Raw genomic sequence first — 66,779 nt, 5'->3', positions numbered from 1 at the left:
AGCATGGAGAAAGCGTCTTGTAAAGATTTCACATCCTCCAAGATTTATGGACGGGAATGACGTCATTGCTTGGCGCACCAATAAATAGCCCGCGGGAGGGGACGGGGCCATGACATCATAACAGTATGTTATGAACAGTGTGCACTGAAAATTGAAATGGGTGATAAACACTGCAAACAAAATGAGTGAAGGAAGCCATTTGGAACAGCACTCCAGTCCGAGAACTGCATTTCATCACCCACACCATCGAAAACTACCTAAATGTAATATCACTATCATGACATTACAGACTTATACGAGTCTGCACAAGAGACTACCCCTCTTTGGGTATCAAGCCTTGTATTCAAGTGTGTTCACAGTTAGGTGGTTTTGCAAGCTAGGTGCCCTATAGGCTATAATCAGATTACAGAAAATATCAACAAAGGGGTGAACTTGAGGGTGAAGACACTGACGGGGCTGATCACATGGAGGTAGCATGTTGACACCATGAGGACAATTTGGAGGGAAAGTCAGGAGAGCTGTTAGGTCTTTTTTTTTGCCTAAAGTTGTAATTCTATCCTAAATACGACCTATCCTTGTCTATAAACGATAGACATTCTAGACCCTAATGACGTTAGTAATGTTGGTTGTCCATAAGATTGATGAACAAAAATGTTTGTAATTGTAATAATACTGGTACACTTGGTATGATGGGAGGTTGGGTTTCCGGACACTTAAGTTCGCGCATGAAAACTTACCTATTTTACATAGAATATCAAATATGCACCCCACCCTTTTACCTCAAAGACTTGATATAGACTCCTCATATACCTGGGTACTAGACAACATACTCTGAAAACTGTGTGAGAATTAACCTGCTAAATCGTTGGATTTCCCCTTCGAAGTGACTCCATGTACGCGTCGGGCCAGTCCCACAACGCTTGGTCATACTTGTTGTATAATATTACGTAAAAATAATCAATGAATGTAGGTACATCAGTACAGTAGCACTAGCAGTACAGTGCATTGTGGTGTCACAGAAAATGCAGACTTAAAAGGGGAAAATATCTTTTAACATGTTTGTCAGCACACATGGTGAGCCCAGGGTAGGTGCTGGGGTACTCAGAGCTCCCCCCCCCCCCCCCCTGCCCTGAATGAAGAATGTTCTGCAGTCATTAACACGTAACATTAATAAATTACACATGCCTGCAATAGACTACTGACCTCCTGTCTCTGTTAAACGTGAGTATTGGTAATAAAACGTCGGTATTAATGTAGAATTTATCATATTTACCAAAGGTCTCTGTTCCCACACTTCGGTAGGAGGTCGACTGCAAAGTAGCCAAGAGGGACCCGAGCCATCATTCCACCAGATTGTCATTCGTCGATTGGCCGAAAATGCAAATGTTAGGTTTCGTTATGGATGCGTTAAAACTGATAAGATGGCAGTGTGACTGCCTGTCAGTCTCTATCTCGCCCCTGTCTCACCGACGAGACAGCGGGTGGCCGGCGCGCCTCTTGCTTGGATGGGAAAGTAACTGCAGCTGTCTGTCGCACGAAGGCTACCCTGACGACGTTAGTCGTTAGCCCTGAATTGAACTGGAACGTTGAAGTCAATCCCACGACGTTAGCACCGTATGCATCATTAATCTTACCGTCCGGTACCAAAATATATAAACGAAGACATTATTGCCTGCGATGTGTACTACGAATTGATGTCTGTAGCACAGCCTGTAACAAGTCAAAGCTGGCCGTAGTAGGTGCTATGCAATGCAAATGTGCATGGCCGGTGGATGTTTATGCGATGTACAATAGCGGTTTTTGGTTGCGGTGACAAACCGGTGTGGTGCAGCGCAGCGGCGCGGCGGTCGCTCGCTAGGCCCAATCCATCCACCTACTAGTACGTGTCAGTCGCGTCCACTTTGTCGTTGTTGATCAGTGCAGTAGATCTATCGCAGATGTCAGACTCAATCTCAAATTTCCGCCGATGCACCTAGTCTTGTGACTAGCGGATCCTTCTTTTAAGACACCCTCAAACGGAATTGACGAACCAAAAAGGATCGCTATTCTTTTTCATAACCTTTTGCGTTCATTCAAGCACTGAAATCATTGGTGCAGCGCCGTCGCACAGTCTCAAGCATGACCTGTACACAGATCGCACGCAGATCGTTCTCTCGATACCTTTGTACGCGTACGCGAGTCGCACGCTATGTCATAGGAGTTGAAGTCGGATCGGATGGGGATCGCTTGTTCTCCCCCCCCCCCCTATACATATTTGTATAGCATATTGCATTTATACATTTTACAGAACAAATTGCATTGTTGTTTACATATTGACACATATTATAATACAGTAATATATCAGCATGAATTGACAGAACAAAGAGTACTTATACAAAAGGAAATGGGGTGACCCAACTAAAAGTATATTACTAGTATAGTTTGTAAAATTTGTGGGTCAACATGACGAGTATAGGCCTAATATATTCATAATTCTGTATAGTGTTTAAAATATAACATAAAGAGATATTATATACAGACTCCTGAAACATATTTACATAACTTGTACATGTATTTACAACTTGAATGAGAAAGAGAGAGAGAGAACGAGAGAAATAGAGGAAATAAAGTGAGAACCGAACGGGGAAAAGAGGGGGAAGAACTTCGACGTGAAAGAAAGAAAGACAGAAAGAAAGAAAGGAAAAAAAGAAAAGAAAGAAAAGAAAGAAAAGAAAGAAGAAAGAAAGAAAGAAAGAAAGAAAGAAAGAAAAAATAAACAGTGGAATTAAATGAATAGAAATTCCACATAAATAATATACCACGTAAAAATTGATATGAGATTACGTTATACTGTATATTATAAGATAAAAGTGTCCAGATATCTGGTATATAGGATTATAAAGAAAACTAATGGTAACATCGTAACATATTTGCTCAGAAGACTTAGTTTTAATTTGTATTTGAATGTTTTGAGGCTTGTGGTTTGTTGAACAGAATAGGCTAAAGAATTCCACTATTTTGGTCCAGTAAAGTTGGTTCTATATGGATGGCAGGTGGTAAGAAGAAGACTACCGAGTGCATAGTAATTGTGCACTTGTTCATTCATAACAAAAAGTGACGAAATAACCTGTGGAAATTCAGTCGAGCTGTACATAATGGATCCTAGATTCATAAGACATATTGTATCCTGTATTTTTAGAAATTCATTTTCACAGAAGATATTTTTACTGTATACGAGTGGGTATACCTCTACCTGGATCTACGGTGTGTTCCCTTCACAGTCCCCTCCCCCTCCCCCAAAATCCAATAATAATAATGAAATAAAAAAAGATGCGTAGACCCTCCTAATTACTGCACACTTAAATAATCAAGTACGTGTACAATCATGGAACATACAACCATACAAACGACAATAATGATCAGGGGCGGATCCAGGAATTCCATAAAGGGGGGGGGGTTGCAAAAAAAAAAAAATCCGGTGCCACTTCCGGGTTGAATTATCACTGTAGACATTATCACTGTCCTATCTGTGAGCATATCTCGAAATTCAGACCACACTTTTGTTTTGGGGTTTGGTTGTTGTTGTTTTTTTGCATGTTCTGGCCAGTACTCCTGCAAAGTGAACATAGGCCAACATAATTTTCTGTTACAATACATTGAAGAGGAAAACAACTTCTAGTAACACATGTACTACAAACATTCAAGTGACTTCCAATGGTCATATAGATCGCCATATCAATATGTCAACTCGAGCAGTCAGAGCAGGTCTAGGAGATAACTTCACTTAACGCATGAACATAATTATAATTGTATTATTAACAATACATTTTTGCTGCTTCAGACAACCTGATCACACTACACTCAAAGCAAGGGCGGATCCAGAAATTCTGTAAAGAGGGGTGTGCTCAAAACATTAAAGAAGGCGCACGCACCCTCCCACATTTTGTCTTTTTATTTCTTTTGTTTCAATAAAAAAAGGGGGAGGCGCCAGGTGCGGTCCTCACTGATCCGCCACTGCATAGGGATACGTTTCTGAATAGGGAGATTTATCTATCATGGGGTCGATGGGCGCCAGCTGACAAACTAAGGGGAATCCCGGAAAAGAAAGGATAAAAGCAAAAGCAAGAGAGAGAGAAAAAAAAACAAAAAAAACAAAAACAAAAACAAAACGGTCCAGACGAAATTGGAAAAGAATAAGGAAGATATATATTACTTTTTTTTATTTACATATTTTCGGAAAACATTTCTTGACCAGTCCTACAATGAATATTCAAATGAGCGAGTTGGTAATGTCATGGCCATACATTTTTCATGTATGCTATACGGTATATGAACTTTTAGGGGAAATGCTTTTACCTATCAAATACATGTAAAAACCATGTATTCCCATATCAGGGAGATTTTGTTATTACTATTTTGGGTGGTTTTAAGGCAATTTTCTAATAGTTGAAATATGAGATTTTTTGCAATTTCTGTATAAGAAAGGAACGGAAAGCTGTGAGAGCCCGACATCATCAACTTTGCTGATTTGAATATTCAGAATGACTGGTTAAAAGTGTTTTCAAGAAGAAAAAAAAAAGAGAAATTTCAGAATTTTATAACTTCCTTATTTCTCATCCGATTTTGATCATTATTCTTTGCACTGTTCGGCAGGTTGTTTTTTTTTTTCTCTCTCTATCTATCTCATGCGAATTGATGAAATTTCGGCGTGGATTTGTATTCTTTAATTGAAAATTGTGAGGCGATGGCATCGTTATTTGTTCTCTCATCCTTTCAATATTTACATCAACTTTTCAAGAACTTTTGTGAATATCAGCAAAATTTCCAATAATACAAAACGTCCCTATACGGAGTTTGATTTGATCAAATTACACTGCTGGGCTTTTAGAATCTTATACTCTGTGTTATAATGAATCATTCAGTGTATTTTGCAAATTCGCATATTATTGGTTCTCATACAAAATTAATGGATAAGTCTCTAGAAAGAGAAGTCGCACACACATCTATCGAAAAATAATAGCTCTTGTCTATTTTATCCTATAGATCCTTATCGTTTGGTGGTACAGTTTGATTTGAAGAGTTTGTTCGCAAAAACCGATAAGTCCATATTTGCCAAATGGAGATATTTGCGATTAAAGGTCAAGAAAAATAAAAAGAATAATAAGAAAATTTTTGCTTCTTTTGACCATAGCTTCAAAAATGTACCTTTTTATGTAGTGACCAATATATCATTTAAAAGGTATTATTTTGTACTTTATTACAGAGACCGTACTTCAAAATCTTCAAAAATGGACTTATCGGTTTTTGCAAACAAACTCTTCATTTATTATTTATATTGGCCTACCGTTAAGAGTCACTGGAAGATGTTTAATGATGTGTGTGCTGCTAATTTTTACAGTCTAAAATGAAATGGCAAATCTAATATCAATGTTGTCACTCCTACAACCTTTCGTAAACGACCAAATGATCCCTGAAAATTGGAAATTCAAGACAAAAAAGAATGAATCCATTATTATACCACCATTTTTTTAAAGCCTAACTGTATAAATCCGACAGTCTGAGTGATTGACAGCTGTGGGCCGAACAAAAGGGTTCGAGGAGTGACGACATTTAATGTTGATTCTCCATTGTTTAGAGTGTAGGTATACTGTTTGACATAACACGTTTCCTCTATTTTGCAACATTTCACATTTGGCCTTTCCTCATATAAATATACTCAGTCATACTGTGCATTCCAGGAATACCCAATCCTATAGCAAGTGAGGTGTCATTTTAAAGAAAATTAATCAGGCTTTCATAATATGATGCCATATTTTGTGAAGATAATGTGGGTATAAGAGACATCTTATTATGACATATCAATTTTTAATTGCAGAACTTATTTTGAGGGGTTTCATAACATTGAACCTCTTAGGTAGAACTATGGAGGTTCAAGAAAATGAAGTCACAACCGTCTTATTTCCTTTGAGATGTTTGATGCCGCCGCTCAAAAATATTTGAAGCATGTGGACATCACAACACCGCTGTCTGCTTGAAAAAAAAAAAAAAAAACATTTCAGTACTCTCTAAAAAAAATCGAGTGAAAATTTTCACTCTAAAAAGAGTGAATACAAAAAAGAGTGAATTTCGAGTGAAATTGGAGTGAATTTTGAGTGAAAATGTTTATTTTCACTCATTTTGGAGTGACGTCAGGGATCACTCCTAAATCTTCGAGTGATCCCTGACGTCACTCCAAAATGAGTGAAAATGAGCATTTTCACTCAAAATTCACTCCAATTTCACTCTAAATTCACTCTTTTTTGTATTCACTCTTATTTTTAGAGTGAAAATTTTCACTCGATTTTTTTTTAGAGAGTATACAGTACACGCAAAACAAAACAAACATGTAAGGCGTTCGCACAGACACAAACAGTTTGCATGCACAATGCAGCACAATGTGTACTTGTGTTGTGTGTGTGTCGCGCTGACAAAACCAAGAAATCTGCCTAATGATTTTAATGCATAAGTAATAGAGGATATCTGCAGTGTGACTGAAGGTAAAAATCGTACATTGTACATGTATATGCATTTTTGGCAAACTGACGAATACGCAAACTTGTGTACACGCTCTTACACAATATAAAAAAATTCTTTAATATTGCATCAATATAATGTTTTTGGTGTACTTCATCGTTCTTTATGAAATAAAAAGTATACCTTCGCCGTCCATTTTTATTTATTCACTTATTTATTTATTCATTTATTTATTTATTCATTCATTCAAAAAGAATGTAGAGGGATTTATTCTTTGAAGCCGTCCAGCCCTTGCCTCATCCAGAACATGTATACACTCACCTAGATTTTTTTTTTCTATATAGGTGATACTCAAGTCAGCCTACTATAGAAAACCGTCCATTTGTGAAGTGATATATCTAACAAAATTGTTAATGTAGCAGCACACACCTGATTCTTTATGTGATCTGGAGGGAGCGTAGTCATCGGCGAAGGTGTGGATTTAGTATGAATTTACCACACACAAAAAAATCAACCATTGACTGTATTAGTTTTGATTAAGGAAAAAGAAGACGCATCCAAAAAAACAGCTGTTTATTCCAAGAAAACAGCTTTTCACTTCTTTAAAATTTTGACGTTTTGAAGTTTTGCGAGAAATTATGTTATGATCACAAGCCACCAGTCGAGGATGCATCGCTGCGATATCAAAAGTTTCATCCACTGAATTTTATGCATTATGTACGCCTATAGTTACAGAGACAGTCAATTGGTTCTCTAACACTTCTTTAGCAGTCGGGTATATAGGATCATTTGAATTTAAATTGAATCGAATGTCTTATTGTCCACATTTGAGTACACACAGATAACAATAATTAAATTCAAAGAACAACATGATAATATGCGTGACACGTTACCCCCCCCCCCCCCCCAAAAAAAAAAAAAAAAAATCAGACAAAAATATTAGGAATTCGATCTTAATACTTAACTAGGGGAGCGATGAAAAAAGGGGAAATCTTACATCCTGTATATCTATCTTCTAGCTAGAAATAGGAAAAGCCTTGTAATTATTACGACGTAATCATGAGAGACCTAAACTTAATCCATTCATCGTTCTTATTATTTTCTCCTTGTAGTCCCCCCCCCCCCCCTATATCTATAATGATTGTATTATCAATGCAACACCCTGTATGTAATGTGGACATAGATGGCGCTGTTCATCCTGTCAGTCTCGTGGGCGGCCTGATCTTTGCCGAGTGTTGGTCTCGTGAGGACCCTTTTTGTATGGTGTTTGTTTGTTTGTTTGTTTGTTTGTTTGTTTGTTTGTTTGTTTGTTTGTTTGTTTGTTTGTTTTATTTCCGTCATAACATACATACAGATATAAAAGACAACATATAAGGTACAAGGAAAATTATACATCATGCCTCAAATGAAACATACATAGTTTTAGCAAATGAATAGTGTAACACATCGATATACAACAAGAATAAGAATGTAGGATTATAGAAAGAAAACGGCTGGATAGCCCATAATCAGCTGCACTTTTCTGGTACCGCTGGTCTTCCATGGGGACCAGTCATAAAGAGGTACTCTCTAAAAAAAATCGAGTGAAAATATTCACTCTTGATAGAGTGAATACAAAAAAGAGTGAATTTAGAGTGAAATTGGAGTGAATTTGAGTGAAAATGTTCATTTTCACTCATTTTGGAGTGACCTCAGGGATCACTCGAAGATTTTGGAGTGATCCCTGAGGTCACTCCAAAACGAGTGAAAATGAACATTTTCACTCGAAATTCACTCCAATTTTACTCTAAATTCACTCTTTTTTGTATTCACTCTTTTAAGAGTGAATATTTTCACTCGATTGTTTTTAGAGAGATATGGAAAAGAAAGAAAAAAAGAGAAGATTACATAAATACAAAAGTACAATCTCATGAAATATTAATTTATAATGCAATATCATACAAAATCTCAAGGCAAAATACGCTTTCTTGAAAAGTGTAGATATACATTTCTTGCATGTGTGTCAGAAAAAATGTATAATTTGATATATCTAAATAAAGTTGGTCTTGTGAGCCGTTTTTGCCTAGAGTCGGGGAGACGCTTTTGCGTAGTGTCGGTCACTTGAGCTTTTTCTTTTTTGTTTGCTTTGTTTTGACTTGTTTTTAGTAGTCTGTGTCCCGTTGGTCGTTGAACGTGGTCTTTGTTTATGCGTTAATAGCAGTGCCGGTCTCATGAACCTTTTTTATTCATTTTTTATTTTTTGCCTAGTGTCGAACTCATGCATGGGCTGTTGTTACAGTATGACTCGTGAGCGGTATAACTCGTGGGCTGTATGACCCATGGACCTATTCATATCGGTCTCGTGGGCCGTACGACTCGTGGGTATCGGTCTCGTAGGATGACCCCGTATAATTTTGGTTCACTGCTTGGGAAAGAATCGCCATTGTACTGAGTTTCCCCGAAACATTCCTCTGTTTTGTACATAATATGATTTACGCCTATACCACGCATCATAAGCTATTAACTCAATGAATAGGCCTTTGTATTTCGGAAAATGTTGAGTCGTATCCTAAAAGGAAGTATGATTTGGGTCAGTCGTCTGGGTCTTATACTCCACCACCCCACCCAATGTGAAGTATTATCGTTTGTTTGTTTGTTGTGCTTGTAACAGACAGAGAGATGGTGCAAATTGCACTTGCGCTACCCGCCTCTCTTTTACAATTTCGGGCTCGTAGACACTCTATCTCTCTTATTACTATTTATCGTCTTTCTCCTCGCATGTGGTAGTCTCTTACATACGGTCACACGGGTAAAAGAGAGGAGAAGTTGCATCTATAAACAAATATTTACTCTCATTCTCCCCATATCTTTTGCTGGGTGCTGTTCGTTATTCCGAAGGTTCATTATGCAGGTTTATCCGAAACACACAAATTCCCTATACCTATAGAGGTTCATTAATCCGAAAATAAAAATCGTTAATCCGAACATTAAAGTGGCGTTATTCCGAAGGTTCGCTATTCCGAAGATTAAATCCGAAAGTAGTCTAATCCGAAAATGAAATTCGGAATAACGAACCTTCGGAATAAGGAATCTTCAGACTGAAGAGCCTTCAGAATAACGAACCTTCGGAATAACGAGCTGTAACCGTACTGTTATAGGCGTGGTCAGCCGGCTCAAGATCACACGTTTCGCTGGCGGCAAGCTATAAGCGGGCTTGTTGCGTGTATGGATTTTCAAACATCGCGCAATAATTTTCTGCAGGTGGACAAGGATTTAGGCTAGTTTCGCGTGCGTCCAGCGGCCTGCTGGACGCGAAGGTAAGGCCGTGTCACACCTTTCCGGGCAAGCCTTGCGTGCGACTTGCGAAGAATAATTTTGACTACCCGGAGGTCCCCGTATGATCCGCACATAATATGCCAGTACGTACCTAGCACGTATCTCAACCGTAGTCACCAGGAGCAGCTGACCAGGAGGTGCGCACGAATTTTTTTTTTTCAACCCACAACCATGTTTAGGCACTGTCACACCTTTCCGGGCAGCGGCTACTCGGGCTTGTTGCGTCTACGTAGGGATTTTTCAGCATACGGGACCATTTCTGAGGGCGGACAAGGATTTTGGCGAGTCAGTGCATGTGTCTTACTTGCTGGACGCGTTCTACTTAAATTTTACTCGCGAATATACTGTGTGACCTTTGTACCAGTCGCGTGGCGGCTGACAACTCAGTGAAGGAATTCCTCTGAAGGAATGACAGAAATCCCACAGAATGTCATCTTGGCTGCATACGGGACATCTCCGTGCACCCCCGCGACTCACCCAGAAAAATTTTAGTCATTCTCAAAACTTGGCCGCAGTTAAATCGGACTTGCGTGCGCACCTCCCGGCAACTAAACGCGAGAAACGTGCTGGGTACTGTCAGGTGCGGACCAACTGCGGAGAGATCCGGTAGCAAATTCGTTTCCCCGAAAGTCAACCCGCAAAAACTTCCCCTGATACAGTATAACAAGGCCTTGAGCACGCTCAAAACTTGTTCCGAGTGAGTTATGGGCGTTCACTCGCAGAGGTACACGCAGAACACCAGTTATATGAGACCCTTACCAGCAGCACCTCGCAGGCAGCTTCAACGCAGGTACATCTCAGTGTCATTTTCTGTGTCTAGTAGGTAAGAAACAGGTGCGAAACTCGCAAACATTCGCCAGCGGAAAATTCTCCAGCGTGCGGAAAATCCCTCCTCGCAACAAGCCCGGTTAGCTTGCAGGGATGGTGTGACACGGCCTTCATGGACGTTACATACGGGCGCTGCCGCAGCGAAGTACCTTGTTACAACTGCGGGTTACCTGCGCATGAGTTGCCTGCGAGGTGCGGCCGTCTACGAGCCTCTCTATAATAGACTGGTGTTCTGCGTGCACCTCTGCGGGGAAACTCCGCGTTAGGTTTCGACCATGCGCTCAAGGGCATGCCACACCTTTTATTAAGATCACTTTGTTTTACTTTATTTTTGGAATAAAAGTATATCGGCCATTTCAAAATCGATTTTCCTCAAATAAGCTTTTAATTCCTTTTTATTGTATGTTCTATATTTTTCCGTTTTTTCCATAATTATATTGGATATATAATTATGATTATATTGGATGGATTTAATGCAATTTATTGGTAGTCAATTTCGGTAGATTCGTATAATTGAACGAATGATTAGAGTTATTTTCTGTGTTTCTTAGGTTAAAATGTAACTATGCTGATATAAGTTCATTTTTTTTTTGTTTTTTTTTTCTTTTCGTCCTGAAACAGCTGTTAATGCATTATGTTTGTGTGTAAATGTACTTGTATACATGTATATATTTTGCATGTAACTGGCAATTGTGGTGTGATGGACCGGGTCCACTGTATTTCTTTCCTTGTAGGGTCCTACTTACCTGCCTGTGGGCAGGTAGTATCCTATACGATTGTTTATCACATGCTTTCATTAAAGGAAATAAAGTATGATATTGTACAATGTATTTTATAAAGCGATTTCTAAGTACATGTATCTTGCAAAAAAAAAAAAAATAATAAAATTAGCTGACTCCCCACCTGAACCAAAAGGCCTACAACCGTCCCTTTTTATTATCATCCCTTTAATTTGCCTGCGGGTAAATAGGACTTGCGTGCGCAACTCCTGTATACGGGCGAGATGCGTGCCTTAGGTAGGCCTATATGCTGTCAGGTACGGGCCATCTGCGGAGACCTCTGGTAGCAAAATTGTTCTTCGCAAGTCACATGCAAGGCTTGCATGGAAAGTTGTGACAGGGTCTTTAGATCGCGAAATTCACTCCCAAAATAAACTTTAAGAGAAATTTTCTCTACTACTTATAGAACGATATAAAAATGACATCAATCCGATAAGAACCAGCAGGGCATAACATTTTTCTCGAAATTTCATATTTGTTCGGAAAACATTTCCTGACCAGTTCTTATGAATATTCAAACGAGAGAGGTGATGATGTCAAACCCTCACAATTTTTCATGTAGGCCTATATACCAATATGTTATTTTTATATTAAATTCAGAAAATTATAATTACGCCGTATACGTAACTTATAATTGAGTATATGAATATAAGAACGACCCAAGTCCAATTTTTGGCCAAATTTAGTTTGACTTGGGAAATTGTATAGCTTATGCATGGACTCATCTTGTGTGTAAATGATAAATCCTAATTACCCCCAGAAGTGCCTGAAATGAATGAGTTAAATCTTATATTAATGTAAGAATGAAGGACTTGGGTCATTCTTACATTCATATAATAGCGCCCTCTCTCATCCTTCTCCCATCTCTATAGCAGAATATCATGTATATGAATCAAAGAACGACCCAAGTCCATATGAATCAAAGAACGACCCAAGTCCACCACACAAAATGGCCGCTCCACAATTAATGTAAATGTTAATTGTCATAATAATATATGTTCTAATTTGTATATACAATGTTGCCTTCCCATCACAGTTGAATAGAACATTATTGGACAAATAAAAAAGATATGAAGTTTTTTTTTAGTTTATTCCAAATGATCTTCAATGGACTTGGGTCGTTCTTATATTCATATACTCAATTACTATATTACGCATTTCATGATTGTTTATTACGCCTTGTTTTGTTTTGTTTTGCCCCTCCATTATACCTACATAAGTAAAATACCCATGTTCTACTCTGTTTGTTTGAAATTTGGATTTTGCCAATGAAACAAAGTATACAGTAGACAAGACTTTTATACAGTGTATACATGTATCCGTTTTCAGGGGGGTGTTTCATCAACGTTTGTCGGCGCTGACAACTTAAATCACCATAGTAACAGTCAGTGACCAGAGCATCTCAGCCAATCAAAACCAAGGATTTTGCTGAAATTGGTCCACTGACAAACGTTGATGAAACACCCCCCCAGGTCTACCCAACTGAACCATTTAAGATCCTGCATTTAAAAAAAAAACACTCAGTACATGGATGTACGAGAGATGTTTTTTCACCCATTGATCTTTTATTACCAGTCCTGTCCAAAGATCCTATTATACTTCTTTTGTCGTTAGAGGGCGTTTGCTGCATTGTGACAGAGCGGGTTGAGAAGGCGCGGGTAAGCACTATCTGGGCACCCGTCCCGCTTCATCATGAATATTCATCATCTACATGTATCCGTAATACCGTGAAAATACATACTTTTTCCATTTCCCGGCAGCGTTTTTACATTTCTCGACAAAACTGAACATTTTTCCATCTCCCGGCGAGACGTTTTAACATTCCCCGTTGATGCAATTTCACGAGATTTTTACATTTCCCGGCGATACATTTTGCACGTATCCAGCGTTCTGCCATTTACTAGTACAGTATCTTACTGCCTGATGAATATTCATGATGAAGCGGGACGGGTGCCCAAATAGTGCTTACCCACTGGGTTGCCCCCACAGAACTCTTGAGTTCTGTGGTTGCCCCCACCGCGTTGGTTCAATCCGCTCTGCATTGTGATTGTGCGTAGTGCATGCTTGAAGCCATCCGTGCCTGATGAAGCCGGTGCCTCTATGCGGGGAATTACCGTCGGAATAGTGCTGGAGGCGCGCCGCGGCATATCGTGGATATAAAATACGGATCGTGCATGCGATGCATGGGCATGATTTGCGCACAGCATGATTCGAAGGCTAGGCCTATGCAAATACTGTACTTGGTAATCTTCGACTGTGCCTGGAACCTCGCCAGATACGATTTTGCATTCGTGTCATATCGCTTGAATTTACTGAAGGGCCATCGAATGAAGGTCAGTGCAAATAACATTGGCAAGCTGTATGCCTAGATTGAGCGGGCTGTTTGCACGATTGTCGCCGGATATAGAATCTGTGGATAATAGTACTGTAACGTTAGTATTTTTGGGGGGTGTCACCGAAACTGAATGGGATCGACTTTGGTATGAGCATAGGCCTACATATCAAAATCGCGTGCCGTTAACAAGCCACAACGTTTAGTGTGCCAGTGCAGTGGTGACAGTGGGACCTGGGCGAAGCAGCAATTTTTGAGGTGCCTACTGTCAACTACGTTGTGCGTTTAACAGCCAGCCGGTGCAGCCCAGTCAGCTAGCCGTGACTCCCAACCCTGAGCTCCAGTGCCTCTACAACAAAGTCCCTTCCCACTGCTCAAAGCTAAAAAAGGCTCACTTTTCATTCTCGTTTGCTGAAGACACCAGCCACGAAGCGCTCATCAAATGATGGTGAAAGACAAAATCATTCTTTATTTTCTAGACTAATTTACTTTGTTGATAATTAGATTGTCTAAGTTTGTTAGACAGATAGTCTGAGATTCCTACTCAGTTCTCAATCTCATTATCATTTTGACCTTGAATCTCAGACTTGGGTCATGAGGTCAGTGACAGTTGATGAGTTAGGTCCTACAAATGTAGCTATTTATCTCTGACTGAGTTACTGACAATGGATGGCTAACTGTTTGACACCATCACTATCACTCCCACTTAGGGCCTGGCCTACTCGTCCCAGTGCAGTGAGTGGCCGATGATAGGAGAAATTGTTCTTTTTTTTTTCTTCCTACCAAGGGTACAACTTACCGGCCTTGCCCTTGGTAATCCCGTTACATCAAATGGTAGGGCCTACAACAGACAGCCAACAGGCATGTTCTACGCTACACAGCAGAGTGAATCCATGGCCGATTCCACCAACTGCTCTGTCCATTATTAGGCATTAATTATGATAAATATTATTACAACATAACTTGTAAAAAAAGAACACTTACTATCTAGATCGGTGGTTGTAAATATTTTGGCGTTAGGCCTGATGTTTGAATGATGAGAAGCATTAATTACCATCAACAAAATCCAAGACCAAAGCAAAAAATAAATACGAAACTATTAGTATTAGTATTAAACAAATTTACCTAGCCGTAGGCCTTCTACATGGACTTTAAAGTGCCTTTCTGATCTGTAGCATAATGAAGTACTATAGTATATAGCACTACCACGCTAGTTTAGCTTTGGGTCGGGAGAAGAAAACTGTTCAGTTTAATACTGTGATCATAGTGTGATGCTCATTAGTCCGGATCATTCTCCTTCACAAGATTCAAACCCTGGTGTTTACAAATAAACATTAATGTTTTGTAAAGTGTAAGGTACAAGAAGCTTGTGGTGTAATGTGTCAAATGACCAACCAAGAACACTTCATATGATCATGGGAATTGTCTAGATATTTGTCAGAAGTAGAACCGAAAGACATTGAGCTTTCACCTTTCTTACATTGGTTGAAGGCAATCAATAATCCAAGGCTGAATGAGCTGAATTTATCCTGCGGTGAAATGCGATTAACGAGGGAATTGCCATCATCATCATCAGCAGCAGCACTGTATGAAACATTATGAGTACACTGGTCTTTATTTCACACTAAAGATCACACTGTAGACAGTGTATTTTTGTTGAGACTGTCGAAAACAGCATCATCACCAAAAAAGAGAAAAACATGTCACAGGTCTCCATTCGGAAAGTCCACCTCGTGCGGTGGCTGGTCATTATCGGCCTCGGTGCCATCATGGTCATGTGGTACTGGCAAAGAATGAAGACGCGTCAGCTGGATTACGTGAAATCTTTGCAGGAGCCGAGCGTGCGACTAGAAGGAGGAGAGTTTGTGCTCGATGGCGAGAAGATTACGATACTGTCCGGGAGTCTGCACTACTTCCGGGTCGTGCCCCAGTACTGGGAGGACAGACTGATGAAGATGAAAAGTGGTGGGCTGAATACAGTTACCACGTGAGTTCCTCTCAGCTCTGCAAAAGCAGTATCAAGTCACTAAATCCATTCAATCTCGTAGTCATTGTTGATGACTTTATATTGCACAGTGAGTGTATCTGATTATTGTGTGACTTTTGTTCTGCAGCTGTAGGACCTACATGTACTCACAGCAAGGATTCAGCTAAAACTCTACTCCAAAATTAATCATTCATGAATATTAAATCATTTTCCTCCAATCATTTGTTAGCATTTATAATTGGTGTTAAGAGCCTTTTTTAACATTTCACAGATTTATTCTCATTAAAAAATGTTTTTATTTAAATCAACAAGTCCAGATGTAATTCTTCCCTTCAGAATGTTTTTTTTTTTTTTTTTTTTTGGGTGACTCCAGTATGAAATCAAGGCACATGCAATGAATAACTCGGCCAATGTAAATCCAACAAGTGCACAGCAGCGTGTGCAATCACAGTTTGGACAGCTGACGGCTATGGAGCGAATTTCACCAATGACATGTCTCATTTACAACAAAAGTCAGAAAAAAGCTCTTCAAAGTCTTTTTTCATTTGTTTTTGTCTAGGTAATGCCTTTCCTGATTGCAGTTTGTGCAAAAGCAATAACAATATTGATTGCATGTTCTTTGATGACTGATTAATTACTAGAGCCAAAGACACTTGGTGAACTCCATTCAGTTTTCAATTTAATAGATGTACTGTATGTACTAGTGTACCATTGGAACCACTGTTGATCATTCAGAAAGTCATGCATTTGTAGAAATGAATAGTGGGAAGTCTTTTCAAGCAGTCCGTAGTATTGCCAAGTTTGTCCTCACAAAGTATTTTTAGCTTTGCTATTGAAAGGAAATTGAAGTGCTGCTAAATTATGTGGGGTTTTTGTTGTTGATGTCATTGTTGATGATGTTGATGTAACTTTGATTAAAATCTCTTATTTATTTCTTTAGGTATGTTCCCTGGAATCTCCACGAACAAGTTCGGGGTGACTTTGACTTTACTGGCATCCTCGATGTTGTGTGAGTTTCTTAGATGTTTAACTTGCCTGTCTCTGTCAGCTGCCTATAGTGGTGACTTCAAGTCTACAAACTCCCATTGATGTCTTTTGTAAATTGTGAAGAGTTCTTTTCAGTGTTTTGGTAAACTATATGATGATTTATGCTTCAGAGAAAGTTGACTTTACTGGGAGCTGTTCTTACAAGGGCAAAAATCTTTCCCTGTTCGAAGGTGCGTTTGAACTCTGTTTCCATTAAAATTCAGGAGTGCCAGTTTAAGGAGGACAGGGTGGTAAGAGTAAAATTTCCCCAGAACTTGATGGGTTTTAAGTCTTTTAAAATTGTCACAGAGGTCACTGGTCAGGAATTGTCTTCATGCAGTCCTAAGGAAATTGAAAGATTTTGAATTTAAAAATTCAAATACAAAACAAACATGGATAGGACAGGGTACATTGTACTGCTATGTAAACAGTAATGATATTGCTTTCACGGGGAATCTGGTGAAATAACATACATCCTTTATGAACCAGATATCTTAATTATAAAAAAAATGAACTCAGGATTTAGTATTCACAAAATCCATTATTTCATGGCCAAGAATCTGCATCAACAAGATACTTTAGAGGTCAAAAAGAAGGATAATTGAAGAGTGGTATTCCAGTGTTTTAGAGAAGTAATATTGAACACATGTCAAAGAGAGGTATGAAGGAATGAGAATTGAGTTTTGAGCTCACTTTAGGAGACCCATGCATGATTAAGGTGTGGTAAGGTCTAATAACCCGAGTTATTATTTCATGTGTGTGTTTGTGTCACAGTGTTTACACGTCTGTGTTTGCTGGGCACAATAGTTTTGTGAGAATGGTTGTGGGAGCTATCAACAAGATATATTGTCAGCCTATTGAGAAGAATACACCTTATGTTTGCGGGATCAAAGGGTAAATCTATCGCGACTAGTCTCAAGTCTGGATATCGTGCCATAAAATGCTCGTAAGAACACTGGTGCTATATTCTCACCCTGTGAAGGTTACTGTTGTTAAAGGTCAGTCTGCTCAAGTACAAACGTTATTGAACTGTTAAAATGAAGAACATGCAATGTCCAAATATTATTTCAATCCATTCAAATTCAATCTACACTTCAAAACATTATTTCAGTCCATGAGCAAATTATACCTTCTCTCAGAACAGTACAATTCCACACAGTTGATAAACTGGATGAAATCAATAGCAGAATGGGAAGTTTGACATCAGAATCAGGCTTCGATGTAATTAGTTGAATTTTAGAGTTTCACATACAAACAGCGTCAGTATTGAAGTTTTTATAGGCTGATGTGACTGAGAAATGTACAGTTGTACAACGTTGTACATACTTCGGCGCTACACTTCCCACACTACCAGATAGTATCCATGGCTACATAACTACAAAGTGTAGGGTTTACTAACTTTGGTGATGGACTATGAGTATGGAGAGGAGAACAATGCATGCATGCCATGTCAGTTCTGGCCAGTTTATAATACATGTAAGTACTCCCATCAGTACTTACTACTCTGCCATAAGGACAATAAGGACAAAGTGGAGTTCAAACTGCAAATACGTATACGACTTCTCTATTGATGTGTGTCTGGCTGCGAACAAATGAAAGGGACTGATTGTGTCTATAGCAATGCAAAGTGAATGCTAAACAGTGCATTTAAATGTATTCATTATAATGGTTTTGTTGGCTGTATGTATACGCACTAGACATTCTACAGCATCTACACGTGTAAGTAGCAGCAGGAAAGTGAGACCTATCTAGTAGAAGTTAAGGAAAAGGTACTCAGTACAGTACACAATTGTAGTTGTAAGGACAGACAGGGGTGAGGGGGGGGGGGGGGGATGGGGGATGGGGTTGTTGTTTTAGTCTCAGACCAAGTCTGTTGTTGCCAACAGTCCACAGCTGTGTGTCAATATAACATTGATTCAAGCGTGACAATGCTCAATGCCAGATGGCAGTATTATCATAATTCAAAGTCAATATGCCACCTGCTGTGTAACACTAAAATTTAGTTGAGCTTCGTACATGATGGGTTTGCTTCCTGTTGGTCAGGTATATTTATTGCTGGAATGCTATTTAGCAAATCATACAATGAAGATTTTGTTCTAGCTTGGTACAATGCAAACCTCCATGTATCCATGTAGAATTGTAGATTTCAAGTTAAATTACTACAGTGCAGTTCTTTTGATGTCCAATTTTTGTTACAACGTGCAATATTTCTTGTCATCCATCTATAGGTCCCAATAGGACGTTTTAGCGGTGCAGTAAAAATGCGTATTGTTTTCCACTCAAGTTTTACCATGCAATATGAGAGTGTATTGAACGAAATGCAGGGGCCAATACATTAATTTTCCATAGGCTACCATTATTACAATGGTTCAGTAATGCACCTTATTTTGTCTTGTCTGTTGCACGAGCGCTTGCTGAGTGCGTGGACGCTTGCTAAGTCTAGTGTGCAAAATCTTGTTACAATTCACACACACACAAACATCTTGATACTAGTAGTTGCTTCATACGTATTGTGTAGGTAGGGGCTACTCCCTTTTCAGGACTGAGTCAACTTCAATAAGACGAGTGCAGTTTATAAATGCTTTCTACATAATGATTATAGATGATAGTAATTATATTGGATGACATTAATTTATGGAATACCAGGGAATATTGCACTCATTAGGGCCAATATTTCCTGGTATCCCATTCATAGCCATCCAATATAATATAATTCTTTTTTTTTTCAATGTCTGATATTGTGAATAGTTCACAATGTTTAATAACAAGAATATTAGTGCAGCCAGAAATACTAGTAGCCATCTTGCCAGATATTGTGTGATTGTTTACTTGTGTTATGATAATCAAATGAAGAGCTGTCAATTTATTATTATTATTATTTATTATTATTATCATTTTTTATAATTCAGCTTGATTTGATAGTGTCAAGTACTAGTATCTGATTAATTCAATACCATCAGATACACCTGTAATGATGTATTATACATTCCTCTTATCAATAATGTTATACATGACTAGTCCTGTTATATTCCTGGCAATGAATGAATACAAGGGAATTTTGGTCCTATTTTTCTGGTTTTTCTTGAAATAAAGCCATACAGTCTTTCCTTTTCATAATCACTATCTACAAGGCAGTTAGTTGCTAAACGTTAAAGAAGACCCCTGTGTACTAAATAGTTAGGGACTTCGTATTATAGCAATGAGTTTGTGTGCTTGTAGCAAGAGCTCCTTAATAGCTAGCAAGTGTTCGTCCACTCAACAAATGTTATAAGTGCAACAGACGAGACAAAATATGATTTACATTGTATTTATTGCATAGCCACTTAGATTTAAAGCTATGCACAGTAGCCTATGGGGAATAGGTACAGCAGCCTACTTGTATTATCATATGCTATGATGCTATACTAGTGGGTAAAATGTACATGCCTTTTTAGCTCACCTGAGCCGAAGGCTCAAGTGAGCTATTGCGATCGCTGTTCATCCGGCGTCCGGTGTGCGTTGTGCGTTACAACTTTTTACATTTTCATCTTCTTCTTGAGAACCCCATAACCAATTTTCACCAAGCTTGGCAGGTAGCATCCCAAGGGGGATAGGATCTCAATTTGTTCAAATGGGCTCCGATGCCCCACCTGGGGGCCCCCAGAGGGGCCGAAACCCCCCCCCCCCCCAAAAAAAAAAAAAAAAAAAAAGAGGAATCTTAAAAAATCTTCTCTAGAACCAGAAGTGATAGAGCTAATAAAGTTAATAGTTACAATGTAGTACATTGATGACTGCAGTTTCAAGTTTGTTCATGGCAGAATCAGGGGTGCCCCCCTTGGGACCCAGGGGAGGGGGTGAGGAGGGGTCCTAGTGGGGCCCAAATTGTACATTTTCATCTTTTTCTTGAAAATGCCATTATGATGAATTTCCACCAAACTTGGCAGGTAGCATCCCTAGGGGGATAGAATCCTAATTCCATCAAATGGGCACCACACCCCACCTGGGGGCCCCCAGGGGGTCCAACAACCCACACCCTCCAGTAAGGAATCTTTATTTTCTCTAGAATCAGAAGTGATTGAGCAGTGTGATGGAATATATTATACATTACAAATGGACACTATGCCCCCAGCTCTCAAAGTTACTCCCCACCACAAGCTTCAAATGTTCTCAGATAAGAGTCCGTATGCTAGAATGCATGGAAGGTGAACTTGTGATACTCAGGTGAGCGCGAGACCCCCCGGGTCTCTTGTTAATTCAGTGCTCAAATTCTTTATAGTACCAGCACTTGTATTTGCTTATAATAGTGATAATAGTTTCTGCTGTATTGACTTCATCAGCCCCACTATACTGACATAATTTTGGAGAGAGAGGGAGAGAGGTGTAACACCTATAGCAATCTGAGATACGTGTAGCTTTGATTGGGGGGGGGGGGGGGAGGGGGTGAGATAGAAGTGATCAATCTCTTTTCCACTCCATTTTCTGGCAGTCCCAGTGTGCCTACAGTTTTTATGCCTCCGCCACGAAGTGGTGCCGGAGGCATTATGTTTTCGGGTTGTCCGTCCGTCCGTCCGTCCGTCCGTCCGTCCGTCCTTCCGTCCGTCCGTCCTTCCGTCCGTCCGTCCGTCCGTCTTTCCGTCCGTCCGTAATGAATTTTGTGGACAAGGTAACTATCAAAAGCTGTTGAGGTATCCTAATGAAACTTGGCATGTATGTGTATTAGGGGGTGAAGTTGTGCCTATCAACTTTTGGGTGCACGTGCTCAAGGTCAAAGGTCAAAAGGTCAAGGTCAAATACATAAAGTTTCACTATTTCCACCATATCTATGCGATGCCTGAAGATATTTTCTTGAAACTTAGTGCATACATGTATTACCCAATTTAGATTCTCTGGTGAAAGTTTGGGTCATGAGGTCTAAGGTCAAAGGTCAAAAGGTCGAGTAAAAGTATTAAAACTTCTTTTTTTTTCTCTGTAAATTGGAAAATTGTTCAAGGTATCTTCATGGAACATAGTATATACATGTACTGACTGGCAGTGATTATCTAGAGAATGTAGGGTTCATGGGGTAAAAGGTCAGGGGTCAAAGGTCATGTGCAACACTTCAAAATTTTACTATTTCCCTCATGTTCATGCAATGCCAGCAGGATTATTATTATTTTTTTTTTTTACACTTGGTGTATGCATGTGTAACCTAATAGAAATTCTCTGGAGAGTTTTTTTTTTTCTTTTTTTTTGCCTCAAAGGTCAAAAGGTCAAAGATCAAGTGAAAGTGCTGAACTATCATTTGTAACTTTTTCCTCCATATCTCGGAAGTGGCTCAATTTATCTTGAAACGTACTGCATATTTATGCATGTTCTACCTGAAAGTGATTATCTTATGAATTTTAGGGTGAAAGGCCAGATGAACATGGTAACAATTTACTATTCAGTACAGAAATTGCACTTTTTCTCCATACTGGTACCATGAAAATTACTCAATGCATAAATGTATGAATGGGTCAAAGTCAAGTTAAAGTCCTTAAATCCCCAAATACATGCTCTCCTATTCATCCAATTAAACCAAGGTCAAGGAAGGTGAACATTCAACACATTTGTGACAAACTTGTCATTTCAATATTTTGCCAGTTTTGTGAAAATGTAATCACACATTGTCCACATGTACTATCTAGACCTATTAGGAGAATCATGCATTATGGCGGAGGCATACCAGTCGCCATAGTGACATTTCTAGTTTCTATTTGTAATTTTCTTACACTCACTGTACAAACCACGTAGCCAAGGCATTGCAAATCAAGATATTTTTGTGGCATGAAATTTTCGTGAATTGCCACTGGCATTCAATGCACATACCTGTAGTGTATAATGTGGAAGAACTTTTGCATGCATTTTAATTTGTGAATCTAGGCTGTCACAACATTCGCAAAATCAAAATGCATGCAGACATTTCTGGTTTTTACAGTACGCTGCCAGAATAGGAAGAGGACACATTGCTTTGAAGGCTGACTACCGGTATTACAGCTCTGTTTATTCTGCATTATATTTCTACAAATGATGAGATATCGACCGATGAAATAAAAGGAGACATGATTATGCATGATACTGACAATGAACATCATAAAATTCATGGAAGCTTGTATTTGGAATCAGATGAAAAATAAAAAAGAACTTTTAAAATCAGAAGTTGTTACTTTTGGACCTTTATTGAAATCCAATTCAGAAGTACATCTTCCAAATTGGACATTCTTTTAAATGATACTTCTATCTTGTGAGAAATGCCTTGTCTCTAGAAGCACTTTTGTTTATGGTAGTGTTTCATTTACTTTTTGATTTAACAAGCATTTTGTCGATTGTTTGCTCCATAATTTTGAGAGCTGCTTCAAATAATGAGCAGTGAAGTGCCAAAATTTGACAGTGAATACTCTTTTCATTTTATAGTGTAAAGAATTGATGAGTTCTGACCCTGTCATATTTAATCATAATCTGCGTTGAAGGGTGTTAGAACAGACTTGCACATAGCTTTCAGAAAATTAAGGCATACATGGTAAGGGTCTGTGTGTAAACTGTTTCATGGTTTGGTTTGATTTATCTTCATTACTCTTGGTCTACCAAAAAATGTGTATTTTGTTGTTGTTTATTATTCTGTGATGTACAATTACAACTGTATTGCATGGACCTTTCAGATTTATTTGCAGGGAAAGTTTGATTAAAGCTTTTGGATGGAAGTCAAGACAGCTGCTACAGAGGTCAAACATATTTGTATTGGAGCCAGCCTTGCTGTGAGCTTTGAGCTTTAAATCTACACACACTTTGTATTTGCATGCAAATGCACATTGCCCCCCCCAACCACCAGCACAACCTAGGGAAGAACACGTGGCAAAATTGTGATCTCTGAAATATTTCAGGTCGTGCTGGTAACGTGGAGAATTCAGTAATGTCCATAAAAAGTGGCTTCTTGTGTTGCTGCAGTGGTACAGTGAGATTAGATGCACACTATTTAGTCACATCATACACCCGAAACGGACACAGCTCTCGCAGATAAAGAGGCCTAGTTAACTCTTGCCATTTACACACACACACACACACACACACACACACACACACACACACACACACACACACACACACACACACATTATACAAAGTTCTCTATGCATGACACCAAACCCTTTCATATTTCAGTCTGATATTGATTTTAATCTGATGTTTGTCTTTTTGGCATAGTCATTGCTTTCTGTGAGGAGAAAGAATGAAAGGAAAATAGATTGTAATCTGCTCCTGTGTGCCCCAAGGAATCTCTTGTATTTCGAGTGAATAATGAAGTGCATATTTTGGGTAAAATCTGCAAACAAAGTTACATTATGGATACACTGTAGTTGGGAAATTAGTTGATATTAACAGCTCTGCAATTTTCACATATTAAGTGAAAGGACATAATGTATTTGCCTCTGTGTATGCATACGTGTGTACTGTATGAGCTGAAATTTTGGCGTACAGATATTTTTGCGAATTGCTACTTGGAGGACATTTTTGCGTGTTGTTAATTTCGCAAAATTTTGCGAGGGTCCAAGTACCAACTAAACTTACTTACAATTTGTATGTACGCGCGTTGTTATTTTCGCGTGTTATTATTTTCGCGGTTCAAAGGTGATTCGCAAAATTCGCGAAAACAAAACCACCGCGAAAATTTCAGCTCGTACAGTATGTGTGCGGTTGTGTTTGGTTCTACGTGGTTTGTATGCAGACCACTGTTGCAGGAGGTAGAATAATCAACTATAGCTCTACAACTCTATAAGTTTTAGCAAATATCACAATCACCACTCAGTGTTGCCTTTCTCCTGTCTTGAGTATAGCCATCTTGAAGAATATCAAGACCTTGAAATTTGCATAAAAAATTAAGTTATATGGTTCCAACAGTATTTTTTTTTTAAAACTGATCTCTCACTGATCAAAAGTACTTTAATTATTATTATTATTTTTTTTTTGTGAGAGAAAATATTGATATATGCAGATCCATGTACATGTAGTATCTCCCAACCATTTCAATGTACATCATATATATTCATTGTGTAAATTTGCTAGTAAAAGAATGGCTTGAAGTTCTGACATGGACTTAGCCCATATTTGTTTGTTTATTTGTTTGCTTGTTTTTTTTTAATGAATGGAGTTTTGCTGCTGTGCAGAACTGCACTTGGCTATAAGTGCAAATCTTGGTTTTCCAATCCATACATTGCATCCAGGTATAGTGTCAAAATGTGTTGTGAGATTTAGTTATCAAAATACAGAAGGAAATGAATGCCAACACCTTGTCTCGTTCCTGCAAGGATTTATTGTCAAACATAACAGGCTTAATTGTAGTCTCTCTTTAATACGTCCGTATACTGTAAAACGAGAAATTTTCGCGTGCATTTTAAATTCGCGAAATTAAAATGCACGCGAAAGTTTTTGTCTACACTACATGCATTGAACGCCAGTGGCAATTCGCGAAAATTTCATGCCGCGAAAAAGGCCGTCAGCTCCAATTCGCGAAAATTTCATGCCGCGAATATTTCATGTTTTACAGTAACACGCAATATGTTTTCAATGCCCTTTTCAGCTCAAACAGTCTGTCCATATAATGCAGTTTGTATGATGGTAGTAACTCGCTTCCTCCTCTATAATCATAACTTTGTATAAAACATTGGCAACCCCCACCCTGAATGGCATCCTAGAATTCAGCATACAGGAGAAAAACTGATGAATGCCAAGTATGCAGTGATATCATAGCAACATTATTGGCAACAATAGAACAAAATAACCTTCAAAGTAGGCATTGATAAATTGTGCTTAAAAGTACAAGATAGATGTGGGAGTTGAAGGATTATTTTTAGCATGTCAAAGATATAGACTTTGACATCTCAGTATGTAAGTTTTGGGCTGGAAGTGATAGTCCAATATGTACATGTCATGCAATTTGTGGTGCCCTTATTTGAACATGAAAAGAACTGAAGTTACAGCTGTACTAAGATTGTATGTGAGGATTTCTCAAAACTTTTTTTTTTCATTTCCCCCAAAGAAATAAAGGGGATGGCTCGTAACTGATCAGTGGGAATCAGTGGAAATGCGGGGGGATGATTGTTCCAATTCTTGTGGGATTCATTTAGGAGTACATTATATATCAATAAATTGTTGTGTGGAAATTATTTGCTTCAGAATGGTCTCATATTCAAGTAATGTGCAGTTTAATGTTTCCAGGTTAGCATGCCTGTACAGTGACGGGGCGATCGTTAACAGGCTGTTAACGATTGCCCTGACATTGTACAGGCATGCTAACCTGGAAACATTGAACTGCACATTACTTGAATATGAGACCATTCTGAAGCAAATAATTTTCACACAACAATAGATATAATGTACTCTTAAATGAATCCACAAGGATTAGAACAATCATCCCCCAGCATTCCTACTGATACCCACTGATCAGGTACAAATTGTACATACGTACTAGCCATCCCCTTTAAGTTATCAATGATACTGTATGTGTGCTTGTTGTAGAGGAGGTATTTTGATAATTTGATACTTCCAGCAGTTTTGCACACTGTACACTGTAACTAAGTGTTGGTTTGTATGTGTGTTGTGTTGGACTGTAATCTATTATATATATATATATATTTTTTTTTTTTTTTTTTTTTTTTTTTTTTGAGAGAGAGAGAGAGGGGAGATATTGGAAAGCTCAATTTGGTGAGTACATGTACATGTAGCAGTAAATTGAATTTGAATTGAATTTGAATTCAATTTTTGGATTGATTTTTTTTTAAATCTGTTTTTAATTCCTGTTTTCATCCACACAGAGAGTTCCTGAAAGTGGCCCAGAAAGTTGGACTTCATGTCATATTTAGGCCAGGACCATACATCTGTGCTGAGTGGGACTTTGGTGGTCTGCCGAGGTACAGTAGTCGAGGGCACAAACCTGATAGTAATGGCTGCCTGGTCATTCGTGTACACAGCAGCTTGGGAGATCAGACATGTGAGAAGGGAAGAAATTCAGAGTGAAGGAAATGAGCTTCATTGTTGTAACACCCCTTACAACAGATAAAATAGACTAGATAGATATCAGAAAGACAGAAAGAAATAAAGAGGGAGAGGGAAAGAGAAAGGCAGCATGTTGCTGTTGTCGTTTGAGAGATGCTCTTTTCAGGATGTGATATGGAGTTTTAGCAAAGTTGCTTAAAATTGCACTTTGTAATGTACATTTTATGCGAAATACCAATATTTCTTTCTTTTTTTATAAATAAATGAAACAAGGGGAAAACATTTGGGGGGGGGGCTGATTTAAGGTGTGACAAATTAATCATAGATGATTACATGATATTGTGCTGTCTAGTTCAGTGCTGTGAGTTGGATAGTAAAGATATCACTTGAGATGTGGTAGAACACTTCCTGTCTGGATTGCATGCATATGAGCTCATCGTTTTTCTTCATCTCTGCTTTGATTGTGGTTCATGGTTGCATAGCTGGCTTTTGTCCGACAATGAGATGAAGGTGCGGACAACCTACCCTCTCTTCACCGAGGCTGTCTCAAAGTATTTTGATGAACTCATCCCCAGGATTGTTCCTCTGCAGGTAAAAAGATTCAACATCAAGGATTTTATCACAGAAATTAATCAATCAAAATTGCTGTGTTTCCTGGAGAGTTTGAGAAAACTTTGCTGGCTTGAGAGAATTACTTGTAGGGGGACAAGAAACTCAATTTCAGACACCTGTTCTGTTAGGAAATGAAGTTACAACTGAGCAAACAATGTGAAAATTTTGACTACAGATGCTGTGTTTATCATAGTGCAGTGTCCCTTGTAAACACCTGGGTACATTTCCTTATTTGATCAGTACACTTTGATAGAGAGAAAAATATGATTTTATGCCATTTCTAGATGAAATGATCTTCCTTTGTGTTGGAGAAAAATTAAACATTATGCTTTCAAAGTACATTGTACAATCATATGATCAGTGCTAAAGACATGATGCTACCTCCAAGAAAATGTCAGGGTATTGATATCCCAATTGCATTGACATCATAAAATCATGCTGGCATATGATATACCAGATGGTAATGTGCAAGTATTCTACATAGTCATGGGAAGGAGGATGTTAATGTGTTACCGTGCACTTCCCATTATAACGAACACGGTTATAACAAATTTTTGGTTACAATGAAGCAACAATTCTGACCGCAACATTATCCACTTTATTTATTGTTTAAGGAAACTGCCTGTCCCGAGGACTTCGTTGTAACAGGAGTCCACTGTATTCACAATATCTGTCACTATTGTGCAGTTAAACAATAGTTGTTACATTGATCTAAAAAGTGATTTTTGTAAATTTGATTTTGACTTGCATTGCTACTTTATTTCAACTTCTAAAACTCAAATCCTTGGCATGAACATGTCACTTCTGTCTTGCCTGACTTTCAATACATGGTACTACTTCTTTTCAGTACAGTTTGCCAGTACTTATTGTTAATCTTGGTACAGTAAGTAATATAAGACTTGCTACATATTGTTCTGTATTGTTTGCTCTGCCATAGTACAACCGAGGTGGGCCGATCATTGCTGTTCAAGTGGAGAACGAGTATGGATCATTTGGAAAAGATACGTCCTACATGGAAAACATCAAGGAGGTAATTTAAGTTATGAGATGCGAGACTTGAGTGTAGTGGTGATCCCACATTCTTTCTTATGCACAGTGGACAGGAAATAAAAATATACATCAGTCAGAATAAGTGTGATAATCCCAACACCTATCAAAATTTCTGGGATTTACATTTCATACATTTAAGAATAAATCCTCCTCGAAATGAAAGCATTCCTTCATGATATTGTTTGATCCCAGAATGCTTTCTAATGACTTCAAGTTTGGAAGTGTTTGGTTCTTATAACATGGGGCTACTACGTGGCCCTGAGTGGGAAGTTGTACATACAAATAGTGAATGATCATGAGTGCGATGGTACAAGATTTCGCACGAAGTGAAAGATAGAGGCGCTGTATTAAAGCAAAGCCGAGTTGAATAGTGCACCTCATCTTTCACCGAGTGCGAAATCTTGTTCCATTGTACGAGTAAAAACCATACACTGTTTTATACAACACCTCGCACGTCAACAGATGTGGTCCACACAGATTCTTGAAGTTAGCACAGAAATGGCAGCCATTTTCCGTGGAAGGCGAATGAGTGGTTGCACAGACACAGCTGTGTGTATGTACATGTACGTATGCGAAACCGATTAGTTGAAATTCTTTACAAAAATGAGTGACAAAAGTACACGCTTTAAGCGTGCTTGTATTTGTTGAGTGTGCGCAGCAAATGTTTGTTTATTGTGACATCAGAGCCGTGCAATGGAACAAAAACTTTGAGTCAATCGTGAGTTTAACACGGGAGTCAGTGGAAATGGCCATGCGCTATCCATTTTTGCTCAAACAAAACTGCACGGCTGACAGCCACAGCGTGCGTTGGTACAGTGGACCAGTTGGATAGCTAAATTGTTTTCAGGTGTTGTATAATATGTTCTACTGGAGGAGATGTAATGTGAGGCTGCATGAAAGCAATATCTAAATAGTACCTCGGAAGTTAATTTTTAGGTAATAAGGCAAGTATTAATGACATTGTTAATTTTTTTTTCATAAAAAAAAAAGATATATAAAGTTATATTAATTTATACATGGGCAGGATTCGAACCTACGATCCCTGATCACTGGACAGGTGTCTTATCCACTAGACCACTGAGCTTCCACCTGACAGCCAGTGTTGGTTCGAAAGCCTTATAGCATGCAGCGGTTACTGCATATTTATTCAAATTAATGAAATTCTTGTGTATAAGGATATAGAACCAAATGGAGAAGACGCTTGTCTGGTGATCAGGAGGTCGTAGGTTTGAACCCTGTGCAAGTATGTATGCCCATGACCTTTTATCATGGCTACTACTAAAGCAACAATTATAATTCTGCGCTTATTTACGTCAGTGTAGGGCAATTTGTCGATCAGTTGCAATAAATGTGTTAATAGTGAAAAGGTCATGATTACAACTGTGTCTTTATATCTCATGCAGGGACTTACTATGCGTGGTATAACAGAACTTCTGCTAACCTCTGACAATACCAGGACTCATATGGAAAATGGCCGATTACCAGGAGGTGAGTGAGTATATGGACAGTTTAATGAAAGGCAAGTTCACAAAAATAGATGTTTGGATTGAGTGAATTTAGCATTATTAGTAGAATGCACCAGTGAAAGTTTAAGGAAAATTGAACAATTCATTCAAAAGTTATGACTTTATCAAGTTTCTGTGCAGCTATCGTTGGATGAGAAGACAACTATTATATAGTTTGTGATGTTACATGATACGTGTATATAAAAAGAATGGAAGTAATTAGAATTCAACATATTTCCATATATATCTGGCAAAGTAAAAGAGTGCTGGACTTGCCTCTTTAGAAAGCTGGAGAAACAATATTACCCTTAACTTATGTTGGCAAGTTGAGGGAATGTGTACTTTAAAAAATGAAAAAAAAATCAAACTTTGTGGAATGATCTTTATATTTTCTTTATATCATTGTACATTACATGACATTACAAACAATAATGATATTAATAGTGATTATTAAAATTATATTAAAAATGATACTTTTTGCAAGCTAACCACATCTGTTCTCAGACTGGCAATTAAATGACACCCAGTGAAAATCTTCCACTCTAGGAGGGATGGAATTGATGATGGCTATTTTTAGTTCAGATTGTTTTCTGTATTGTATGCAGCTGTCCTCCAGGCCTGTAATTTTGTTTTTGTTGTATTTTTGTTTCTAGTGTTAATGACAGCCAACTTTCAGGAAAATGTGGACAAACATTTCCAGAACTTGATAGACCTTCAGGTTAGTTCCAGATAAGTAGTGTGTAAAAGGATGTACAGTACATTCTACAAATGTATGCCAAACTTGAATCAGCAATAACAATAGCTAATTTTTGTCTTGTTTTGTTGTTGTTGTTTTACATTGATACAACAGTTTTCACTCAAATTCTTCTTTTTGATAATTGTCATAGTCATCACCTTTTTAGATTGCATGCAATGTCCGGCTGACAGGTTATGTTTGGGCTTGAAATATTGATTGAAATATCTCTGGCAGGAAGTTATATCAGTCACAGATTTTATGATCCCAAACTCAAGACAAACGTAGAAGAAGAATAGTTCTTTCAGAAAATATGGAAAACTCTAAATTGACTTGTTGACCTGTTTTACCTTTTTTGAGTCCTCATGTAAAATCAAGGGGTGTGCAACTTTTTGTTGGTTTTGTGATGCAATGTCACTATTGACATATAAAAGCTTGCTTTGAGGATCATTTTTCAATGCTTTTGAGAGATGCATATGATACACAAGCAGAGATGCCAACCAATACAATTTTATTGTATTTAGTACGATAAACAGTGAAATACAATAATACGATATTGCCTCTCAAAAATATGACCTTTCATCTTTGAAATAAAAGAAAATTAAGCCAATATAAACCACAGAAAACTGTAGAAAACCACATTATCATATAGAAAGATGCACTACTACAATTGTAAATACCTACGACCCCTACTAAAATGTTGAATGGCTGGCCTCCACTTTGTGAAAATAGGAAGGAAATAAGGGGATACTTTACAATTTTCTCATCAATGTTGATGAGGTAGCAACATTTTACTTGCCCATTCTTACCAGGGAAACATTTCTTCTGACATTTTACTAGGGGCCCAGGGCGAGCGAGCTAGTGGTGGTTTCAAGATTTCATAATCTGATTTTCCTCTCCAAGATCTGATTTTTTAGGATATTTGATTTATTTTTGGTTTTTATGTCGAGAAGTTGGCATCTCTGCACAAGGATATAATCTTGAAAGTACCTCCCTGATTTCTCTTTGAAACCTCCCTGACTTTCAGGTATGATTGTTGGTAGTCCTGCTTATATAACTAGTCTCAAAAAGAAGACATGTTACACCATGACCCTTGTTTGATTTGGACCTCCTTCAGGGGAATGACATGCCGCTGATGGCCATGGAGTTCTGGTCAGGCTGGTTTGACCACTGGGGCGAGAAGCACCACATCTACGAGCCTGAAGGTACTCCCAACCGTCCACGCTCTCAACTTCAGCTTGATTTATTTTTTTATGGCATTGTGTGGCACTGTTTTTTCAGCTAATCAGTGGTTATTTGCATTGTACTTTATATCAGTCCGGGCTTGCTGGAAGCTTTGGGTTTCTTCTCCCCCCCCCCCCCCCCCCCCCCCCCCCCCAAAAAAAAAAAAAAAAAAAAAAAAATTGGAAACAGTGCACAAAAGACAGAAGGGATAAGACACAGCAGTTGGCATCATGGCATGCATACAGCTTGTCCTTTTCATGACAATTCTTAGGCATGCAAATTTACTAATTGTCTTTACAAACAGATACTGTATTTGTGTAGAAACAATTTTACTTTTTTGTAGATACATTTGTAGATCTGGAGCCAACTGCCTCTTTCAAATCAGCTGTAGGAAGACATTTTCTAATTGAAAGTGCACCTCAGTTTCCCAAACAAATGCCGCACTTCCAAAAAATTTACTAATTATAAAACATACAAGGAACATGCTAAACTTTGCTGTCAAAATTAACTGTTTACAGTGGTTGGCTTTCTATCTGTAGAGACATCTTCAATGAATAGGAGGCTTACTACCCCACAGCCTAATACATTGCATTATTTTTACTTTTAGCTATGCTTTTTCTTAAGCTTGATTAATGACGATGATTTTCCATTCGGTGCACTGGACATCACAAGTTGCCACTGGGAAAATTGACATGCTTTTTAAAAAGTGTGCAACCAGACTTCACTCTGATATCTTCTTTGCATGATTCTTTCCTATTTAGTGTACTCTGCAGTTACCATTATCACTGTTAGCATTATTAGCAAGCTTTCAAGAAACTTGTAAGATGGTGTGATTGACAAGTCTATTTTTTTATTTATTTATTTATTTATTTATTTATTTATTGATGTATTTATGTATTTATTTATTTATGTATTTATTTATTCATTTATGTATGTATTTATTTATTTATTTATTTTTCTTTGTAGGACTTGCTGGCTTGACGAAAGCCATCTTGGAGAAAGGTGCATCGGTGAATTTTTACATGTACCATGGTGGCACCAACTTTGGCTTTATGAATGGCGGCAACTATGATGGAGGTTATAAACCTACTATTACCAGCTATGGTGAGCTATGCATGGAAGATGTCATGAACTCTCTGCTCTGATAGTAATCATTTGTACTCTGGAGATGATAGAAAAATGAATATTCAGTCTAGAAAATCAGAATTGATACAACCTTACATTACGATACTGCAGCGCTCCCATAGACTTACACGTAATTTACCTGTACTACGCTGAATATTTTGTGATGTTTTTAGTTTTGCGAAATTAGCGAGATGTGCAAAGACGCGAAAGGGTTAAATACAAATTTGTCATCTTACTGATATTCATAAATCAAAACTCTGTTTTGATTTTGAGAGCGGAAGAAAGAATTACAGCTGTAATAAACTTTTGGACAACTTTTGTTTTTGATTTCCTATGAACTGTCACTACGTGTATATGTTTCACTGCTCTGTCTGCATTCACTGAATTCACATTTATACGTTTGATGAATTGTACGCCGTAAATGAGGTGTGCATTTCCTTTACGTCTGAATGTTGATATGCTCTACTCTTTATATCCCTCTAGATTATGATGCTCCATTATCTGAAGCAGGGGACACTACTGAGAAGTTCTTCAAACTCAAGGAGATTATCCAGAAATACACTGGCAAAGGACGAGGTATATGTGGCTCTGCACTTTTGCAGCTCAGCACCGTGCTGAACGCAAGTCTGAATGGGTCAAGGTTGATGTTTATCACATGCATGATAAAGCATGTCTTACTTATCAAGTCTTACTTACTGGGATGTGAGAGTTCAATCTGATTTCAGATTCTTTTCCTCGGCCCCAAACCCACTTTGCAGATTTTTAGCGATTCAAATACATTGAAATGTTCAGTTTTTTGCACATGAGACCTTTTTGTTTTTCATAAGTTTTGGGATTTTTTTTAGACTTTTTTTTTTGTGTGCAAGTACTCTCAGACCTCAGTACTTGGCATATTCCTCCTGTACATTGTCTTGTACAAGAGCTTTTGAATTGTATTGAGGCAAGGATAGAGGAAGGATAGATTGATTAATGAATAATAAAGATGGATGGATGGATAGATAGATGAATGGATGGCTGAATGGAAAGACAACAAGATAAAAGAAATATGAATGAGTGGGAAAAGCTCTATACAGCCGAGAGAGATATGTACCTATCAAATGCTCTGTGAGGACAGAAAAAAATCCTAGCAGTAAACGTTATTAAGTTTTCTAGATTTCCTGTTAGCACTGATAATGATTTGATCATTTTGAAGATGACATTAGTATTAAGAGAAACTTAACAAGTTATTTATTAGTATTTTTTGTAAATTAATTTTTAGACTTGGACTATAGACTGTAAAATTTTGTTGTTACATCAAGAGTCATGAGTGCATTTGTACACAATATTGAGATCAGGTAAAAGTGAACCCATTGCTCTCTTTGCACAGAAAACTATGAATGCATTGCTTTCATTAAATGTTGATGTGCAGAAGCAGAATAGTTTGCTGCAGCTGTGACAAGTTTTGTCTTTATTGCCCTCACAATGAAAATGTTGATTTCAACAATCTGTGCTCCAGCTTTTAATATTTGCATATCATGAATAGCAATACGAAGTACCATTGATACTTATTGTTGCATTAACCAATTGTCAGCAGACAGAATGATCCCCGTGACCGGGTTGGGGGGGGGGGGGGGGGGGGGAGGGGTTTAAATACACAGCAATATCAGTGTTTTGTGTCCACAAAAATAGTCTATGTATTCAACACATCAATCTAATACATGTTTTGGTATCACAGGTTTGAAGAACAATAATCAGGGCCCTGTTGCTTAAAAGTTGAGATTAAACAGAAGACAGAAAATCAAACATAGGTCTCTGAATACTCAACTCCGATTAACTGATACCTAATGTATGTTTGATTTTCTGACTTACGTTTGATTCCATCTTTTTATGTAACAGGGTGCCGTGGAGCATGATATTTGTAATTGGTAACTCAGGTATATCAAATGATATCTCTGTACTCAGTAGATGCAAGAATATGAGGTCACTTTAGTTCATTTCAAGATGCTGAGCACTGAGTTTAATGCATATTTTCTTCCAACACTTTTCTTCAATAAATGTTGTTATAGTTCCCAGTCACTTGCCGGATCTTCCTGTGGCCATTGGTAAAGTGGCGTATCCAGAGGTCAAAGTTCAAGAGAGTCTTTCATTTCCATCAGTACTGGAAATTGTAGGGGTGAGTATTCACGTACATAATATATATTTGTGTATCAGTCATATTTATGTATGTCCTACACATTTAAATCTCATTCATTTTCATACCTTGTCTGCCATGTGATGTTAAATGAAGATCTCTTTTGTCAAGATATTTATCCAAAGTCATTATTTTTTGGCTCACAAAACATTTAACTGGTTTTCATATCCTAGTATCATCAGGAGAGTGTTTGGTATGAAATATTTAGATGTAGGGAGGTATGTAGATACATGCTTATACTGAAATCTCTCTCCATTGTCAGCTCACCTCATAAAGCTGTTTAGCATCAGGGTGTGTTGCCTGTGAGACATTTTCCTTCTCAAGTCACCCTCTTTGTGTACACATGCTCCTCCCCATTCTCAACCATGCAGAAGCCCATCTACAATGATGACGTGCAGGCAATGGAGAAGCTTCCAATCAATAACGGGGGTGGCCAGGGCTACGGTTTCCTGCTCTACAGGACTCGGGTCCCTTCCAAGCCAGCCAAGCTGAAGCTGACCATATCGCCACGGGACAGGGCCCAGGTGAGAATGAGTATTCACAGTGAGTTCCAGGTTGCATATAATCTTGAGTAACTGCAGTGTCCATGTCAACTTTACAAACAAATGAATGCAGCATGTAATCTGTGCAATTTGCATTTGCCCTTTTGAACACAAGTTCCGAGTACATGTGTGCTCCGGCAGGTGTCTATGGAAAATTGGTGTTATAGCAAAATAAGTGTCCTTAACAGATCAAGTGTGCTTTAATTAGCATATCACATAATGATTGCTTCTGATAAAAAGATGTATCTTTCAGACTTTGAATACTGTCTAGGACTAAAAAGTATCATAAGTAATGAAGGATTAACAAAACAAAAACCCTGAAAGCAGGTAATTGTCCCCGCCGAACGAGTTCGAGCAGGGGACTATGAAACGGGCTCCGTACGTGTGTGTGTCCGTGTGTCCGTCCGTCCGTCTGTCTGTGCGTCCGTCTGTCTGTGCGTCCGTGTGTGATCAAAATGTTCAATTTGCTACTTCTCTGTCATTTATGAGCCAATTTTGATTCTGTTTGCTTTATATGATAGCACTACATGGGAGCTTTGAAACTTCTACACAGAATTTCAGTTGTGACCTTTGACCTTGACCTTTGACCTATATTGTACATTTTGCTTCAAAATGCTACTCCTTCGCCATTTCTAACCCGATTTCGATTCCGTTTGCTTTATGTGATGGCACTAGGTGAGGGCTTCAAAACTTCTACACAGAATTTTGACCTTTGACTTCTTTGACCTTTGACCTTGATTTTTGACCTATATTGTACATTGGCTACAAAATGCTACTCCTTCGCCATTTCTAACCCGATTTCGATTCCGTTTGCTTTATGTGATGGCACTAGGTGAGGGCTTCAAAATTTCTACACAGAATTTTGACCTTTGACTTCTTTGACCTTTGACCTTGATTTTTGACCTATATTGTACATTGGCTACAAAATGCTACTCCTTCACCATTTCTAACCCGATTTCGATTCCGTTTGCTTTATGTGATGGCACTAGGTGAGGGCTTCAAAACTTCTACACAGAATTTTGACCTTTGACTTCTTTGACCTTTGACCTTAATTTTTGACCTGCATTGTACATTTTGCTACAAAATGCTACTCCTTTGCCATTTCTAACCCAATTTCATTTCCGTTTTCTTTATGTGATGGCACTAGGTGAGGGCTAACACTTCTACACAGAATTTTGACCTTTGACTTCTTTGACCTTTGACCTTGATTTTTGACCTATATTGTACATTGGCTACAAAATGCTACTCCTTCGCCATTTCTAACCCGATTTCGATTCCGTTTGCTTTTTGTGATGGCACTAGGTGAGGGCTTCAAAACTTCTACACAGAATTTTGACCTTTGACTTCTTTGACCTTTGACCTTGATTTTTTACCGATATTGTACATTTTGCTACTAAATGCTACTTCCGGCGGGGACATATTTTACGCACCGCGTAATTTCTACTTTTCCTTGTTTAAATTCTAAATATCTAATATGTGGTACTTTGCATTTCTGTTTGCTATAGCAGTGTGTCTTTTGTTAATTTTTGCCTTCTCTCTTTGATGGCTTTTGTTTGTTACATGTATTCTGTACCATAAGTATTAGAGTCATGTCGTGATGAGCAACTGTGGTGGAATAAGTCGCATCGCAACAGGTACATTGTAAAGTAAAAGCAGGCGTAATGTTTTACAGTCCAACTTTTTTACAGTGGCAACATGCTCCATGTCACCACTTCAAACAGTCCTTTAGGAAAATTGTGAGTTGTATGAATGTGCATGCATCGGCCGCCTACGAAATGCAGACAGGGACTACCAAATTCTTATTCCATGGGCAGAGTTTTACCGCGAGATTGAAGCATTTTTCTCTCTCTTCTTTCTTTCTATAAAACAACAACAACAACAAGATTGAAGCAACCACCAGCTGTAGGAGAGCCATGATTGTTGATATATGAAATGGTTTACAGCTCTGCATATCAGAGTTTCATTCTTACATAGAAACCTTTTGATGAAGAAGCATAAAGGGTTATTCGATGATTAAATCAGTACTCACTAACAAAGTTTGAACTCTCCCAAATTTGTTTCTCTGCTTGCCCAAGGTTCTGTGGAATGGAGAAGAAATAGGCGTGTTAATGAGGAAGACTGACACAGAGGACAGAGAAGTGGAGTTTGGTGTAAGTCACTACATTTTGATAGTATTTTATACTCTGTTTTTTCCCCAAAAATACTGCAGGTTTCATGGAAAGTACTGTTTTTCTCAAATTGTATTATTACACAATGTCATGTCTATTGCAGGAAAGGTGAAAATACTGTTTTCCATCTAAGGCCTTTTTAGCCCTCAGAATGCTACAATGCTATTTACAAGGTTAGCATTCCTGTGATAGAGTTTAGAAGTCATAATCTGCTTAGCAATAACAGGTTAATATGCGTAGTAGGTTACTGCCACTGTATTCTATGGTAATATTACAGTGCTCAATCAATTTTTCATGTGTGATTGAAAAAAGAAAAAGAGATGGGAAAGAAAAGGAAAGAGAAATGGTACTATGCTTGTATGATATGAAATTTTGGTTATCTTTTAATATTGTAACGGTTAATTGGTCTTAGTTCTCCCTGAAAGCTGTCCACCATTGTGCCTTGTGTTTCCTCCTTGTAACTTTCATGTAATGATACATTATGGAATGGAGCAAGCTACAGCAGGACTTTGTAAACAGAAACATTTCCCTAGTGTAGTCTTTGATTTACGTCTTGTCTTCTGGGGGCTGTGGGAGCAATGTCTGCCTATGTCTATCTTGTCAGACATTGAAATCATAAATTAAAAGTCTCATGTTGAGATATATCTCCTTCCACAGTCATTAATCACAAGGGACTAATTTAATATAAATAGTTGTTATTGGTTCCTTTTTTGTTTTGTACAGTCAACTCTGCCTAAATTGATATTGATGAGACGATGGAAAACAAATTGTCTTTGACAATACAGTGGAAACTCGATATTAAGAGATCTGATAAAACTAATTTATGAATAATGATATTGAATTTATTTCCTTTGTTTTATATTTCTATTGACTACTGGTATGACAAAATATCTGAAATTAGATAAAAAAGAAACTGTCTTGGTCCTAGGGATCTCGTAATACTGAGTTTCCACTGAATTCACTTCTGCAGGTACAGAGGAATAATGTGAAAGGCCATGAATGTGGGAAGGGACGTTTTATATTTTCATTGAGTTTTAGCCGATTATTTGACATAGACACGATCTGCATAAGCGGAGTTCAATGTATGACAGAATGTATTCCTGCATGTAACCTGTAGCATGTATAATTTTTTCTTTCTTCAACGCCTTCTCTTGCATCAACAGGAGGGAAAAGGATCCGACAATGTTCTCGATATTCTCGTTGAAAATCTTGGCAGAATAAACTACGATCAAACTCTGCAGCATGAGCGTAAAGGTATGTCAGCTAATACACACTTTTTTTAATCAGGTATAAATATTTGCCCTGTCTGTGTTTTTCATGTGCTTTTTTTTATGCCTCCGCCACGAAGTGGTGCCGGAGGCATTATGTTTTCGGGTTGTCCGTCCGTCTGTCCGTCCTTCCGTCCGTCCGTCCGTCCTTCCGTCGTAGCGTCCTTCCGTCCGTCCGTAATAAATTTTGTGGACAGGGTAACTATCAAAACCTTTTCAGGTATCCTAATGAAACTTGGCATGTATGTGTATTAGGGGGTGAAGTTGTGCCTATTAACTTTTGGGTGCACATGGTCAAGGTCAAAGGTCAAAAGGTCAAGGTCAAATACGTAAAATTTCACTATTTCCTCCATATCTATGCAATGCCTGAAGATATTTTCTTGAAACTTAGTGTATACATGTATTACCCAATTAAGATTCTCTGGTGAAAGTTTTGGGTCATGAGGTCAAAGGTCAAAGGTCAAAAGGTCAAGTTAAAATATTAAAACTTCGCTTTTTTTCTCCGTACCTTGGAAATTGTTCAAGGTATCTTCATGGAACATAGTATATAAACATGTACTGACTGGCAGTTATTATCTAGAGAATCTAGGGTTCATAGGGTCAAAGGTCAAGTGCAACACTTCAAATTGTTACTATTTCCCTCATATTTATGTAAAGCCAGCAATTTTTTTTTTTTTACACTTGGTGTATGCATGTATAACCTAGATTATCTGGAAAGTTTCTTTTTCTCTTTTTTTTTTGGGGGGGGGGGGGTTTGCCTCAAAGGTCAAAAGGTCAAAGATCAAGGGAAAGTGCTAAACTAACTTTTTCCTTCATATCTCAGAAGTGGCTCAAGTTATCTTGAAACTTACATGTACTACATATTTATGCATGTTCTGCCTGACAGTGATTATCCTATGAATTTTAGGGTCAAAGGCCAAAAGGAAATGATAACAGTGTACTTTTCAATACAGAAATTACACTTTTTCTCCATACCTTGAAAATTACAGTATTCATACACTTATGAATGGGTCAAAGTCAAGTTAAAGTCCTTGAATCCCCAAATACATGCTCTCCTATTCATCTAATTAAACCTAGGTAAAGGAAGGTGAACATTCAACACATTTGTGACAAACATGTAATTTTAATATTTTGCCAATATTGTGAAAATGTAATTAGTGTATGCATTGTCCACATGTACTATAGACCTATTAGGAGAATCATGCATTATGGCGGAGGCATAGCAGTCGCCTTAGCGACATTTCTAGTTCTTTTATTCCATGGGGGAGTTCCTTCCATGATCCAATGACAGTGTATTATTATATGTTGAGTAATAGATACCAACAAGAATGTTGGTATCTTTTTTTTTTTGCTGTGGTCCTATTTGGGTGGCAAGTATACCATTGCATACAATGTATAATTTGACTTGTCTAGATGCAGTTAATTGTGTAAATAAGTTCTGACAGCTAAATGAAATGCCCAGTAAAGCACAAAATTTGCCATATTCTTTGTAGATTGTGAATAGCAAATTGTAGAGTATGCACTGATGGGCTCGCAAACTTTTTTTTTTTTCATAGACTACATGGGTACCAAAATGGGGTCAGTGACAGTCAAAATTGATTGAGCTCAGCCTTGATGGCTACATACATCTTTACAAAATTTTGATAGCTGTACAAGTGCTTTACTACCCTGGAAGAAGGTAAATTGGACAACAATGTACTCAGTTTTGATACCAAAACTTAATAGATTTTGATAGAAGAAGCAACCTAGTCTTTTGATCAGAGTTTTTTGGTTCTGTTTGTTTGTTTGTTTGTTTGTTTGTTTTTTCTGGTCAGCGTTATGCAAACAAACATGAATTTAGGCCAGAATGCAGAACTCTTATCTACATTTTGGGGACCTGGTATGCCATGTCCCCATAAGAATAAGAAATAGGTTACAAAAAAGGGATGAAAATTTCACATGGCATTTTGATATGCAATGTGACTGTTCTGCATTAGAGGCAGTTCCTCAAATGTAAAGCAAAGTAAACGTCTATGGATATGTTTCACTGTGATGGAATTTGTGTTTATTGCATTGACAGGACTGGTGGGCGATGTTCTGCTCGATGGGAAAAAGCAGGAGAAATGGGAGATGTACCCACTGGAATTCAAGACCCACTTCATGGAGGCGTAAGGAAGAGAATACTGATAAACAAATGAGTTTGAAAGTATCATAGCATTGTATACAATAAGAGGTTTGATCTGGCCCTGTGTACATATGTTGAAGAGGGATGTTATTTGTAAAAGCAAATGAACAGGGTTCAGCAGCTATGTATTTTCTTTTCTGCTTCTCGTCTTTGTATCACATTTTAATCCTTAAAACCAAGTCCCTGCTTTATCTATTTGTTCTTCTGTGACTGTTTGTTTCTATTGCGTAAAAATAAAAAGAAAGAAAGAAAAGTGTTATAAGAGAGAGGGTATGTACACAGTACATGTACAACTGTGTATATTACTAGTTTCACCAAAGATCCTACACACTATATAAGATGCTCAACTCTTCCGATTTTACCCGGCTGCTGGTGAAACGGAAGTGGCTGCTGCCAGCTAGCTTTGAGCGGGTAAAGATGGAACAAGCATTAGCCTTTTGCAAAGGCAGCTCGCAATAATTTGGATGTGCACAGTCAGAGTGAGTGTAGCGACTTGCGAGGTGAGCCGTGTGCGAGTCTACCGCTCGCTGTGACCAGGGAGGTGAGACGAAAATGCGGTGTGCACAGTCTTTTGAAAATCGAAATAATGATAAACCTGATGATGGCTTGGTGTAGCTAGTGATGCAGTTTAATGCACTGCACCAATTCCTAGATTTACTCGTGATTCTTTACAGAAAATTCCTTCTTTCTCGTCTTAGCTTGTCTTGGTCCTACACAAACGTATCAAGAAAGTTCAGCTCACCTGGAAACTTTTCCCGCTCAACGCTAGTTGACGCACTCCTTAAAAATCCCACAATTCCAAGCGGCAGCATTTCACTTTTTGACTGAGAGTTGACCATCTTACGTAGTGTGTAGGATCTTTGGTTTCACCCAGAAATGGTATCTTTAGTTTACACCAGCTAGAATTGTCCCATTTAGCTGGTTTGATGAAGCCTCAGTAGTGGGACTCTGGCAAGAAAACTACAGAGCAGCAAGCATAATGACTATGGTCCCCTCCTGGTCAATACTTCCCACTTCTAATCTTATTCACAACTTTTTGTTTGGTTTGTTTTGTTTTATTTCCCTTTGTGTGGTTCGTAGTGTTTCTTCATCGCCAAAATGGGCCCCTTACAGTGGTCATGAAAAGCAGCCTGCCCTCTACAGGGCAACTCTGGAAATTCAAGACAGCCAGCCAAAGGACACATTCATCAACATGAAGGTACACCAGAGCTCTCTTCATCCCATGGAGTTCAATGCATTAGGGGAATTTCATATTTGGTGCAGTGGGTTTTGAAGAGTTTCAGAGACTCCAACTCTCCCGTTTTCGATGGGAGATCTCCCGCCAAAAACCCATTTTTGCAAAATCTCCCATTCTCCCGCTTGAGATTTAATTTCTCCCGCCCTGGCTCTGTGTCTCCCGTTGGAAAGGATTTCTTACTTATTGCTATTGTATGTTTAAAAAATAAGCCTTAGATAGCACAAGAGAGCATGTAGAACCCTAGGAACTTGGCGCTTCGTGCACATCAAGTTGGAGTCTCCATTTGCTAGAGGTTTCAGGCGGGAGAATCTCCAGATCAGAAGGTGCTTGGGGTTGGAGTCTCTGGAGTTTTGCAAGCTGTTCTGTCACATATGATTTTGTGCAGGAGAGAGAGAGAGAGAGAGAGAGAGAGAGAGAGAGAGAGAGAGAGGAATACAATGTACTAGTAGATAGATAGGTAAATAGATGGATTGATAGAAAGTTGGATAAATAAAAAGATGGATAGATAGAAAGATGTATGGAGATAGAGAAGAACCTTTGGTAGTATGCAAGTGACGCACAGGTCTGAGTGCGTCAGTTGGAATTGTGTGCACGAGGTAACTATGGAATGCTTAACCCACGAGGCGAAGCCGAGTGGGTTTAGGCTAAATTTCATAGTTACCACATGTACACTATTCTGACTGACGTGCAAAAAGACATGTGCATCATCTGTGTTATAGAATGGGGACAATTTTCTTGCTTAAAATCTATTTTTCGGTCATATTACCCAATGGCAAATTTACTGGATGCATTTCCTTTTGGCTTGCCATAGACAAAAGCCCAAAAGTCATGCATCCTGCACTTCAAAACCATGCATTCAGCCATAACTGAATGCATGGCAAAAGTACTGGATGCATGATTTTTCAGCCTATAGGCATCTCGTACTGAGTACACGAATGCTTGCTTTTTGCACGAACCTTTGTTACAAGTGCGCGATGACATGTTTACCACTGTGAGGCAGCATGTGGCCAGTAGAAAATCTCCACACAGTTCTCAACCAATGAGAGCGCAGGATTCTTGCTACCCATTATGTATTTTTTATTATACAGATCCACATCCATCAGTGAGGGCTGTAGTAAGAACTACCCTCACAAGGTACCTTTGGAACAGTCTAACATGCCTGAGGCGGTAGCCACAGGCATCTGGACTGTTTCAGGAGTACTGAGTTTTATAGGTAAATGTACTAATGCCTGAACAAAATGAGTTGCATTATCTGTTTTATGACACGATGAAGTGGCAGCCAATTTCCAGAGTAAATAAGATAATGAAATCTCGCCCGCTCGCCATCGTGATGTGATTTACTTTAATTGTAATGACCAATCAGAAGCAAAACGAGATATGAAACTTGTTACTTGAAGATAATTTATCTGAGACGCTGGGGGTCATCAGATATCAGTCATTATGTGATAGGCAAAGTACATGTATGGTCACATACATGCTTTCAACCATTCATTTGATTAGGATTTGCTTCATCATTTTATAATGTGCCATGATATGCCCTCTTTTCTTAATGACTTCACCTTGGATGTGATTACTTATTTTCACTCTCTTGTGGATGGCAGGGATGGGAAAAAGGAGTGATCTTCGTCAATGGATTTAACCTCGGGAGGTACTGGAATATTGGACCTCAGCGTAACTATTACCTGCCTGGTCCCCTCCTTCAGCAGGGCAAGAATGAGGTAAGATGCAGGATTGTGAAGGGTCTCTTGGAATGTCCACATTACAATGCACCGAGTAAACACGCTTGATAGTTACTACAGGCAGTTCCCGTTACAACAAAGTACTCTTGACCAGCAGTTTTCTTTCATTATATCAGGGGCCTGTTGCATAAAAGTTACTATTATGGTAACTTTGCCATCCAATGGTAACTACCATGGAATTCTTGATTTTGATTGACTGTTGAGTATTGTTGCCATGGTAGTTACCATTGGATGACAAAGTTACCATTGAATGGTAACTTTTATGCAACGGGCCCCAGAATTTTGTCATAGCCGAATAATATATTTCACTTTTTCCTCCATATCTTGAAAGGTGACTCAAGAGGCGCGGTCAGACTGACAAAAGATCGAGAAGTTTGACTCTTAATGTGCAAGGCCCAAAACCCCTAACGTGCCAGAGGTTTTTATCTAACGTCCGAACGTTTCGAAACTGGACTGACAATGACATTTAAAGCCGCCATATTTCTGAAACTATTGACTGTTTTGAATCGAGTTCTACACAACATGTATCAAGAAATGTTTGTTCTTTCGTGTCATGTAGTCAGTTTGCCATAATATCTATCTGAACCTGAAATATTGCAGAAATAATTGATACATAAAAAAATTATTGTAAATTTTTATGCATTATGGAAAAAAAAAGAGTCAGTCATGTTTTTTCTTCAATAGAACGCTCCCTTGACTCTGTGAGAAAGTTTTAGAGCAACATCTCCTCTTTAAAATGATAACAAAATTGCCTTCTAGAATTGTATGTTTTTAAAGATTCTAGCAGTTTATTTTGTCTTAGCAATTTCTCTTTCTGATTCAGTAATACATTCCCAAATCTGAGTCCTTTAGTCCCAGATCCTGTATTTGAAACTAAAGTAATTGTCCCGGGCCCTTCAAGAGTGTCTTTTGTCCACTTGAAAAGGAAGAACCTACTAATCCTCCTTTTGTCTAACCGAACCACGGGCGGGGATACTCTATTGAAATCGGCAGGCCTTTGTCCGCGTGCAATTACTTATAGGCTAGCATGGGGACAATTAGTGAAGTTCACCAAAACAAAAGGATGAAAGACTTGACTGACGAACCTTAGCTGACCTAAGCTGAACCTAAACTTACCCTCTTTGAGGGACAAAATCAAAGCAGCTTCCCGCAGGACAGCGTCCAAGCAGAACAATGCGAGTGGAACCGCATAGATAATACACGCAGATTCAATAGCATACACACGTGTGGTTTAGCAATGAGACTTTTGATCCATACACATCTCGCAGAGGGTGCGCTCACTGCGGATTTTCCCGACGCGAAAAAAATACATCTAGCTGAAAAATCATGTATTTACTCAAAATTTTCCAATGTAAGCATGCTCATATTTTTAGTGGAAACGATGGCTATGCTAATTAGCTACCAGTACATATCATTGGCAGTTTCTTGGTGTAACGCATTACGGTACCATAAGAAGTTAAATGATCAGTGCTTTTCTCGCTCTTCTTAGTCGCCGATCGGCGACCACGGCACGTCAGGACTAAGGTCGCCGTTCGGTGACCATGGCACGTTAAGAGTTAAGATCGCGATCTTTCAGATCTCAAACTTTTGCCAGTGTGACCGCAAACTTCCTACGAAACTTCTCGATCTGTTTGCGGGCGGTGTCTCTGAAGCGCGAGGCCATTGTCATGTACAGATGTGCATTGTTACGTCACAATCACTAGCCATCGGACGGCGCACTCTTTCTTGTGCGAGTACCAAAGGCCCAAACTTCGCGATCTTAAACTTCTCAATCTTTTGCCAGTCTGACCGTGCCTAAGGTATCGTGAAACTTAGTCCATATTAATATATGTTCTTCCTGACAGTGATTCTCTTGGGAATTTTAAGGTAATACGGTCAAAGGTCAGGGTCAAAGGCCAGGCTAAAATGTAAAAATTTTTCTCTTTAATACTGAAATTACTCTTTTTCTTCATACCTTGAAAATTACTCAATGCACAAACTTATAAATGGGTTAAAAGTCAAGTAAAAATCCTCAAATCCCCAAATACATGTACCTGCACTCTTAGACAATATAGCAAAACCTAGTTCACGGAAAGTGAACATTCATCGCCTGTCATTTTGATTTTTTGCCAATTATGTGAAACTGTTATGTGAAATACATTGTCAAGACATTGTACTATAGACCCATTTATAGGAGAACCATGCATTATGGCGGAGGCTTACCAGTCGCCATAGCGACATTTCTAGTTTTATTTTGTTGTACAGAATGTGCCATGCTTTTATTGTGAGTCTGTGATTTGATTGTGAAAAGTTTAAAGATTTTGCTGTGAAATTTTAGTTGCTAGTATATGATGTCCTGTGGAATATAAAATGAAATGGAAGTATCTGCAAAACTTGCAATACAAAACTTGTATGTGGGTTTTTTTTTTTGTTAATTATGCAGTTATGATTAATGTTTTAAAGACTTCCCCAGATTGTCTGTACAGCTCTACAGAAATAGGATCAAAATTAAAAAGAACATAGTGTAGGACCTTTTGCAAAAGGTCTTCACAAAGATGTGATTTTAATCAGTATTTTGCTAAATAGACTATATTTTCCTTTGATGGTCAAGTGTTTCCAGTATTTACTAACTACTCTCCCCCTCCTAGATTATCATCTTTGAGCTCCACCAGGCTGCAGACACCATTCGCTTCGATGACAGAGCAGATCTTGGTGAAACGGTTCACATCAACAACGATGATGACATCGAAGCAGCGCTGTGACCCCGCACAGAGGCGGCCTCTGCTCTAGCAGAGAGGGACTGAAATGTAGCCTAATAACATGCCTTCCTTATGTGTTCTTTGTGAGTGAATGACAATCATTCAATGTAAGCATTAGTCTGGTTTCCAGGCTTTGGGCTGCCTTTCCTCACATCTGCTCCCTTCACCTCTTTGCCTTCTTTGGCTTTTTGTCTTCAAAAGCCAGGACTGTCCTCTCATAGAACATCCCGTTATTTTATGAACATTTTTTCCAATATAATTATTTTTATTTACTCTAAAATCAGAATCATTCGTGGTGTGAAACATTTGCAGATCTTGCCACTGGCATACCATGCATTGTGTAGACCAAAACTTTTTTGGGTGCATTTTACTTTTGCAAATCTGTGCCTGACAAAATTTATGAAAAGTTTCGTGCTACGCTAAAATATCTGGGTTTACAGTATTGCTTTGTAATTAGGCATTGAACTGCCATGAGTCAAATCTCTGCTCAATGTACCTCTCGCAGTCTAAAGGGTGTGAATAGCTTAGTCTCCTAGAGGGTTCAAGGTTTGAGCCCAAGACATTCAGCAAGACACCGCTATGATAATCTTCACGTTCCATTGGTAGGAATAGATACCTGGTAGGAATTTGAATGTTACAACATGGGCGAGATTTCAAATGCTGGGGAACCTCATTAAAGGGGATGGCTAGTAACCGATCAGTGGGAATCAGTGGGAATGTTGAGGGATGATTGTTTCAATCCGTGTGGGATTCATTTAAGAGTACATTATATATCATATTTCAATAACTACTGATAACTTGATATTGTGTGTGAGGGAATTACTCACCTTTATGGGTAAGAAGACGTTTTTCGCCAAGGAAATCCAATATCAAGAATGTGTTTCTTATTAATTGTAGATGTTTGAATTTATAAATTTATATAGCTTGCGATTGTATCAAGATCGCCTGTGGACACCAGTATGTGGTTATCGTATGGGTGTGTGTTGTGTGGAAAGCTTGAATATGGTCTATACAATTCTGTGTGTGTATGTGACACATTCTGTATGTACATTATGACTGCGTGTGTGTGAAGATGGGGAATTCCCTACGTAGAAGGCCAATCACAGCATCAGATTGCCTCACACCTGCTAACGTCATGATGATGTCATGTATACATAGGGCCGTCCCACCACATTTTCTGCATGTATCAGTGTGCGCACACACACACTTACACGTAAAACATGCAGTGCTAGCTGGAGTGCACTGAAGAAAATGATTATGTGTGTACAAGACATCTATTGTTGTGTGAAAATTATTTGCTTCAGAACTGTCTCATATTCAAGTAATGTGCAGATTAATGTTTCCAGGTTAGCATGCCTGGTCAGTGACGGGGCATTAATCTGCACATTACTTGAATATGAGACCGTTCTGAAGCAAATCATTTTCACTCAACAATAGATATATAATGTACTCTTAAATGAATCCCACAAGGATTGGAACAATCATCCCTCAGCATTCCCTCTGATTCCCACTGATCAGTTACTAGCCATCCCCTTTAAGAAGACGTACCTGAACAAGATGATATTTTCATTAGCTATGTCAGGTTTCTCACTACATTGAGATTCCAGAAACAGACAAATGAGTTTGGACCTGCAAAATCACCTTGTTATATTTAAGAAGGTCTAGTTAAGTCTGATGTCTCTAACGAGGAGCCACATGAGATTATGTTATTAAAGTGCCTTGAGTAGTTTATAAAGTTTGAAAACTGATGTACAGCGAAAGAAATGCAAAATATCTGCAATCATTATTCTCAGGAGTATACACATAAACCTTATGAAGTGGGAAACAAAATCATTTGTAGCAGGTTTTCATAGCTTTTTGATTTTGAGTGTAAGTGTACGGCGTAAGGCATCATTTCTTCTCATCAAGTTTAATGTGTGAAGTTCATGATGTGAAAGTTACTCTGATCTTGAATCAATCTTTAGTCTGTGACATAATGGATCGTTTTCTCTCGAGGTATTACACTGCCATATTTTAGTAGAGCTGCAAAGTCAGCAGTGAAATCAACCCTGAAGATTCTTTGTATCCAGGTTGTGTCAGACCGTGTCGAATAATTTGTAAGCTCAAATTTGATTAGCAATTTCAGCTGATGAGTAATACATGCATTTCATACGTATGATATCCTGTACACTTCTACGGAAGAAAACTGCTGCATAATAGATTATGTAGCAATGGTATAAAAAAGAAAATAATGCATAGCAAATTGCTTTATAGGCCTACCAGGAAAGCTATTCCCTTGACTGAATTAGTTTAGTGACACATGGAGTAGACTGGCAGCGTGATGTGAGAGGAAAGCAGCTCTCAGCCTTGAAAGCAGGCTAAACATAAGATTGATTATTTTAACTTATGCATTCAGTACTCACAGAGTTGGGGTCATTAAATCTTTGTTGCTGAGAGTTATGTCTTTCGTATGTTCATTAGTGGCTAAAACTTGTGAAGCACTCCCAGAAATGCTATTAAACTTTAGCTGCTTTTATAATGCAAAAGCCATCTTAGTTTTGCTTTTGTTTCATTGTTTAGAAACTTTGTATCAAGTGCGGTAAAAATGTTAATTATTATTATTATTGTGTTAATTTTATATTGTTATTCCTCACAAATCAAATTTGCCAATTATCATTCCTTCAACTCGAGTGACAAGCTCTCTGTTTGTAAATTGCGTGTAATACAATATGAAGTAAACCAGGGGCCCGTTTCATAAAGCTTGTCATCAGTGACAACTGCCACATTTCTTTGACAAATTTGCTCTCAGCCAATGAGATGCAAGGATTTCAGTAGCTTGTCACATCTATGACAACTTGTCACTGATGACAAGTTTTATGAGCGGGCCCCAGCTCTTAGAGAAGTTGGATGTTGTTGAAGGAACAACTGTACAGTAAACTTCCCTTTGTGCACATTGTGTAGACACATTAAAAGGAGGCTCGCAGGTTGTTTGCAAGCTCACACGTCAGTAGTACATGTAGCTCTTGTTTTTGGTACTTCAAGAGATATGCTGGGAGTAAACTTCACCAAGTACTTTCCTCGTGGCACTTATTTTGTATTCCTTTCTTTGACCATGTCGTGATTTGAGCTAAACCGAGAAATCATGTTGATGAAGGAGGTGTAGGTTTCTTGCATCTAAATGGGAGACTCTCCCACGCAGACCTCTTAATAGCAACCTTGAGACTCTCCCCATGCACAATTTGACAAATTATGAGGGTGATGTCCCGTGCAGCTAGCGTTCAGGTTCTGCTTTAAGGCCCTGGAAGCTACTTGTAGCACACTGGTGCTGTCTTAGCCTTATTTCTGTAACATGTATGAAAAAGTTTGGCAAGAGAAAGCTAGTTTTGCATAAGGAAACACAGCTATTAAAAGCAGGCCAAATGAAACTCAAGTGAGGGAGCAAGGTATTTTGCAAAAATTGCCTCAAAGTGGGGGAGTTGGAGTCCTTGCATTCTGTTTTGGGACTTTTTACTATGATTTAGCTGCAGGGTTCAAACTCACCAACCAAATTTAGTGATACCAAATTGGCTAAACAATGTTTTACTTACACAAGGTTGACCTTTTGACAGTGTTGAAACAAGATTAACTAATGCCAAGTGATTAGTGATGTTTGCGGATGTCTTTTTGCTGGATTTGTCCTGCGCATGGCAATCAGAGTAATGCTTTGCTTTCCCATGCGGAAAAGTGCCTTCATTGTGTGTACATAAATTGGACATTCAACAAACAGTGCTGGGAACCATCTTTTGCTTTAATATCTGGAGCTGGAGTTAAGTGGTTGGAACCCATCAAAATACATCGCTGCCTCACTATTCTATTCCTGTGATTCTCATATCAAAGGAGGCAACAACTGACTTGTGCTATTAAAGTGAGGTGTCCAAATGAGGTGCAGACTAGAAAAAAAAAACCAAAAAACTTCTTTTATAGATGCTGTGTACACATTGGCCATATCATCCAGTATCTTTTCAGTTCATGAAATGTTTTCTTACTGATCTGATATACAACCTGTACCGAGTTTATATAATACATGTAGGTTTATTGATACTGTAGTCATCCAAGGGTTTCAAGTCTTCAGATTTTCGCATGCATTCGGACGGTCCAGTAAAAATGTTAAATGATACGATGTAGGTGAGAATTTTTGAAAAGTGATGTGTCATCCCAACTTTGGCCGTGTGTGGCAACTTTAAGGTGCTGTGGTTAGGAAAGTGTATTATCTTAACCCTAACTTACCTGGGGGGGAGGGGGGGGGGGGGCCATAATGGCCCCCCCTCGACAAATTCTGCGACCATTCCGGCGCGCAAAATTTTTTGACCGCGCCACTCATTGACTTTTTACTTTCAAGTCTCGCGCAACTTTTGAGACCAAATTTGTTGCGCCCGGGCGTACCGTTCCGAAGCCACGCCCCTTTAAAAAATTTTCGTCAACCCCAAAATTGCTCAAAAACGTGATTTTGTGTACAAAGTCAATACAAATTGTGCTTTTTCAATTAATTCATATAAAGATTCGTATTTTTAATTTTAATGGCTGAAATCAATTTATTTTAGTATAATTATGCTTCAAAAAATGTGTATGACAAATTCCGTTGAAAAAAACAACAAAAACAAAAGTTTGGAAAAACAAAGAAATACATAAAAAATTGATAAAACAATAAAAAAACATAAGAAATTAATTTTGATACTGAATTTTTTTTTACACACAAATGTTTGGAATGTCACTAGGAATATTTACACCAAAAATCAGCATTCCATAAGCTTTTATAAGCCAATTACAGACGAAAATGAGGTTTTTTGCATATATTTGCATGATTAATTGATTTAAAATAGAAAGTGCAAATTTTTTGAAAATTTAACTGAGCAGTCTTGTAGATTACATCCGGCTTTATGTTCATGCACAATTTTGCGGCGATCGCGCGATCAACGGCCGAGATCTGAAGGGGGGGGGGGGGGGGGCCATAATGGCCCTCCCCCCCCCCCCCCCCCCCCCCAGGAATTCAAGCTCGCTAAATATCCCAGGTAAGTTAGGGTTAAGGTACAGTTGTCTTGAAGTTCATACAAGTAAAAGGTGTTAAAGATTTGCGAACAGATTAATATATGAAGCTTTTTGACATGACGGCATGTCCACAGGTAATGCTTTTCACATTGAAAGCGACGAAAACCAATATTTTGACAGTTACAATCTGTTGAACTGCCATGAATACTTAAAAGAAACCGGAAAAAAACAAAGGTCAGATATACAGTACTTAGAAAATATGTATGTCAACTTGATGCATATTCATCTTTAATTGCAATTGGTATTTGCCCCTGTACCAAAGTTAATATATGTTCAGCCATGCCATTGGTTTATGCCATTATTATCTAGCAATTTTTTTTTTTCTTATCACGCTTTTCCATTTAGTTTGCTTGCTTAGCAGACCAGAAATTGAAGTGATCATGCTCTCGAAACAGCTGTGTGACCATTGCACACCTGGAAATGAATATAAACGTACTGCTGCATTAGCTAGTCATTATGACCATCTGGATTTTTTGTTACACACATAATTGCCAGGATTCTGTCATAGTTGTTGTTGTTGCACTTGTTGTTCTGTACAGAATATGATTATTTTATGAAGATAATGAAAGCAAGATTTCATAAAACATACTTCAGAGTTGTGTATGTACACTAGATCACCAGCTGTAACATAGACATGTGGGAGTAGAACAATAAGTGTATGTGAGTGTGTGTGTGTGGATGTGTTGAAACTGCTTTATGTTTTTATATAGAGCGGATTTCCTATACTAGTACATACCTTCTTTTCTTTTTCTTTTTTTAAAGTAACATATTTATACAAAAGTAAAAGAACTGAAGTTCTGAGAATATTTCATGATGTTTTCTCTAAACCCACTCAATCAAACCTAGTGAATTACAGTGTTCAAGTTGTATATGCACTATATGTACAGGTTAAGACCATAGTGCTTTCACATTTGAGTACTCCACCTATTCTTGTATTTTCTATATTTAATTAGTAGAATTTGTGTGGACATAGCTTTTGAAGATTGAATGGGGAAAGCCTGCTGTTGGTGAGACTATTCAATGTATTTTGAATTTGATGTATGAAGTTGTTTTTGTTTTTTGTTAGTTTTTTATTGGTCTGAATCTTCAAACTTCAAGCATTTTACTTCTCCAGGTCAACCCGAACACATCTACAGTAGGTTCCCAACAATCAACGAGTGTGCATGTGAGTTCAGGTTTTCATTTTAAAACATTTGAAAACACTAACAACCAACTGTTAAGTATGGCAATGTCAGCAGACACAAAAAGCCTCAGATTTATGAAAGTCTTGGGTCAAGTTTTGTTTTCTATCAGTCGGTACTAAAAAACAAAATGGAAAAAAAAAGTAAGAACTTTATCACTTTGAATAAATACACAGCACCCGTTACAAAGAGCACTGGCTGTCTGGTGGAAGCAAATTTTTCCAGTGGATGAAAAGTCTGTCCGGTAATCAGGGGGTCATTGGTTTGAATACAGCCTGAGTATGTACTGTATGCCCATGAGTTTTAATCATGACTACTACTAAAAACACCAGATAACTTGGTGCGTATTTATGTTGATGTAGGGCAATTTGTCGATCTGTTGCATATAAAAAACAAATACATCTATAAACCTGGTATTAGAATTGATGGCCAAGGTGCAAGACTGAGCCATACCTGTGAAAAATCGTTAAGAAAAGCATAGAATACTAATGTTTACATTGTGTCATTTGTAGGTTTGTGTAATAAAGATCCTAAATTTAAAGATAAGTTTGAAAACTTACTTTTTTCCTCTTGAAGTCACCTGTCGCCACAAAAGCCGGGTAGACCTTCCAAACATGGATGTCTTTATTTACTTTCATTAAAAAAATATATTCGATTAATTTCAGATGGTGAGCTTTTAAGTGATATAATTTGCCAAATTCTTTTTCCCCCCATTAATCTGTCATATAGTGTTTGTAGGAAAGCTGGAATGTCTGTATAAACAGTTTTTGGATTTTTTTTTTTTAATGTGAAGTGGCAGTCAAACCTGCAGGTGAGGCTGCTATTAAACACTTCACCATTTCTGCACACTATGACTATGTAAAATGAACAAATATCTGCCTTTTTCCCAAATTTTTCTGGACATGTTTGTGTGTGACTTAATGCTATCGGTTGATTTTTGGAGAGAAGGAAATACAATGCTGAATGAAGCACCATTGATCAGAGCTAGTATACAGACATATTGTTCAAGGTATGTATCAGTTTATACCATGCAAATACTAAACCTTGTGCAAATCAACCTCACACATGTCTACACATCATGCAAGTTGATGCAATGGAAAAGCCAAAAAATTGTTCTTGTCTTTTGTTGTTTTGTTGACTTGTGCATAAATCATGTGTTGTGCAAGTCAACAGATTTTTTTTTTTTTTTTTTTTTTTTGGGGGGGGGGGGGGGGGGGGGGGTCTAGTCCCGTGGCTGTCAACACACATAAAGTTCGTTGTATCATGGTGCAGTGTAATATACTACGTTGACAAAATTGCAATCACAAATGACATGGCTGGATATGCATTTTCATTGTTTACTGAAATGACGTTCCTTGAGACTGTTGTGCATAATGTCCTTGATATTTGCTCTGCTATCATACACACTGCACATTTTGTGTGTTGTGTAATGGTTTATCTGATTCTGCATATGGGATTACAAATCTTGCTATTTCTGTTTCATAATTCTAAATATTAAAAATTAACAACATTGTTTGCTGTAGCCCACTGCCCTTTAGTCCCATTCCCATTTGACTAGTTTTTAGTTCACATGCTAATGTACACATTTTTAAAGAGTTAATTTGTATTTGACTTTACCATAGTATTGCCTGGATGATATGAATAAAGGTTGCAATGTGTAGGTAATGTTTGTATATTTTGTTTTAGCAATGAGTTTGAATCACATTGAATTGTGCACTTAAATGGGAAGCTTAAAAACAGCTTTTTCCATATATTAAAATAATCATCAGAATCATAGTCATATGGTTTTTGATGTGCCTTCTTGTGATGTGATTGTACAGCGAGGCGATAGATTGTAGAAAAAAGGAAAAAAAAGTCACTGTTTGGAAGAGTGGAAGTAAATTCGTGAAATAATTTTTCAAAGTTGGATGTATGTGCACATTTTAAATAGTGTGTGTATTTAGATATACATGTACATTGTACATCTGTCTTCAAAAATTATTTCATGGATTTATTATGTATACATTATATGTTTGGAGAGGGGGAGCCTGTACAATGTGTTCATGATATTTTTGTTTGTGCAAGATATTTTGTTACTGTATGTTGGATATTTTTGCCAAGGTTTAAAGATAGGGTTTTTTTTAGCTCACCTGAGCCAAAGGCTCAAGTGAGCTATTGCGATCGCCCTTCGTCCGGCGTCCGTCGTGCGTCGTCCGTCGTCCGTCGTCCGTCGTCCGTCGTCCGTCGTGCGTCGTGCGTAAACTTTTTACATTTTCATCTTCTTCTTGAAAACCCCAAGACCGATTTTCATCAAACTTGGCAGGTAGCATCCCTAGGGGGTTAGGAACTCAATTTGTTAAAATGGGCACCATGCCCCACCCAGGGGGCCCCCAGGGGGGCCCAAACCCCCCAAAATTAAGGAATCTGTAAAAATCTTCTTCTCTAGAACCAGAAGTGATAGAGCTAAGTTAATAATATGAGTTAGTACATTGATGACTGTAGTTTCAAGTTTGTTCATGGCAGAATCAGGGGTGCCCCCCTTGGGACCCAGGGGAGGGGGGTGGGGAAGGGTTCTAATGGGGCCTAAATTGTACATTTTCATCTTCTTCTTGAGAACTCCATGACCCATTTTCACCAAACTTGGCAGGTAGCATCCCTAGGGGGTTAGGAACTCCATTTGTTAAAATGGGCACCATGACCCACCCAGGGGGCCCCCAGGGGGCCCAAACCCCCCAAAATTAAGGAATCCGCAAAAATCTTCTTCTCTAGAACCAGAAGTGATAGAGCTAGGTTAATACTATGAGTTAGCACATTGATGACTGTAGTTTCAAGTTTGTTCATGGCAGAATCAGGGGTGCCCCCCTTTGGACCCAGGGGGGGGGGGGGGGGGTGGGGGTGAGGAGGGGTCCTAATGGGGCCTAAATTGTACATTTTTATCTTCTTCTTGAGAACCCCATGACCCATTTTCACCAAACTTGGCAGGTAGCATCCCTAGGGGGTTAGGATCTCAATTTGTTAAAATGGGCACCATGCCCCGCCCAGGGGGCCCCCAGGGGGCCCAAACCCCCCAAATGAAGGAATCTTTTAAAATCTTCTCTAGAATCAGAAGTTATAGAGCTGAGATAATACTATGAGTGAGTACAGTAATGACTGTAGTTTCAAGTTTGTTCATAGGAGATCCAGGGGTGCCCCTCTTGGGGGTGGGGGGGGGGGGGTGGTTGGAAGGGTCCAAATGGAGGCCTGAATTGTACATTTTCATCTTCTTCCTGAAAACCTCATGATGGATTTTTGTCAAACTTGGCAGGTAGCATCCCTAGGTGGTCAGGATCTCAATTTATCAAACTGGGCACCATGCCCCACCCAGAGGGCCCCAGGGGGCCCCAATTCCCCCAAATTAAGGAATCTTGAAAAAATTGGGCCCTTATTGTACATTTTCATCTTCCACTTGAGAATGCCTCGTCAAATTTTGGTAGAGCTGTGAATAATTTAGATTAGTGACTGCGTGAAAGGTGAACTTGCGATACTCAGGTGAGCGCTAGACCCGCGGGTCTCTTGTTTTTGATAAGTATGTTGGTCATTGTTGCTTTTTGTCTCGCTCACCTGAGGTTATGGCGAGACTAAGGGATCCGAATGGCGTCCGTCCGTCCGTCGTTTGTCCGTCGTCCGTCACAAATGTTAAAGTTTACCTGCAAGACTCTCCTATGATACATAACTTGGCAACTGTTACAGCAATGGCAGCCACACTTGGGTGATTGAAGCACTAGGGGTATCTTCATGTTCTGGTGTTGTCAGAGGTCATGTGATGATTTCTAAGGTCATTTGAGGTCATATATTAAAGAGTATGTGCAAGACTCTCTTTTCTATGTTAAAGTTTACCTGCAAGACTCTCTTTTGACAAATAACTTCACATAAATTGCTTGGATTACAACCTAACTTGGGTCATAGATGCACTGGGGGTACCTTCATGTTATGGTGCCGTTGGAGGTCACAGAATAAGGTCAAAGGTCATTTGAGGTCATACATTAAATTTTACTTGCAAGACTCGTGAGTCTTATCACGTTTAAAGGGTGTGTACAGTTCTGGTCGAGGTGTAGATTTAGCTTTTAACGTTTTGCGAGATATTCAGAAACCACTCAGATGTAAGGGGGAATGCAGTTCTAAGGGGTATCAAAAGTTTATTTGATGAAAATCGGTTTTGAAATGGCTGATATCCAAAAACAAGGTGAAACAAAGAGATCCTAATAAACTTGTGGCATGTCCCCTTTTATTATTAGCACTTTTTGGGATATCTCAGCCATTTGAAAACCAATTTTCATAAAATAAACGTTGAATCCTTCTTAAAATCACATACTCTTTCATATTTCATAAGAGGCTTTCCATTATCTCACTTTAATAGGAATGTTCAAAACATGAATCCCCACCTCAACCAGTACTGTTAAGTCCCTTTAACTCGACACATGTTGCTACAATGGCAATCAAACTTGGGTGATGGATGCATCAGGGGTACCTTCATGTTATGGTGCTTTATGCTGTAAGAGGTCACATGATAAGGTCGAAGGTCTCATATTTGAGGTCATACGTTAAAGTTTACTTGCAAGACTCTCTTATCACACGTAACTCAGCACATGTTGCTACAATGGCAATCAAACTTGGGTGATGGTAGATGTCTCTTGGGAAGTTGAAGGTTACCACAAGGTCAAAGGTCACAGACAGGGGTCAACGAACTTTGGGGCCTAATGTTAACCCTACGTAGGCCGGGGGGGGGGGGGGGCGCCTCCGAGGCCCCCCCCCCTCGACGTTCCGCGCGATGTATCGCAATCGCAAAAAGCTATCGCCGCGACGTTTCATGACTTTTTTCTTTCGAGTCTCCCGCATCTTTTGACACCAAATTTGCGACACCGGCGCACGGTTCCGAAGTTACACATGAATATGTACATGCATGTCAGACCAAAAATTGCTCAAAAACGTGAATTCGTGTACAATTTCAATGCAAACTGTGCTTACAGGCAAATTTCATAAAAGCATGATTATTTTGGTGTTTTAACGATTAAAATGAATGAATAACATATTTTCTTATTCGGAGCGATGTCACGGACAAATTTCATCGAAAAAACAATGAAAAACATAAAGTAGGAAATACATAAGAAATTAAAAAAACAATAAAATACTGAAGAATTCTTTGTGATATCACAATTTTTTTATTACATTTGGTAAAGACACTAAAAAGAATATTTACACACAAAATGTGCCTGTTTTGAGCTTTATTTTGTGATTTATACCAAATAGTCTGATTTCCTGCATCATTATGTATAAATTAGCATAATTTAGCATAAATGATAATTTTTTGAAAAATTAACTTCATGGGATTTTAGATTACATCATAGGCAATGTGTGAGCCAATTTTCGTTGCGATTGCTCGGTCGACAGCCGAGATCTGGAGGGGGGGGGGGGGGCCTGGGAGGCCCCCCCCTGGCTCTATCAACTACTAGTACTTAACCCTAACTTACCTGTTACCATAATGGCCCCCCCCCCCCCTCGATGAATTCCGTGACCATTCCGCCGCGCAAAATTTTTTGACCGCGCCGCTCGCTGACTTTTTACTTTTGAGTCTCGCGCAACTTTTGAGACCAAATTTGTCGCGCCCGGGCATACCGTTCCGAAGCCACGCCCCTTCAAAAAATTTTCATCAACCCCAAAATTGCTCAAAAACGTGATTTTGTGTACAAAGTCAATACAAATTGTGTTTTTTCAATTAATTCATATAAAAATTCATATTTTTAATTTTAATGGCTGAAATAAATTTATTTTAGTATAATTATGCTTCTAAAGATGTGTATGACAAATTCTGCTGAAAAAAACAACAAAAACAAAAGTTCGAAAAAACAAAGAAATACATAAATAAAAATGATAAAATAAAAAACATAAGAAATTAATTTTGATACTGAATTTTTTTTACGCACAAATTTTCAGAATGTCACTAGGAATATTTACACCAAAAATCAGCATTCCATAAGCTTTTATAAGCCAATTACAGACGAAAATGAGGTTTTTTGCATAAATTTGCATAATTAATTAATTCAAAATAGAAAATGCAAATTTTTTGAAAATTTATCTGAACAGTCTTGAAGATTACATCCGGCTTTATGTTCATGCAAAACGGTCGAGATCTGAGGGGGGGGGGGGGGGGGGGCCATAATGCCCCCCCCCCCAGGAATTCAAGCTTGCTAAATAGCCCAGGTAAGTTAGGGTTAAAATAGCCCGGCCTAGTTAGGGTTAAGTTTTTAGGGCGCATTTCGTTTATGGCTCATAACTTTTGATCCCTTTGGCCATTTGTGACCAAACTTGGATGGAAGAAGACCCTTGGAGAGGTGAAGGTCGACACAAGGTCAAAGGTCACAGACAGGGGTCAACAAACTTTTAGGGCCCAATGTTATGTTTTTAGGGCGTGTTTTGATTGTGGCTCATAACTTTTGATCCCTATGTCCATTTGTGACCAAACTTGGACGGTAGATGTCCCTTGGGGAGTTAAAGGTCATCACAAGGTCAAAGGTCACAGAAAGGGGTCAACCAATGTTTAGGGCCCAATGTTAAGTTTTTATGGCACATTTCGATTATGGCTCATTACTTTTGATCTCTTTGTCCGTTTGTGACCAAGCTTGGATGGTAAATGTCCCTTGGGGTGTTGAAGGTCACCACAAGGTCAGAGGTCATAAGCAGGTCAATTAACTTCTGGGAGTTATAAAAAATATTATTTCCTTGTATGATAAACAACATACTCTATAGGAGACTTGGTAATATTGGTTGTCTTAAAAAGACATTTAATACTATACAATTCCTTGAGTCAAGGCTAATTTTAGTTAGCAAACCTATGTCATACTATGACTATATATCGATCCACATACATGTATACATAACAGATATCTTTTTTTTCTATGTTATGAAACCTTACATGGCGACCTGCTGAATGATCAGGGTCATATTCAAATAAATCACAAAGATTTCACTATATTTCACATTACTAGGAGACAATTAACAAAACACAAAATATGGCACATTGAGCACGCTGATTCAAGATGCAGTTCTTTTACAGTACGAATTTGTTATGAGCGACTACTTCTTGTTTTCTTCTTTCTTTTCTTGCTATTGCAATGTCCCTTCATTTTAACTTCAGTAGCGATGAAGAGTCACTACCAACCTCCTCGTCCTTAAAGGGATGGTACAGAATTGGTGAAGATAATGATTGGGCTTTTAACTTTTTGTGAGATACCAAGAAAACAGTCTTATGAAATAGTACAGAGCATACCATTTTAAGAGGAATTCAAAGTTTATCAAGGTTGATGAAAATCAGGTTTGGAATGACTGAAACATCCAAAACAAAGTAAAACAAAGCGATCATAATATTAGGTGGGACCCACACTTTAATAGAATTGCTTTGTTTTGGATATCTCAGCCATTTCAAAGCCAATTTTCATCAAATAAACATTGCATTCCTCATGGAATTACATGCTCTTTCATATTTCATAGGTTTCTCATTATCTTACCAAAAAAAAAATGTTGGAAACCTGAAGTTAGGTCTAAACCCAAATATACGACCCCTTTAAAGTGTACTACTGCAAAGTAGATCTGTACCCAGCTGATCAACTGATTGGTAGCTGTGCAAATGCTCCCCTTAAAGGGGGAGGGAGTTACTAAGAAACAATATTTATATAGCGCCTTTTCTATTTAGACTCCAAAGTGCTTCAACGATCCCAACAGAATACAAGAGATCCACAATTATATTTTCTCCACAAAATAAGATAGAGAAAGAACAAAACAAAACAGAACAGATCTCGATGTGTTCAATTACTAATGAGGTTCATGCCATGGGCAATGAATTTACTTCCATTTGATGTTCATGCTACGTTTCGTAGAATCAGTTAAACGAAAAACAAGTATCAAACAAAGTCTTTTCTTGGCGTGTCCTAAATACAGACCTGCTTGATGAAACAGTGGAAACCAAAGAATATAGTGTCAGGTGTATAACATGTGATCCTGCATCACAAAACCAACAGAAAGTAACCAGACGGATTTTAAGGAAAGGGCGGATTCTGAAAGGTATAACTCAATTCATATGGACTCTGCTAACCAATGTAAATACAGGAAAGAAAGCACACACTCTAGAAAGGCGTGTACTGAGAAGAGAGGTCTATCGAAGCAAGTAATCTTATCAAGCCATGCTAGCTGTGCAATCAATTGGGCAAAAGACAGGATACAAAACACCTTAGCAACAATAAGCAAGGGATTAGCAGATTAAGCTGAAACAGTATACAAGCTCTATTAACACATTCTATTCATTACCAATACCAAATTTCAAAGCAGTAGCATCATCCTTCCAGAAGTCATGAGAGTTGCAAAGTGAAGAGTGTGTAAAAGATCTATAAGAAATGGAAAGGAGCCTCTATTGACATACCTAATCACACTATTCTATGGACGTTCCCATTTGGTTTCTGATCCCAACTCTAGAATGAAAAAAAAGAAGAATTGCTTATTCAGAAAATATGAAAAACTCAAGATCTACTAGGCTGAACCATTTCACCCATTTTAAGTCCTCATGTAAAATCAGGGCAAGCGACTTTTTGTTGGTTTTGTGACGCATGGTCACATAATGTTATACTCGTATTGCATGTCAGATTACACCAGTAACAGCTGTAAGCTGCATACTCAGTATTACACTAAGCAACATCACATTGAACTTTCTCCATAATGAATATGAAGGAACAGAACGCTCATTCTATGAATCTTCTTTTGAAAAAAGAAAAAAGAAAAAAGATGTGTATTGCACCTTTGAACTGAACTTGATAAACATACACCTTATACATATATGCCAGACTGTGAAGTAACCCTGATATAACCCTCTGTACAAATGAGTGATCAATTCAATAGTGAAAAAATGCTATCATTTACCCTTTTTTTTGTTGCCCATTTCATATCAATCAAAAAGTTAATACAAAAGCTCAAGGAATACATAGGGGTAACTTGGGAAAAGTGTACATTATACTACATCATAGCACAGTAGTATTATATCAAGGCTGCTTAAACATAGAACCATCAAAAGTCATCACAGAGTCATTACAAAGTCATTACAAATAGTATGCATATCAAAAGACATACAAAAAGAACACTTCACTTGTGACACTTCACTTGTGAAGAATAATAGATTATGCAGTATGAGACACTGAAATTGTGAGCACTAAATGTGACTTTCAACAATAACATCAATCAAAAGTTGTCAATACAACTTTTTCTCGGGGGGGGGGGGGGGGGGTGGTTGGATTTTTAATCAGACATATTCCATTTTCAATGAATTAAGAGTACGACTTGTCAAAACTACATGTCCACAACAGACTGGAATAAGTGATTACAATTCTACACTGCACAAATGTTACTTCAGAAGAATAAGGGTTTGAAGTTCAGGGCACTATTGGGGGGCACTGTCTCCCAGCAACCACAGAATGGGGTGGGGTCTACGAGATTACCTTGAAACTTGACAGGCTCAATACCAGTACACACATTCATTCATATTTACAAAAATGCCGACTGTTTTACTAGGATGTCAAAGAACTTTCACAAACCCCTCGAGTACAAAAAATTGATAAAAAGTCAAAGCGACACTTTTCTACAAAAGCTGTACCAAGCACTACACTTAAAAGTTTGTCATTGTATGATTCAATGCTAACAAAACAATTTTTATACAGAAATGGCTACTCTTCAGAAAATAATGAAACATTCAGATAAAATCTTGTTTTTCTTTGTCTGTACAGTTTGTACTGAAATTATAACTGCTTCTTTCTCTCTCTTTTTTTTAATTCATTGCTTCTCAACTTTCTTTTTTCTTGGGGGGGGGGGGGGGGGCAAGAATGGGAATCTCTGAAACCCAAGGCACAGAGTAATATATTTTTTTTTAAAGATCAGATGGTTGATGAAAAGAAGACTTAAAGAAATCTCACAATTATCTGAGAAGTGTGTCAGAATTTAAAAGGGAACTTTATATTTGTCATTAATTTGAACACTGTGCCTTGGTGACTGTTATGTTTTAAGAACCTCTGTAACATTTTATTCCATGCTCTCTTTTATTCAGATTTCCACTGACCGATTAAACCAATTAAACACTAAAATAAATTATGACAGAAGTCAATCAAAATGAATTGTTTCACCTTCCTAACACTTGTCACACACTGCTCTTAGCTTTATCAACCACTCTTTCTCCTATTCAAAATGTAATGAAATAACCAACATGTACACATATATAGAAAAGGCATCAAAGAAATACAGCTGCAATATAATCGGTGGGCCTAATGTTAAGCTATGCATAGAAGCTTTGTGTTTTTCATCAACTCAGAGAGGGAAATCAACCTGGAATGGTAACATTATGATTTGGCCTCACCGGAAACAAAAGGACTTCTGCAACAATAAGTATAAACTTCAGAGTTTATCACTTTGATACTACAAGATGAAACATTTTGACAATTTGCATTATTTCTTACATCGATTACTCCAAAATCATTGCTTGCAACTGTACCTTGTAGACATTTCCAATACCTTTAAATGCATTGGTGTGCATTAAGCAACCTTTACAATCAAGAGCAAACCTTATTCATACAGTGGTACATATATAATAGAGAAAACTTTTGGTGGTTGGGGAAAGATTTATCACTACAAGTAAAAGCTTTAACCAACCTTTATATCTGACTGATTCTTTCACACCCTTGTTTGAATAGGTACTCTGGATATACATTGAATGCTCCAGGATCCAAAAGCATCATGAGATAGGCAGCAAATTTATGGAAGTATCATTTGACAGGAGAAAATCCACAGTGATAATAATAAGAATAAATACAGCACTTGTAATATGCTATCGACCTGCAAGGACCTATTTTGAATTGAGAGATATATATAGAGAAAATAACATGCAGTTGTACATATTGAAGGGGGAAGGACAAGGGAGAAAATGAAATATATTGACACAAATTTAACACATAGGCAATATTTCACCAAACAAAATGTGAACATGCATGACTTCAAATGTGTACATTTCTATGGATTCTGCTTATTAGCAGGGCCGGCGGAGCGTTTTCAAGTTGGGGGGGGGGGGGGGGGGGGGGCACTTCCAGGTTTCAAAAGCTAACAAGCAAAAAAAATAATAATAATAATAAAAAGGGGGGCCTCAGCTCATCATTCTTGGATCTATAGCAATGGATGGAAGCTAGCCAGTCAAATGTAAAGGTTAGTTAAAGCTTGAATCTATTGTGCTGGATAGTACATGTACCACGATTTGCCAAGGTAATGTGAATCAATGTTGCTGATATGCCAAAAATAATACCTTGACATCAACCACTTTAGAATTATCTAAAAAATTTGAGGTATACACTTTGCCCTACTTTTCTATGGAAGGATGTCTGTATAAAAAGGAGGCAGCCTTTTTCTTTCACAACATGGCAGAATATGTCTCTTGGAAACTAGTTTCTCAAGACTAGTACAACAAACTTTGTGGCCTAGGTTGAACTACATAGGCCCAATATATATTGATACACATGTAGATATAAGTGAATAAATAACAACACATAAAAGTTCCACAGGTGTGTGCCATCAACTACTTTTCCCATCTTTGGTAAGAAAGAAGGTGGACATATCCACCCATGTGCTTTCACGCACATCTGGGCCCCATTTCATACAAAGTTGATGTGATAGCAACTCTTGCTGGAATGGCAATTGCCATGGTCATGGCAAGAATCCAGCTTCCTGATTAGCTGTTGCTAAGATAAGTTGCCATTCCAGCAAGAGTTGCCATCCTAACATCTTTTATGAAACAGGGCCCATGTGTCATATCTTTAGTGCAATGACTCTTGGCTGAGTAGCAGACATGTATCATTCCTCCTAGCAATGAAGTAAAACCCAGGGCCTTGCTTGTTTTCACAAGACACATGTAACCTTGGAGTCAACATGCCTTCTCTTCAACATACAAGATATTGCTCACATGGGACTGAGTATGATAGACTCCCATAAATGGCTTTTATAGAGCACAAACACTAGTTTCAAGTCCAATGATTTTCGACAGCAGTAAATTCAGGAGTTTGAAAGAAAAATAACAGATCTTGACATTTTATGCCTGCTTGACCTAAAAATTATATTACAACTTATAAACATTTCACACCTACACACACTACATGCAAAATCCCTGATCATACCACATAATTATATTCATGTACATACACTAGATATCTACATGTTCGCCAAATTGCTCTTATTGTATTGTGCTAATTTCCTTCATTGTGCAGAAATAAAGAACGACAAATGTTCAATAGTAACAACATTACAGTTTCATTAAATTTCCTTTTAGACAAATTACAGTCTGCGTCAAAAATTGCAGTCACAGAAGAACAAATTAATATACACATGTATGCATATCTAACTCATGCCATACTTAGAGTCCATCAGAGCGTTCTTATTGAACAAAGCTTACTATACCAAAAACATCTCACTCACACCTCGCAGGAACAGTTGCACTATTGCAGAGATTCAATGCCACACAAAGAGAGTGTACATTTAGAAAGGAGATGCTACCCTTTCACACTGGTGAGACCCTTTCAGACTAGCAAAGGAACTCGTCTGAACAGGTCTACAGAAGCAGGTTTCATAGCAATTGGGCCTCATTCCTAATGATCATGTTTCTTCCACAAGCATTTCTCTAATCAAGTTTCATGGTCTGAAGGTATTTCTATCAAGGTTCGTTTGATTCTGGTTTACAGGCTCGTAGTCTGAACGTATTCATCTCTAAAACATGACTGAGGAGGCGCAGCTTTTTACCTCTGCCAAGGGAGGAGGTTATATTTTCATTACCCTTGGTTTGTTTGTTTGTCCATGTGCAAAATAACTCAAAAAGTTGTGAACAGATTTGGATGAAATTTGGAAGAAATGTTCAGAATGACACAAGGAACAGATGATTAAATTTTGGTAGTGATCTAGAAATTTTTATGGATTTTATGAAGGATTTTTGACATTTGGCAGGCAGGGTCAATGAACTTGGGAGTTCAAGCTGCGCTTTTTTTAGGTTTTCAAATGTGCACACTCTAGTTTCTGTTAGGGCGAGGTGTGCTGTGCATCTGGAAGTTGATGACGTAACAAAAGGCTTCTATATTGGAAAACCTGGCAATTTTCAGCATGCATATATGTATTGGTGGAAATCACTGATCTCTATGGAAGAACAAGATCATTGGTGGAAATTAGCTGCTTGGCAGAGGTCTGCGCTCTCAGAGTGCTTCTCTAGTTAGACCATGCATTCATTTTTGCCAGAATCACTGCATGTTGATATATGATACTCTTGCATGTACTCTCGCGTATGTATTGAGAGTTGCCCTTTTGACATCCACTCCATGATGGAATGGTGTATGGAATGCCATTTGCTGTTGGCAAGGAGTAATCATTTCAATGTCCATTAAAGCTCCATGACCCTGAACACATTCTAAGAAATGCATTTTTGAAACATGATTACAACAAGTTC

At 38.3% G+C, this 66,779-nt stretch overlaps 1 protein-coding gene across 1 annotated transcript; it reads left to right on the top strand.

Moving 5' to 3' along the window:
• Positions 1–13,678: 13,678 nt before the first annotated feature.
• LOC139714634 (beta-galactosidase-1-like protein 2) lies at positions 13,679–47,717 on the top strand. The gene is made up of 19 exons (XM_071626314.1): positions 13,679–14,194; positions 15,238–15,733; positions 16,674–16,742; positions 26,563–26,658; positions 27,226–27,334; positions 28,293–28,385; positions 29,809–29,893; positions 30,564–30,628; positions 31,761–31,848; positions 32,834–32,971; positions 33,476–33,568; positions 35,038–35,144; positions 35,534–35,686; positions 37,780–37,854; positions 39,036–39,126; positions 41,200–41,287; positions 42,385–42,502; positions 44,143–44,259; positions 46,908–47,717. Exons 2-19 carry the CDS (start codon positions 15,447–15,449, stop codon positions 47,019–47,021), a joined length of 1,986 nt encoding a protein of 661 aa, XP_071482415.1. The 5' UTR covers positions 13,679–14,194; positions 15,238–15,446; the 3' UTR covers positions 47,022–47,717.
• The last annotated feature ends 19,062 nt before the right edge of the window (positions 47,718–66,779 follow it).

Source organism: Diadema antillarum, unplaced genomic scaffold (assembly GCF_040938485.1).
Source record: "Diadema antillarum isolate AM-2024a unplaced genomic scaffold, OU_Dant_1.0 seq00002354_RagTag, whole genome shotgun sequence".
NCBI lineage: Eukaryota > Metazoa > Echinodermata > Echinoidea > Diadematoida > Diadematidae > Diadema > Diadema antillarum.
The sequence above is the reverse complement of the archived record's forward strand: the minus strand, read 5'-3'. Positions and strand labels throughout refer to the sequence as shown.

What these genes read in the sequence shown, in the direction of transcription:
- LOC139714634 (XM_071626314.1), top strand. Translation starts at nt 15,447, where the DNA reads ATGTCACAGGTCTCCATTCGGAAAGTCCACCTCGTGCGGTGGCTGGTC. An exon ending in AAATGGCCGATTACCAGGAG is followed by an intron (nt 29,894 to 30,563) that starts GTGAGTGAGTAT and finishes TTTTGTTTCTAG; the next exon opens with TGTTAATGACAGCCAACTTT. An exon ending in ACCTACTATTACCAGCTATG is followed by an intron (nt 32,972 to 33,475) that starts GTGAGCTATGCA and finishes ATATCCCTCTAG; the next exon opens with ATTATGATGCTCCATTATCT.